The 72,089-nt window shown below is 37.7% G+C and overlaps 1 protein-coding gene, 1 long non-coding RNA gene and 2 pseudogenes across 5 annotated transcripts in view; 2 read left to right on the plus strand and 2 right to left on the minus strand.

Annotated features, from left to right (window-relative positions):
* The first annotated feature begins 13,624 nt into the window (after window positions 1-13,624).
* Window positions 13,625-25,857, plus strand: SPRY3 (sprouty RTK signaling antagonist 3). 2 transcript variants are annotated; one of them, XM_073889658.1, is made up of 3 exons: window positions 13,625-13,687; window positions 14,037-14,210; window positions 19,805-25,857. In XM_073889658.1, exon 3 carries the CDS (start codon window positions 19,908-19,910, stop codon window positions 20,772-20,774), a length of 867 nt encoding a protein of 288 aa, XP_073745759.1. In that variant the 5' UTR covers window positions 13,625-13,687; window positions 14,037-14,210; window positions 19,805-19,907; the 3' UTR covers window positions 20,775-25,857. The 2 variants fall into 2 exon arrangements, with proteins under 2 accessions (XP_073745759.1, XP_073745758.1); XM_073889657.1 differs by lacking the exon at window positions 13,625-13,687 and having other exon boundaries at window positions 13,848-14,210.
* Window positions 24,474-39,196, plus strand: LOC112816362 (dnaJ homolog subfamily B member 6-like; annotated as a pseudogene).
* Window positions 39,197-58,687: 19,491 nt separating this feature from the next.
* LOC112816439 (U4 spliceosomal RNA) lies at window positions 58,688-58,769 on the minus strand (annotated as a pseudogene).
* A 2,142-nt stretch (window positions 58,770-60,911) lies between these two features.
* Window positions 60,912-72,089, minus strand: part of LOC112816426 (uncharacterized) — a 45,639-nt gene continuing 34,461 nt past the window's right edge. For 2 of the 3 annotated variants that reach the window (XR_012377141.1, XR_012377142.1), the window contains 3 exons: window positions 63,655-63,728; window positions 62,978-63,048; window positions 60,912-62,041 (listed from right to left, as the gene is read on the minus strand). This is a non-coding gene — a long non-coding RNA (uncharacterized lncRNA). The remainder of the gene's footprint in view (window positions 62,042-62,977; window positions 63,049-63,654; window positions 63,729-72,089) is intronic. The other variant, XR_003206169.2, reaches the window with a different exon arrangement.

Consider the following 72,089-nt stretch of genomic DNA (forward strand, 5'->3'; position numbering starts at 1 on the left):
TAGCAAAAAAAGTTTTGATTTTGGAGAAGTGCAATTTATCTATATTTTCTTTTGTCATTTGTACTTTTGTTGTTGTATCTAAGGAAGTTTTGCATAACCTGAGGTCATAAAGATTTACTCCTATGCTTATTTCTAAGAATGTTGTTTGTAGTTTTAGCTCATACATTGTGTTGATAATCCATTTTGAGTTGATTTGTGTATATGGTTTGAAGTAGCGGTCCAACTTCATTCTTTTGCATGTAACTATTTGGTTGTCCCAGTGCAATTTGTTGAAAAGACTATTCTTTTCCCCCATTAAATTGTCCTGACACTCTTATAGAAAATCAATTAACCATAATTGTAAGAGGTTATTTCTGGACTCCCAATTCTACTGCATTGATATATATGTCTATTCTTATGCTTGTACCACACTGTCTTGATTCCTACAGTTTTGTAGCAAGTTTTGAAGTTAGAAAGATTCAGTACTCCTATTTAGTCCTTTTCAAGATTGTTTTTGCTATTCTGTGCCCCCTTGAATTTCCATATAAATTTTTGGATTCATCAACTTCTGCAAAAAATCCAGCTAGGATTTTGATAAGGATTGTGTTGAATCTGTTGGGGAGTACTGCCATCTTAATAAGACTAACAAGCCTGATAAGAGACTTATTAAGTCTTCTGATCCATGAACACGGAATGCCCCTCTATTTATTTAGGTCTCATTCAACTTTTTTCAACAATATTTTGTATTTTCCAGTGTATAAGTCTTGCACTTCTTTTGTTAAATTTAATCCTAAGTATTTTATCCTTTATGATGCTATTGTAAATGAAATTGTTTTCTTAATTTCATTTTCAGATTCTTCATAGCTAGTGTATAGAAATACAATTTATTTTTGTATATTCATCTTGTATCTTGTCATCTAGCTGAATGTGTGTATACCTTTGTGTGTATATGTGTTTTAGATAAAGAAATTGCTCAGGAAGTCTGTTACAAATAATAATCACAGGCTGTTGGGTAATAGTAGTGGAGAAAAGCAAGTCATTTGTATTGTTGAATTGTAATCCATGGTATGGATATAACCACTCCACCACTCATTCCCTGTAATTGGTGCAGAATTTGCAATAAAACTGTAAAAATTGTTTGGGTCCTGATGAACTCACATAGTCTAACTGGAGAGTAAAGAGATTATCAATGCCTAAGATTCAGAATTAGTAAAAAAGTGAAAGCAAAGCCCTTTCTAATTCATTCCTGCTTAACTCCAGTTTCTCTGAATTCCTTCACATTTTGCTTTAGTAAAAGCAAAAGTTAAAAAGAGTACAATCTTATCATTTAGCTGAAAGCTACTTTAGATGCAGTTACTCTTCCCATTCTTCCTTCCCTCTTTATTTGCTTCCCTTGCTCCCTCTTTATTTACAAGGCATGCAATAGACATCAGTCCTACTCTAGAGAAACTGTATGGCATGGAAGGTAAGTGCATAAGCTCTGGAATCAGACTGCCTGGGTTTAAATCTCATTTATGCTATATTTTTGCTGTTTGACCTAAGGTAACTTACCTTTAGTTCTCTTGACCTCAGTTGCCCCATCCTAAAATGGAGATGATTTTGGTGCCTTAACTTGGAGAATTTTTTTATGATTTTATTTATTTATTTGAGAGAGAGAGAGTGAGTGGGAAGGAGAAGGAGAGAGAATCTGAAGCGGACTCTACACTGAGCACGGAGCCTGACATGGGGCTCGATCCCAAGACCTCAAGATCACGAGCTGAACTGAAACCAAGAGTCAGACACTTAACCAACTGAGCCACCCAGGTGCCCCTGATTCAACAATTCTGTACATTATTTAGTGCTCATCATGATAACTGTACTGTTTTTTAAAAATTTTATTATGTTATGTTAGTCACCATACAGTACATCATTCGTTTTTGATGTGATGTTCTATGATTCACTGTTTGCCTATAACACCCAGTGCTCCATGCAGTACATGCCCTCCTTAATACCCATCACTGGGCTAACCCATCCCCCCAAGCCTCCTCCCCTCTGAAACCCTCAGTTTGTTTCCCGGAGTCCATAGTCTCTCATGGTTTGTCTCCCCGAGGAATATATGTATAAAGTATTTAGAACAATAGTAACAATACACTGTTAATGCTCAATAGATGCCAGCATTTCATTAATATTACATGTCAGTTTGCACATAAGGAGACAGACATAGTTATCTCCAGGCTGGGAATATTTAAAAATGAGTAAACAAAATATCCCATTTTAGCCTTAGGGCATCTGTATTCTCTTGACCTATTGAGGGAGGAGGTTCCTAAAAGATTCTTTCTTAAAAAAACTGGAGACATGAAGAGGAAAGTGCCAGAGGAGATAGTGAAGGACACCAAGAAAGCAGAGAAGAGGGATAGGAAAGAGAAGAAAGAAACAGAAGAAACCAAGGAGGCTAGATAGAGGAAAGAAGGTAGTTGGGGAGAGGGAATAGAACAAGAATAAGGTTCATGAGGTTGGGGGGAGTGGAGAGAGAAAGAGAGAGAGAGAGAGAGAAGGGAGGCCGACCTTGTAATACAGAGCTGAGAGTTTTATTGAAGTTTAACAGAAAAGAAACCTTGTTTGAAAGGAAGAGACTGGCTATATTTAGTACTGGGTAGGATGTCAGTTCTGAAAATAAACTGCTCTCAGAACCAAATGTAATCCTCTGTGCTATTGTCACCTGCAGCAGGCTGGCCTCCCTTCTAGGGGAATGAGGAACATGGACACATCAGCTACCTTAGAGCTCCTGACATTGACAAGGACTTGCTTTGCTCCATTATCAAGTTTAAAAAATTCTGATTAATATGGGGAAAAAAGTAGCATAGGTGGAGAAAGTGAAATGTATGTTAGTATATATGTAGGGCAAGGAAGTGTCCTGCTGAATAAACCAGAATCTAAACACCATGTGGCTAGATGCTTAATACATTTGCTACTTCCATGGTACAATTCCAACACATGAATGTGAACACTGGGGCTCAGGAGGAAGTGTGATAGGCCATAGAGAAGGATATACCTGAGGTACACTATAAGTGGCATAGAGATAAGTCCTGTGGAGGTATCATGCATATACAACTTAGGGAGCTCACATAGGGCATGCAGACAGGCCAAGGTCAGGCTACATTAGGAAAAGACAGAGACCTAAAGTACTTTTACACATACACACACACACACATGCACACTGTGTTGGGAAAGTATAGGTGATGCTTTTCACTGAAATGGAAAAAAAAAACAGGATAAAACAGGTATTTCAATGGGAGAGGATATAGTTTTTTTAAAAAGCAAACTCTACCCCCAGCATGGGGCTCAAACTCACAACCCCAAGATTAAGAGTCACATGCTCTACAGATTGAACCAGGCAGGTACCCCTGTGGAAGAAAATACAACCAGAGTTCCAGAAATCTAAGTTTCAATTCTATCTTCTCATCACTTCCACTGTTACCCCTCTCTAGTCTGGACTGTTTCAGCAGCCTCTTAGCATGCACCCTAAGCCCCTCTCCTGAATATATACTCCACAAGGCAGCCAGAGAGATCGTTTTAAAATTACAAGTCAGATTATTTCAACTCCTCTGGATCCAGCCCTCTTCTACCTCTCCGGTTTCCTTTGCTACCAGTATCCCCTCGCTTCTTGAAGTCTAGGCATGCCGACCTTCTTGCCCTGCCTAGAACATTCCAAGCACATTCTGCCTTGGGATTTGTATTTACTCTACCCTCCATGCGGGAGATGCTGTGCCCATATAGCTAAATGGCTTTTTCTCTCACTTTGTTTGAGACTCAGCTCAAATGTCACCTAATGAGAGAGAGACTTTCCATGACGCCATACATTAACTAGCAACCCCCTTACTTTATATCATGTTTGCTGGATAAAGAAAGATGATGGGTGGAGATGTCTGATAAGCTGTTAGATATGTGGGTCTAGAGTTCACCTAGGAGGTCTGGACCAGATTTGGGAGTTTCCATCACTGCAGGCAAGGATAATAGTGTTTGTAATGGTCTAGAGGTAAGGGAAAACATGGTGTATTCAAGGACCATGTGGGAGTTTTTGAAAATGCAGATTTGTTGGTCTCATCCAAAATCTTTTGAATAAGATCTCTGGAGGTGAGACTTGGGAATATGTAGCTTGGTAAAGTTCCACATATTATACTGATGTGCAGCCATGGTTAAGAACCACTGCTTGAAAGATACATGCACCTGCACCAAATTTACTAGTAATCTCCACAATGCCAAACCAGTAGATATTTTATCTCATTTGACAACTCTCTTGGAATTGATGGTTGATCACTCAACTTCAAACACTATACTTCCTTGGCTTCCAGGCATCATACTCTCATGATTCTCCTGCCACATGTCTGACCATCCCTTCTCAGTCTATTTTATGGACTTCTTTCCTGCCAATCCCTTATATATCTGTGATCTCCATGGTTTTGACTTCCATTCTGTTACTCTAACATTCCAAACTCTTCTACTAGGCTCATCCATTCACATGACTTAAATCTGTGTACTACCGGTACCCATATTTCCATTCCTGATCCATATCTTCTCTTTTTCAAATTTTTATTTAAATTCTAGTTAGTTAATATACAGTATAATATATTAGTTTCAAGTGTAGGATTTATTGATTCATCACTTGCATACAACACCCAGTGCTAGTAACAACAAGTGCCCTCTTTAATCTCCATCACCCATTTAACCCATCCACCCACCCACCTCCCCTCCAGCAATCCTCAGTTTGTTCTCCATAGTTAAGAGTCTGTCTTATGGTTTGCCTCTCTCTTTTCTGCCCTCTATGTTCATCTGTTACATTTCTTAAATTCCACATATAAATGAAATCATATGATATTTGTCTTTCTCTGGCTGACTTATTTTGTTTAGCATAATACACTCAGCTCCATCCATGTTGTTGCAGATGGCATATTTCATCTTCTTTATGGCTGAATAATATTCTATTCCATTGCCTTTCATCCATTTTAGTTTATTTTTGTGTATGCTGTAAGAAAGTTGTCCAGTTTCACTCTTTTGCATGTGGCTGTGCAGTTTTCCCAACACCACTTGTTGAAGAAACTGTTTTTTTTCCATTGGATATTCTTTCCTACTTTTGTGAAGATTAGTTGATTATATATATATATATATATATATATATATATATATATATATATACCACAACTTCTTTATCCATTCATCAGTCAATGGACATTTGGGCTCTTTCCATAATTTGGCTATTGTTGATAATGCTTCTGTAAACATCAGGGTGCATGTACCCCTTTGAATCTGTATTTTTGTATCCTTTGGGTAAATATCTAGTAGTGCAATTGCTGGGTTGTAGGGTAGTTCTATTTTTAACTTTTTGAGGAACCTCCATAGTGGTTTCCAGAGTGGCTGCCCCAGTTTGCATTCCCACCAACAATGTAAGAGGGTTTCCCTTTCTCCACAACCTTGCCAACATCTGTTGTTTCCTGTGTTGTTGATTTTATCCATTCTGACAGGTGTGAGGTGATATCTCATTGTGGTTTTGATTTGTATTTCTCTGATGAGTGATGTTGAATATCTTTCCATGTGTCTGTATTAGCCATCTGGATGTCTTCTTTGAAAAAATGTCTATTCATGTCTTCTGCCCATTTTTTTAACTGGATTATTTGTTTTTTGAGTGATGAGTTGCATAAGTTCTTTATATTTTGGATAACAACCCTTTATAAGGTATGTCGTTTACAAATATCTTCTCCCATTCTGTAGGTTGCCTTTTATTTTTGTTGATTATTTCCTTCACTGTGTAGAAGCTTTTTATCTCGATAAAATCCCAATAGTTTATTTTTGCTTTCATTTCACTTGCCTCAGAAGACATATCTAGTAAGAAGTTGCTACAGCCACTGTCAAAGATGTTGCTGCCTTTGTTCTTTTATAGGATTTTTATGGTTTCCTGTCTCACCTTTAGGCCTTTCATCCACTTTTAGTTTATTTTTGTGTATGGCGTAAGAAAGTGGTTCAGTTTCACTCTTTTGCATGTGGCTCTCCAGTTTTCCCAACACCATTTGTTAAAGCGACTGTCTTTTTTCCATTGGATATTCTTTCCTTCTTTGTTGAAGATTAGTTGACAATATAGTTACGGGTTCATTTCCTGGTTTTCTATTCTGTTCCATTGACCTTTGTGTCTATTTTTGTGCCAGTACTGTACTGTCTTGATCACTACAGCTTTGTAATATAAATTGGAGCCCAGAACTGTGATGCCCCCAGCATTCTTTCTCTTTTTCAAAATTGCTTTGGCTATTCAGAGATCAATGAAACCAGGAGCTGGTTCTTGGAAAAAATTAATAAAATTGATAAACCCTTAGCCAGGCTTATCAAAAAGAAAAAGGAAAGGACCCAAGTAAATAAAATCACAAATGAGAGATGAGAAACAGTAACCAACACCACAAAAATATAAACAATTATAAGAGAGTATTATGAAAAATTATATGCCAACAAATTGGACAACTTGGAAGAAATGGATAAATTCCTAGAAACATATTAACTAGCAAAACTGAAGCAGGAAGAAATAGAAAACTTGAACAGACCAATAACCAGCAAAGAAATTGAATCCATAATAAAAAATTTCCCAACAAAAAAGTCCAGGACCAGATGGTTTCCCAGGAGAATTCTACCAGACCTTTAAAGAGTTAATGCTTATTCTTAAACTGTTCCAAAAAAAATAGAAATGGAAGAAAAACTTCCAAACTCATTCTAGGAGGCCAGCATTACCTTATTTTGAAACCAAACAAAGACTCCAATAAGAAAAGAGAACTACAGGCCAATATCCCTGATGAACATGGCTGCAAAAATTCTCAACAAAATACTAGCAAATCGGATCCAACAGAACGTTGAAAGAATCATTCATCACGTTTAAGTAGGGTTTATTCCTGGGTTGCAAAGGTGGTTCAATATTCACAAATTAACATGATATACCACATTAGTAAAATAAAGGATAAGAACCATATGATCCTCTCAACAGATGCAGAAAAAGCATTTGACAAAGTACAACATCCATTTTTGATAAAAACCCTCAACAGAGATAGAGGAAACATACTTGTGAACATCATAAAGGCCATATACAAAAAACTCACAGCTAGTATCCTCAATGGAAAAAACTAAGAGATTTTCCTCTATTGTCAGGAACAAGACAGGGATGTCCACTCTGCACTCTGGCCACTGTTATTTAACATAATACTGGAAATCCTAGTCTCAAAGATCAGACAACCAAAAGAAATGAAAGGTATTTGAATTGGCATGGAAAAATTCAAACTTTCACTATTTGCAGACAACATGATACTCTATGTAGAAAAACCTGAAAGACTCCTCCAAAAAACTAGAACTGATACACAAATTCAGTTAACCTGCAGGATACACAATGTACAGAAATCTGTTGCATTTCTATACACAAATCATGAAGCAGCAGAAAGAGAAATCAAGGAATTGATCCTATTTACAATTGCACCCAAAACCATAAGATAGCTAGGAATAAACCTAACCAAAGAGGTAAAAGATCTGTACCCTGAAAACTATAGAACACTTATGAAAGAAACTGAAGATAACACAAAGAAGTGGAAAAACATTCCATGCTCATGGATTGGAAGAACAAATATTGTTAAAATGTTTATATTACCCAAAGCAATCTACACATTTAATGCAATCCCTACCAAAATACCATCAGCATTTTTCACAGAGCTGGAACAAACAATCCTAAAATTCATATCAAACTGATCCATGTCTTCTCATAAAGTCAAAACCCATGTATAATTTTGCCTGGATTACCATTTATATACTACATGGGCACCTCAAACCCAACATTCTCAAACCCAATATTTTAATATTCCTTCCATATTTCAGTATATGGCATGATTAATACCTCATATCTAATAAGTCACTAAGTCTTGTTTATTCTATATTCTGCATGTCATCCACTTTTCTTCATCCACACTGCCCCTACCTTGATTCAGGCCACAATTATCTCTCATTTGATTTAGTGACAGGTTGTATTGCAGTTTATATGTTTACATGTCCATTTATTCTATCTGACTGTGAGTAATGAGAGGCTAAGACCATTCATTTACTCATTCAACCAGTATGTATTCATCTTTGTATGTTTCTTTTTTTGAAATATTTTATTTATTTATTTGAGGGAGAGAGAATGAGAGATAGAGAGCACGAGAGGGAAGAGGGTCAGAGGGAGAAGCAGACTCCCTGCTGAGCAGGGAGCCCGATGCGGGACTCGATCCCGGGACTCCAGGATCATGACCTGAGCTGAAGGCAGTTGCTTAACCAAATGAGCCACCCAGGTGCCCCTCATCTTTGTATCTTTCATATCAAGTATATTCCCTGACAATAAGTAGGTGCTCCATATATGTTTGTTTTATTGAATTACATTGAAACTTACTATGTTACAGATGAGAAAAAATGGTGAAGATGAAAATAGATGAAAAATGACCTGCCAAAGCTACACAGATTAAGATACTAAAATTTACATTTCCTTACTCTTAGTCCAGTTTTCTTTCCACAGAATCACTTTGTCCCTACCTCCTACCCTTCTATGCTCTCCTACATTATTCTTTTCTCTCTGACTTTTCTATACCATTCTCTCATTATTGGTCATATTGCTCCCATATTTGTTTGCCAGCTTCTATGGGAATAATCATTATCACCATCCCTATAGGCTTTTTGGTTAAGAATCTGTATTTCCTTGGCATTGTTTACTTCTTCTGGCATCATCACTGCTGAATCAGGATGACCATAGGTCAGCTTTTCACCTGACATTTCTAAAGATTTCCTCTTGACTTCAGTAGAATATGGATAAAACTGGCCTTATATAGGAACTTGCAGGCTCTCAAATGGATTTAGTGGCAGTCCGGGAAAAACAGAATGAGGAAAAACTGTCAGAATTTGTGTAGAATACGTGTTTTATGTAGACAAATTAAGAGAGTACGGGTTATAATTATAGGTGACAGAAATCGATATTTTATTGGGTTTAGGGATGAAGATTCTGATAATGATTATTTTAGACACTGTATTGGAGTATCATACAAAATTGTTTTTTTATGTATAATCTATTTCCACTTGCTACAATTTAGTAAAAACTAAGTAAGAAACCTAAATAAGTTCAGTACATTCTAGGAATATGAAGAAAATATGTGGGTGGTGCCTTCTAGAGAAAATTTTTGCTCCTAACTTGTTCAAGCTATGAGTAGAGGGGACCCTTTTAGAATGGCTTATAAAACATATTGTTTTCACATCTTTGTATCTTCATTAGTTCTGTTATATCTGCTTGTAATTGTTTTCATTCATTCTCTTATTTATCAAATATTTTCTGAGCATCTACTTTGTGCCAGGCATTATGCTGAGTTTGGGAGATTCAGTGATGGTTCTTTTTGCAGTTCATTCTGTCATCCCCTCTCTTACCTCTTGGCTTTTGCACACATGCTATTCCCTCTGGCTCTAATGTCCTTCTCATCCTTCAAATTTATATTTAAATATCACCCTTTCTAGGAAGCATTCAATAACCCCCTCAATATTGGATTAGATGTATTTCCTCTCTACTCTCTTCCATAGCACTTATTCTTTATTACATTCGTCTGTTTGCTACCTTTCCTACCAAATTATGAGCCCCTTGAGACCAGGGATTCATTGATTATTTATAATTAATTAATAGCATATATAATCTAGTATCTATATTAATAACATAGAATTAATTTATTTTTATATATTAATTTATTACTATATTATTATACTCTGAGCCTATATTAAGGCAACAATGAAAATAACTGAGATTATTCAACCTTCTCACCTCTTAGGATGATACCCATAAAAATAATAATTAGGTTAATGATCATTCACAATGCCTTCTACGGGCCACTCACTAAGTGTTGATTATTCAACAACTAAATTTCCTACTCTTGTGGAGTTGACGACACTCAAGTGGGTAGGGAAAGATGTTTGTTCTGTGTCAGATACTGTTCTAAGCATTTGACATGTTTTAACACATTTAATTATCACAACAACCCTATGAGGTATATTTGTAAGTTGTACTGATTTTACAAATGAGAAACCAAGGCCCAAAAAGATTAAGGAACTTGGCCAAGGATATATAGCTGGCAAGTGGCTTATCTGGAATTCGACTCAGGTTGACTCATTTCAGAGTTTACACTCTTAATCACTACACCACAGAACCCTCTCATCTGCAAATGTCTTCAAGGACTTTTGCTCTAACTTTTCTAAATTACTTGATATCCCTGAATATTCCATGTCATTATATACTCTTTTGCCCACCAAAACACCAGTTTAGGTATCTGTCCTCTTCTTTATCACCCTTAATTATAATTGTCTTCTCCCATTCTAGACAGTGATCTCTTTGAGAGTAGATATAACATTTATCATATTTGTCTTCACTGTTGTATCCCCAGGGCTTGGCACACTGGTCACTCAATTAATGCCTATTAAATGAATAAATAACTGACTCTTGTGCTTTAAGCTGTTGTGTTTCTGAAAGATTATTTGCAGTTTTATGATTTTTGAAAAGATATTGGCATAGTACAATTATATACAGAAATTGATGTTGAGACATTACAAAATTCACTATGTGATATCTGACAACTTGTTTTACAAACTTGTTAGAATCAGTGTATTTCAGGAAACATGCTTTCTTAGCTTTTTAGTTAATGGTGTGCTTTTCAGGAAACACATTTAAACATATTCACTGAATTGTCTAAGATCATACCGCTAGTTAGGGACAGTGTTGGCCTAGAGCAAACACAGGTCTCCTGTCTCCCAATCCAATGGTTTTATTCTCTTTATAGACACCTTGCTGACATTAACTCAAATCCAATTGAATTTGGAAATACTGTCTTAGCACAGATCAACCCACCTATTTCTAAAGGGCAGTAATTTCAAAAAAATAAATAAGTAACCTTGAAGAACACCAGAAAAATCACTCTGCCCTCCAAATATCTTCCTTACTACGTTGTTTTAGAAATCTCTAAGTTATAGTTTTATAATTAATTAAACACACCCTTCCATACTTAGAGCAACTGGTTGTCCAAATCATTTCTGATATGACAATTAAGTCAAAAAGATTTTGAAAGAAAGTAAAGCAGCTAACAAAGACTACTGACATAGATGAGAGTGTTACAGGGGTTACAAATGTAGAAATAAGTTAGGGTATTAGTAAAAACTATCATAGAGCTTTAGAACAGAAAGGAGCCTTAGAGCCAGGGAAGTCTTCACAGAGGAATTAGGACCCCAAAGTAGAAAATGAATAAATATATACAAGTCATGTGAAGGATACATATGGAAAGCTGGATTGGTATCTTAGAAGAGTCAAACACTCAACTTATGTTAAAAGATACGTTGAGAAGTGGAATGTATAGAGTCAGAATAACTTGATTGACAGGCAAAGCAATTTAAACTTAATGCTCTAGGAATTAGAAAGAAGTTTTTGAACAAAGGAATAAAGTATGAAAATAAGCCACATTTAAGGAAGATATATTTGGCATATATCTGCTCAAATTTAAAAATGGAGATTTTAAAGCTCCAAAATAAAAGGATTTCAAATTGAAACCATCTCCTCCCTCTCCTATAGGCTTCATTAGGGTGAGAACAATTTCTTAATTTCCTTAATATTCATATTTACTGTTCATTGAGCACTTACTATATGCCAGATACATGATAAAACTTTCAAATGCAAGACCTTATTCAATCTATAGGAAATAGCACAATTCTGTGATGTGGGGACTATTGTTACCTTCATTTTATAGATGAATGGAGGAAACTGGTTCAGAGAGGTGAATTGAGATGTCCAAAGTCAGATAGCTCATAAATTTAGGAGCAAAAATTTGAACCCTGATCTGTTTGATACAAATCTAGTTAGTTCAGTACTTGGCACATAGTTGATGTGCAATAAATACCTGTTGAAAAAATGGGTGAATGAATATATCAGTAAATCTATCCTCTTCTGCAGATAAAACTACAGCATAGCTTTAATGTTTTTCATGATCTTGATAAGCTCAAGTCAATATTAAGAGTAAAGAAGATGTTTGAACCATAAAAGAGAAGAATTTACATAGGCAAATCTCTTGACTCTAGAAATTCTGATTAGGAAGAGAACTGGATTTGTTTAGAAATTATATATACACACACACACACACATATGTATGTATGTATATGTGTGTGTATACACCATACATACCCACCCATCAACAAAAGAGTTTGGAGCACCTTTGACACATACATACACATATGAGCATGCAGACCCACACAACCATATATACTTTTAATCTCATGCTTTCTTTTGTTTTCTTAATCCTCCTGAGAGGGTGTAAATAATAGAATGTCAGAGCTAGAAGGGACCTTAGCAATTACCTAATCAAATCTTCTCATGTAAATGTAGAAATTGAGGCACTAGAGGGAAAGTAAATTACAAAGGTCACACAAGGAGTTAGAGTAAGATTAAGAATCTCAGTTTCGTGACTCACACAGGTTTGTTTTACTCTGAACTGTCACCATTTACCATCTCATTTTTATAGATGGGGTAAGCAAGGCATCCTAAGAATGTTGATGATCAAGCTCTTGCTACTTGTCCATTGAAGCAGGACTTGAAATCAGATCTCTTTTATTTTAAATATGAGGCTTGTTTTCATGCAAGTGCTTCTGTTTGGATGCCCAAAAGGAAGACTCATTCCTACTTAATTAGTGGACTGAGGATAATTTACAGAAAACTTTGTCCTTCACTTTAAGAGAAAATGTCCAAAGCTGCTTTCTTTTCAGAAGACTGGCAGTCCTAAGGAGGCTGCATGAAGGCAGGGATTCTGTCTTCCTTATTGAATCCACAATATCTAGTACAACAGAAGGCACAAAAAAATTTTTGTTGATTGAATCCACAATACCTAGTACAACAGAAGGCACAAAAAATTTTTTGTTGATTATATGGCATACTAAAGGCAAAAAGGGAAAGTAAGTTGGGTAATGGTTTCCCAATGGATGATGGATGGATAATCATTATTGGTGCTGAAAAAGTGGGAATGAATGTGGCTAAGAGGTGGGAGAAACCCTGAAACAAAGGAGAAGCTCTATCTGATAGAAGCTGCAATCACTCAGCAAGGGCTGAGTGGTTTGGTAGGACTGTGATCGGCAGAGATATTTAAATAAGGCCTCCTTAAAATTGTTACTTTCCAACCCACCCCCATTGCCCTTTAAATTTTGTTTCAGTCATTACCCAGGGACCGGATACAGAGATTCCTATGGGGAGTTCTAATGGGTCGATTCAATTTCAACTGGATGACGCCACTTAGCTAAGCATTAAGAGCTACAGCTCCGGGAAAGCAAACGACACAGAGAGAGGGAGAGAAAGAAATTATAACAAGGAGCAATAAATCCCTTTCTTCCCATCCTCCCCTATAATCCATTCACAAGACCTTCAGAAATCATCTACATTCACAAAACAGCCAGCTAGCTGAGCTGAACACACTGCAATTTCACTCCCCTCCCCCCGTCTCTGCAGATTATATACCAACACACCCTGAGCTATATAAATAATCACACACTAGCGGTATCTATTGCTCTGTTGAGATACCCCTGTGTCTACAACTGCAGTTTCTGCTGCTTCGGTTCATCCGTCAGATTGGAGGAGACAGAGGCGGAGGCGGAGGCGGAGGCAAAAGAGAAAGAGGGGGAGGAGGTAAAGAAGGAAGAAGGGGAGGAGGGAAGGGGGAGGGAAGAGGAGGGGAAGGAAAAGGCTGAAGGAGGAGGGGGAAAAGAAAGAGGAGGAGGAGGAGAAGGGGAGGAGAAAGAGGCGGAGGAGGAGGGGGAGGAGAAATAGAAGAAGGAGGAGGAGAAAGAGGAGGAGGAGATGAACAACTTACCCTGCTGAGCTTTCTTTGGGGAATACGTGCATCAAGATTTAGATCTGCATGTAAAATCTATACAAAGTATCTGCCACTACAGGTCTGACTCTCCTCCCCACCCCACCCCCCGCACCACCGTTTTTTTTTTTTTTTTCTTTCCGTTTTCTCTGCTGTGTCAGAAAGACCGACACAGAACTATCTCTGTTTCTGGCTCCACTGCCAGTGAAGGAGTTTTCATTCAGACTTTCCGAAGAGAGGTGGAGAAACCTAAAGACTCAGGAGAAGAAGAGGTCTTTTGAACCAAATGGGGCATTAGTTCTTCTGCTTTCCTCAGCATGGATAAACCTTTTCCTCAAGGTAAGCCATAGAGATTAGCTCTTAAAGACCCTAGAATTCTTTCTATGCAATGCATAGATTGCCATTCATTCCGGCCATCGTGTGTGTGTGTGTGTGTGTGTGTGTGTGGGCGCGCGCGCGCATGTGTGTGCGCGCGCGCGTGCGCATGTGTGTGCACGCGTACAAGAGCAAACGCATGGGTAAAATAAAATGAAAACCACTTAAATTTGATTTAAATGAATCAGCTTTTGCAGAAAACTATCCGTATTGGAAATTTATAAATCAAAATGGAACTTCAAAATAACCCTTTTGTAGCCAAATGTCAATTTAATTTTTAGCTTGTTGACCTTTAAACGCATTTTGGTTCTTGCCTAAGCCCCTTATAGCGCAGCCTAACCACCCAAGCTGAGGACGTAGGGAGAGCCCGTGCTGAGGCCAGTCTGGCTGCCCAGCGGGCATCCTGTCAGCGTGGGGCTAGTCTGCTATTGGCTCACAAGTCTGGGCTGTGCATCGTTCAGATTTCATCACATCACCTTGCCCTGGGTAGAAATGGCGCAAGCTGACACGGCATAACCCCCTACTTACATTGAGTCAGAGCAGTGATTTAGAAATCTCTGGATCCATGCCTGGGTGTGTGTGCACATGTCTCTGTGTGGCATACGGAAATTTTGTCAAAAGTGAGAACCCGTGAGCATGTCCAGTTAGCCAATAGGCATTTGATAGAACCTAGTACAGTAGTTTACACTCCCGTCCATTCCTTCAGCTAATTATAATTAGCATTCACCTCTGCATGTTGCAAACCAAGTTGGATGAACAGAAAACAGACCTTGAACTCTTAAACAGAGAATCTATTTTGAAATGCAAACTATTGTTGCTTTTCTGGGTACATTAAAACCTCATTGTAACATAATGTGCTATTACATGAATTTGGATATACCAGGTGTTAAATCATGTTCCCAACAAGTCAGCTGCATACATACATACCGATAAGGCACAGACTAGCATTTTATCCACAAGGAAGTATTAGGCTTCTTCCCTGTACCTCTAAATAAACATGCACTAAGACTTTATTCTATGCATTTTTGTTTCTTTGTGTTCTGTTTTTAGGTCTTTCTAGCTGTGAAACAATCTAGATAGTGATCTGAGTGCCTTGGATTTGGAAGGTTTTTATTCAGAGTTGAGGAGTTGGGTAGTGAGGAATTAAAAAACCTAAAGGAAGGAGACAAATTCTTCATGAAAGACTTTTTGAGACAGAGACATGCAACCAACAAACTCAGCATAAAAAAACTTAGAGCCTCAGAACAAGAAGGGGCTTTAAAAGCCCTCCTTTAGTGCCCCTCATTCTTTAGATAAACTGAAGCTTGGGATAGAAGTCATTTGCCCACAGTCACACAATAAAGTAGTTGAGACCAGAACTTAAATTTCTTGTATCTTGTAAAAGGATATGGTGTTTAAAGAAAGATTCCTGCTTCTTAAGTGAACAACTAGCATTTTCTTCAGGATTAGAAGTGTGTGAATTCATTTGCTATTACAACTTTTCCCTGTATTGCTCATCACTAAAACACCTATATCTTTAAAAATGCAAGGTCTTAAAGCTGCTAGACTCTCTAGTTTGAAATAAACTGCTATGAGCCTTAATGAAACTATTAAAGTAATGAATACGGCTAGGGTAGCAAAGTGACAAGTTAAGAGTTAAATGTGGTGAGAACCTGGCAGCTCCAGCAAGATGTATGTGGTAGGAGGGAGGCCCAGTCAGTGGCTGAGAGGTTAGTAATGTAAACTATATACAACTTGGTATTTGTAAGGGGGGAGTGCTTTGATAGAGATGCAAATGCTTTTGCACAGAGAGGGATTTTTGGAGAGCAGACTTTGGAACAGTAGAACTAAGAAAACATATAAAGCCATAGCAGAAATTCCCCCTATGTTTGCTTTCAGTTATTCTGAGAAGGAGTGTATATAACAGCAGAGCACAGAAAAAAGTAACACACCCCAGAGCTGTTACACAGTAAGGTACAAAACAGCATTGAACCCATGGGAATGGGAGAAAACAGGAGCCAAGCTCTCCTTCTCTCCCACTCCCTTCTTTGAAATTGAGGTTGAGTCATATTGTATCAGAAAGGATTTACCAGAGAAATCAGAACTGTCTAAGGGTGTTAGCCTAGTAGGGCTTTAGATAAGGAAGTTTTCAACTTTAGTCTCAACATGGCAGATTTTAGGTTCCAGGGAGTAAATACATTTTCCTTTCATTAACGAACAACATTTCTTGCATAGATTTAGCTCTCTAGTCCCTAAGTTGGCATAAGAAAAGAAATTTCTGTTTAGGTTGAACAGAAAATTTCAGGGCTACAGAAAAACTGTTGAGAAAGCTAGGAGCACCTGGCCAGAGGAACTGAGATGGGAGTGGGTTTACAATGCATCATTCATTACTGCAGAGGCACTACGTGACAGAAATCACTAGATCCCACCAATGTGCAGCCAAGAGTTGTAATCACCTTGGCTCCTATTTAATAATATGTGATATGCATATTCTCTCTCTCATTTAATCGAATATGGAACTGACCAACAGCACAGTTTCTTAACTGTTTTTGCTCACAATGAATGGCCCTTTAATGAGTGGATTTCTGAATCATAAACATGCAGTAGCAGTTTTTCATCTCATCTACGTGCTGGAGCAGCCTCTTGCCTATTTGCTTCTCAGTTACCTTTCCCTCCAGTATCTGTTTCAGTTCATCCTGTTTGCCAGATTGGATCAGCAAACAGTTTATTGTCATTCAATACTGTTTTATCCTTCTCTAGACTCTGATTTTGCCCAGGTCCTCCTTCCCACTGTATTGCAGATTTTCCACAGTCCATTCTAATAAAAGATTTTGCAGGTCAGGAGTTCATCCTGTTAAACCCCTTGTAAACAAGACAGTAGTACCTCATCATCCCAGACCGATGCCCGAAGCTTCCTTTAATTATCCAACCAAGCAGCTCAACTCTTCAGTCTCACAGCAATCTAATCAATATCCAGATATACCTTCTCAACTTAAGCACCATATACCCTTCTGCTGCCAAGACAAGATCCCCTTTGAACATGGTTCTGAGTCATTTCTATTATGACCTAGATTCCTCCAAGCTTAGCTTTTCAACCTTCTGGGCATGTCCCTGAGATACCTAGTGATATCTTTGGAATCCCACAGGATTATCTTTTGTAACTTTGAGACCTTGTATGCCTTCCTTTGAGTTATTGATTCTTGGAATTTCCAATATGTTTTGAATCTAATTTCCTTTGGGAAATCAATTAGTCTAAAATGCATCCAGTGTGTTTGTTACTGTTCTTATAGTATAAAGGACACAAAGGGTGCCATGCATTCTTTATCTGATCAATGGGGAATAAATCCATTTCTTATAAATTTGTCAAAAGACTCTTCCTGATGCAAAATTTCTACATGCACATACCCTGCAAGTCAGCTCAACAATGTGTCTTTATTTTTTTTAAGATTTTATTTATTTATTTATTTGTCAGAGAGAGAGATTGAGCACAAGCAGGGGGAGCGGCAGGCAGAGGAAGAAGCAGGCTCCTGGCTGAGCAAGGAGCCCCATGTGGGGCTCTCTGGGATCTTGACCTGAGCCAAAGGCAGACCTTTAACCGGCTGAGCCACCCAGATGCCCCGTGTCTTTGTTTATTTAGGTGTTCGAATGAAAACTACTTTTTCCTTTCCAGTGCTGAGATTGTGAATCTTAGCAAAGTACAGTAAAGGTAGATGTGGGAGGTTTCAGGGGCCTGAGTCCAAGTAAATAAAAGAGACATAAATTTTGCTTTTGAATGCTGAAATGAAAAAGGGCATGTTCCTTAGTTCACCCTCAAGGATTGAAGATATAGAAGGTGTAGATGAAGAGAATTTTTTGTCAAATTGCGTAGTTATAGAATTATAGAACAATTGGCAAGGTCCTTCAAAATCACCTAGTTTACTCCTCTTATTATATAGATAGTGAAATTGAGGCCCACACAAAGCAAGTAATTTGACGAAAGTTTCATAGATATTCGAGCCTTAGAATGTCCATAGTGTTTATTTGCGTTCTCTTGTGCTGCATTAAGTAACACCAAAACAACCAGCTAAAAAGTGAAATTATAGTCAGACTGGTTCTTTTCTGTGATGTGCCAGAAAAGTTATTTTTAACCAAATTAAATCTTCTTTTCAAAAAGCGAACAGATGTAAATTCAACTAAACAGGTTTGCATGGGGATATAGCCTCAAAAGGCAATGAGTCTGGTCATATTATTAGCCACTGAGTCCTTTATGAACGGCATCCTTATTTTTCCTGTTATTGAGCTTTGGGCACATTTCAGTGTCATGTTTGCTTGCTTATGGAAACCTAATCAAGCACTATCCTCTCTCACTTGTTCATTTCTATTACTCATTCAAGCTTTGCATTCCATACAGTAGTGTGAGTAATCCATCTATTTTGAGGAGGCCTGAAATATGATGGATTTCAAATATATATTTATTCGTGCTAGTGTTTCCTAGGTCCTAATGCCTCCAGAATGACTCTTGGATTTGTGCTTATGTTTTCTTGTGTACACTTCTTTGGCCATTCAGTCTTCCAGGTGGTGCAATACAGTGATCTACTGTTTGTACAATATTTTCCTCATAGTCACCATTATCAGTATTAGGCTCCATCAAATCCTTCGGGGAATGACCACCCAGCTCTTCCTGATTGTGGTATGACGGAGACATAAGCATGTGCTTTCTAGATATTCAACTTGGTTTAAATAGGTACAGTTACAGGTGGTATTTCAAGAAATTCAGGGATCATCTTATATGGTTCCCCCATCCCCATTGTTACTCACACATATATAAAAGTTTGATTCTGGAGCCACACTACCACTTAGAAAGAATTATCTCCTCAATAAGTTAAAGTAGACTAAAGGTGAGGAGAACTGCAAGATGATTAGTCCTGACTTCCATCCGCTTTGGGGAAGTTTTTTTCCTTTTATTCTACAGAGAGCCTGATTTTTGCTCTCTGTGTCTCTGCCATATCACTACCATTATTGCATCTTGCCTGCCTGTATTCATTGAATCAAGCAATTCCTTGCTCATCTGTTTATTATGCTTATCAGAAATTTTACTGAAAGGAGAATATTTATATACCATCAATCAAAAATATATATATATGTACATGTGCATATATGTCTCACACACATACACATGCAACTTCTCATGGAAGACCTTTGAGTCTTTTTCTTTTACATTAGCATTACTTCCAGATGTAGCCTTTGCATTTGAAATTAGCTTCCATTTTTATTAGAATTTTGATGCTCAAGGCTTAGATTCCTCTGTTGGCAACCATCTGAATGAGCCAGCTTCTCCTGTGACCCTAGTCATATGATGAAATACAAGAGGAATCAATGATGTGAACTTTGCTCCCAGAGTGCTTTATAGTCTGGATGCGTTGACCAGATTTGCCTGTAAAGAAGTGGGTAAGGTCAATTACAGAATGAAGGTGTAACATGAGGACTACCCTAAAGTAACTGAAGGTAGTGGTAGAGATAGGGCCTGAGCCTTGTTAGTTCCCTGCAAAGTAGTCATACCTCTGTCGTCTCACGTATTGTTTCTGTTTCTTCTCTCCTAGGATTTTCTGATGTGCCCTAAGGTCCATGTAACTACAAGGGCTATTTATCACCACAAGTGCCACCCTGACCCAAAACCACTCAGAACTTAAGAATCAAGGCAAAATGGATGCCGCAGTGACAGATGATTTCCAACAAATTCTCCCTATCGAACAACTGCGCTCTACTCATGCTAGCAATGATTATGTGGAACGGCCTCCAGTCCCCTGTAAACAAGCCCTCTCCAGCCCTTCCCTTATAGTGCAAACCCACAAATCTGATTGGTCGCTGGCTACCATGCCTACTGCTCTTCCCCGCAGTCTCAGCCAGTGCCATCAGTTGCAGCCCTTGCCTCAGCATCTGAGCCAATCTAGCATTGCCAGCTCAATGTCCCATAGCACCACTGCCTCTGATCAAAGGCTCTTGGCCAGCATTACGCCCTCACCTTCAGGCCAGTCCATCATCCGAACCCAGCCTGGAGCAGGGGCCCACCCAAAGGCTGATGGTGCTCTGAAGGGAGAAGCTGAGCAATCTGCAGTTCACCCCAGTGAGCACCTCTTCATTTGCGAGGAGTGTGGGCGCTGCAAATGCGTCCTCTGCACGGCAGCTCGTCCTCTCCCCTCCTGCTGGCTGTGCAACCAGCGTTGCCTTTGCTCTGCTGAGAGCCTCCTCGATTACGGCACTTGTCTCTGCTGTGTTAAGGGCCTCTTCTACCACTGCTCCACTGATGATGAAGACAACTGCGCTGATGAGCCCTGCTCCTGTGGGCCTAGCTCTTGCTTTGTCCGCTGGGCAGCCATGAGTCTCATCTCCCTCTTCCTGCCTTGTCTGTGCTGCTACCTGCCCACCCGTGGATGCCTCCATCTGTGCCAGCAGGGCTACGATAGCCTCAGGCGACCAGGCTGCCGCTGTAAGAGGCACACCAACACTGTGTGCAGAAAAATCTCTTCTGGTAGTGCACCATTCCCCAAGGCCCAGGAAAAGTCTGTATGACCTTCCCACCAAATGGATCCAGAGCTTTCTCCTTCTAACTCCCGTTAGTAGAGTGTAGGCCTCGTCTTTGAAAAGGGGGAGAAGGAGGAAAGCAGCCAAAGTTCAGGCCTCACCAGTTTTGCTCCTGCAGTGTCAGGGGAATGGCCAAGTACATCCTGGTGCAGGATGCCTTGTTCTTTCTCACAGTATCTATCCCACTCCTCTTCCACCTTTTTACACCTTTGCCAGTTTAGCCCTGTGGCTGTCATGGCAACTTCAGGTGATATACAGGCATGAGATTTGGACACTGAGGACTGACAGAGCCAGCAACGTGGAGGTTTAGGGGTTTCCCAGCAGAGTGCCTCTTGATGCAGGCTCTGAGCGTCACTCTACTTTCCACAGTGCCTTTGGAAACTTTCTTCTAAGATGGTTTTCACAGGTCCACGTGGAGCAGTGTTCAATGTTCCAGGGAATCTGACCCCTTCTCCCTCTACTGCCCTTCTCGCCGTTAGCCTTTTTCTCCCTCTCTCCTCTGCTTCTTTGGTCCTTCCCCCTTCATTCCCACCCTATTTGTAATTTTCCTCTCTTTTCTTTCTCTCTCCCTTCCTTCCACTCCTTCCCTCTCTCTCTTTCTGGCTAACCCATTCTCTACTTGTATCTCTCTCTTGTTTGATCTGTCTCTGTCTCTCTTTGCCTGTCCTTCTTTCTCTACTATGTCCAAAAGTGCTGTTTTTCCATAGGTGTTTCCTTTGACGCCAAACTTTGCTATGCTACACTATTTACTAAATTTTATTAAGGGAAATGGATTACTGTAATGAACTGATCACTAGCAATAGTCTATATCCTGACGTGTGTGTGTGTGCACTCATAACCACACTCACCTGTTCATGAGCATATGAGGCAAAAATTATCTTACATTTCCAGGTTTAACTAGTTGGAGTTTTACTCCCTTTCCCAATAATCAACCTATAGTGCTGACAGATTCCACTAGCATGCGGAGTAGGGTAGTAAATCAGGATGCTCATAACTTTGTATGTCTGACCCAAGTGCCAAAGGCAGACGTGCTTTATAGCTAAACGAACAAAACAAGGGATACTACAGAGGTCTGTTCTCTCTTAGAAGCTAACTGCCCTGAGACTGCATGGCTCAGGCCTTAATTATGGACATAAAAAGTCATAAAACTTTAGAGCTGGAAGGAATCTTAATTGTTAATCTAGTTCAATGCCCTTATTTTGCAGATGGGAAAACTGAGGCCTGGAGATAGGAAGGGATTTTCCCAAGGCCACACACTGAGTTCATAGCAGGGTTGGGACTGGAATATAAGCCTTCTGACTCCTAGTTCAGTATTCTCTAGCCTACATCACATTAGGTCATGGGACTTTTCTCTTAGGACTCTATTAACAGTGACAGAAAGCCATTGCCATTCTATTTTTCTGGAACCATGCCAAGTTAGTGTGGTGGTCTTTATGCAGTGCATGGTGGGTAGCTGAATTAACTACCAGGTGTTGAGGCTGCCACCAGTGGACATCACCTTTGGCTCTGTCACCTGTAGAAGCTCAAGTGTGGAAAACAAAACAAAACAAAAACAAGGAACCCTTAACCAAGCTGTATCTTCGCCTTCTCTTTGCTACACATGTTGTGCTCACTCCTGGCTTTGTCTGCAATGGCAATTGCCCGAGAACCTAAATTTCAGCAACAGTGGAAAACTGAGATGAAAGACATATGAAGCAGAGGACTGACTTCTCTTTTAAAAATATACCAAGAGCCTGTGTTATGAATCCACTTCAATGGGAAAAGGCTGCAGTGGGGATGGCAGGCTCTTAAAGACAGCTGTTAAAAGACACAAGAATTAGATCCAGTTTCCCTCTGTAAGTGAATCCAAAATTCACTAAGGAATTCAGAAATTGAGGGCACTTGCTTGAAATCAAGGTGCTCCAACTTAGTTTAAGACTTCCAGACTCTAACTTTATATATCATCTCTTTTAAAGCGTGCATGGATGTGTATTGCAGAGTGGAGAGGTGGGGAGAAATGTATAGTCATACACAGGGGGAAGAAGAAGGGAACATCCACATCCCTTTGTTGGATATATACCATAGAAATATGTGCCACTTACTTTTTGTTGGTTCTGATTCTTCCTGAAGTGTACTGACATTTGGGCTGCCCACAGCCCCATGCTTTCACTTTCACCTCCTCTTCTAGAATTGCTTTGCTCTATTTTTGTATATACAAATATGTTATGATGATTATTAATAATGTTAATGATATTGCTGCAAATGGTGCCATATATAAGGTTTGGCTTCTTGGAACATTATAAACCCAAACCAATACCTGTAACCTCTTAAGTTGCTTTCAGATCCTTCCATTTTAAGTAACTTCTTAAAATCTTACAAGTCTGCCTGATTGAACTTTGACTTATCTACTCCTAAAAGCCGTGCCCAGTTCTCTGGGTCCGGCTGGATGGTGATGAGTAGCAACACACACTTCTCCCCGCTTTTGCCTGAAATTTGCTTAGAGCTGAGATATATAAGGATTCTATGACACTAGTGCATTGTTCCTGGAGCTAAAGTTATTCTATGGATGTTTGTTTATTAGTTTCAGGGCCCAAAACAACACAAGTCCCTCTTCCTTGATATCCCAAATCCTGCAGTCCTTACTCAGGCAAATTGTGCACTGCCAGAGGGGCCCTGGGCTCTGCCATACACCCAGAAGAGCTCTTCTCAGTGTATTTCTAAATGGCCTTACACTTGGTAGAAGAAACTGAAGGGTTACTCAAATGCAATTGCAGTCTGCAATCTGCTGCTGAGTCAGGGCTTTCACTTGTGTCCAAGTTGGCCTGATACGGGCTGCATCTGGTTTACGTATAGATGGGTCCTGTTGGGGTATGTGTACAGATGTGTGAGTGTGCATATGTACCCTTCTGTGAAATTTTATATATATATATATATATATACACACACACACATATATACATATATGTGTGTATGTGTGTGTGTGTGTAAATATATATATTCACACATCTCTATATATTTTAATGTATTGCACATGTATATTTAAAATATATATGAAAGAACTCTAAATCCTGCAGAAAGCCTCTGTTTTCATTATTTTTCTACCTTGTGTCATGTACTGTATAAACAGGAATATTTAGAGGGTGTTTCCTGCTTAGCATTTTTTTGCAGTTAAGTCATCTGTTGCCCCCTACTTCTACTACTTTCCATATATTGGTTCCCTGATACATTTCACATGGCTTAGTCAAGAGTTTTCCTTTGATTCCAGCCCATCTTTCCTCATCACGATGGCTATAATAAATATAGTGAACATTTATATAGTGCTTACTATGTGCTAAGCACTATTTTAAACACATTGCCTATATTAGCTCATTTCATTCTCATATTAACTTTAAGATGTAGGTACAGTTGCCATTGCCATTTTACATATGAGAAAACTGAAGCACAGAGAGGTTACTTGACTTGCCAAAAGTAACAAGCTTGTAAGTGAAGGAGCTAATATTTGAACCTAGGCTGTCTGAGTCCAAAGTCCAGGCTCCCGAGTTAGGTATAGAAGTCTGGAATATAATGTAAACCCTTCTGGTATAACAAGCCTCAAACAGTGAATAGTCCTTTGCCTAAGTCCAGTTTATCTGTAGCTTAAGAGTAGAAACAAACATGCTCCTATGTTAGGAGTGAAGCATTAGTTATAGACATCATATATTAGCTGTCATGGCTCCCAAGATGGTGGCATTACAAACTTCTCCACTACTCCCTTTGAAAACATGTTTGCAGCCAGTTGCCACTTCTCTGACAGTTTACAGTGCAGAACTAGTAGAGAAATATCTTCACTGTGTAGGAGAAGGTAAGAGTTAAGAGTGTAACCTTTTCTTTATAGGCCCAGGAAAACTGATTTGTTTCTGCAGAAAATAGAACTAAAACTATTTTTAAGAATTTGAGATCAGTTGGAACTGTTAACATTTAAGTTCATTGATTATACTGAGTGTATTCTTCTGATTCAAATGTAAGCAATCCACTGATGGGTATTGTTCAGTATAAGTTCTTACCTTTTCCCATCACCTCCTTCATACTGGCAATTCTTTATATCCTGATATTATTTCAGAGCCAGAAAGAATCTCTTAAAGAGCATCTATTCCAACATCAACATTGTATAGTTGGAGAAAAAGATGCACAGAGAGGGAATATGACCTGTCCAAAGTCACATAGTTCTGAATTTGGGTGGAATTATGATTTATTTCCAGATATCTGAGTTTCTTAGAAAATAGAACTTGAAGCAAAAGCTTATGTGCAATCTCAAGGAAGTAAGAGTAAGGAGAAAGAGTAGTGAAGTAGGGAAGGAAGGAGAGCAAACATAAAGGAATGTATCATTGTGTTGGCCACAATCTGTTTCATGACAAACTAATTTCTCAATTTCTTATGACAGGCCATATTGCATCTCCATATAGCTCATCTGGGGGAAGAATGGAGAAGAATTTACCTCCTGCCTACTATCTCATTAGTCAAATACTTTCCCTGTGGAGTATTAACTCCCCTATACTTCTGGGCAGTACATGTGTGGATGCCCAAGCATGTACCTTGGCATCTCACACCTCAGAAGCAAGGGGTAACATAGTGGCTCCACTACACACAACAAGGCAAGTATGTGGATATAGGGAGACATATGAACTTGAGAACCTATGTATTCTTTGATTTGCTTTGAAGGGCTTCCTTCTGCATGGAAATGAAGTCCCTGGTTCAACTAGAGGAGTAACAAAGTCTCAAAATATCCTTCTTCTTATCATAAAAGGAAACTTTATCTTACTGAACTCTTCAAAAAGCATGTCTAATCCAATGCATGTACATGAATGCCCTTATAATCATTTAGGCTTCATCAGCATAATAGCAGGAAAACTGGTCAAGTTAATAAATTCAGGAAAAAATGGCTAAGCAAGTTATTTTGCAACATAAAAATAAAACATTCTGTTGGTCAACTGAATCTTTTTCTATTTCAGCCACTGATTATGATGATATCACATAGACACATTCTAAGTGCTATACTATCATTTGTTCTCATAAACAATAGTTCCCTGTACCCTATAGACCATTCTTACATGAAGTCAAGGCATCCAGTCAATAAAAATATCCCATTGGTATGGTTTCATATCTATGGGCAATGTCATAAAAGCATTGAATGCATCCCACTGATTTAATTCTTGCCTTTTTCATGTAAAAAAAGATAACCATAGGAAAATTCTGAAAAATTTTCCAGGTAAATAATGAAATCATGCTATCACTACAAACAATACAGCAAAACTCTCCTTCAATGACATCTACTTTACTGAGTCCAGTGGTTATTTCTCAGTTCTCATGTACCTGAGTTACTAGCACCAAATGACATAGTTGTTCATTCTGTCCTCCTAAAAATGCTTTTATCACTTGGCTTCCAGGATACCACATTCTTCTTGTTTTCCTCCTACTTCACTGTCTGCTCTTCCTCTGTATTCTCTGCTGGACCCCCTCACTTTCTTCACCTCTTCATATTCAAGTATCCCAGCAATTGTTCTTTGAAATATGCTCTTTGGGTACCATTTCCATGATGAGTTTCAAAATTATACCTCCAGCCTGGACTACTTTCTTAAACTTCCCACTCATATATCCAACTGCCTATTTCACATCTCTACTCTGATATCTAGTAGGAATTTCAAACATAACATGTTCAAACAAAGCTCTTAATCTTTCTTTCCTCAAACCTGACCTTTGCAGCATTTCCTATCTTCTTTAATGCCAATTCCAAATTTCTAGTTGCTCAGATAAAAAACTGTACTTACCCACTAGGCATTTTATTAGTTACAAATGTAGCTAAAATTCTGAACCTCCAAATCCTCAATTAGCATTTTACTCTGATGATTTAGCATATGGTCATTAGTATCCTTTTGAACCTTTGGCCTAAGGTTTGATAAGACTAAAATCCTTGGTCCTTTTATCCTAATTTACGCCCACATCCTTATCTTGACCCTCAAATTGATCAACACACTACAAGTGTTGCTGCTTTCAAAGGCCAGAATGACAAGACACACAGCCCTCAAGGGAAGACATCTTGAGAACGACACCACTCATTGTTTTGGGATCTTGAGATCACAATCAAAGCTATATACGTTACTCCCAAATGTATTTACTGGCCAGTCTCCTAGAAAAGTAGGAATCTTGACCCACAAGTTGTCATTCTCCAACCATTTAGGCAATGCTTTTGACTATACCATATAATTGTCATGTTTCTGATGGTAAAAGCCACAGATGACAAAGACCTGAAAGTCCCCAAATCCTTTAGGAACTAACAAACACTGCTGATGCAGGTTACTAAGGAAAGAAAACAGAGATAGTCACTCAGGCAAACACACTAGTTTTATTAATATAGGGCTTTAACCTCAAGTCACCTGTATGTTTTCCTACTGTGACAAGATGAGGTGAACTATACAAGCATTCTGAAGGTTCATTTTGAACATATGTTCCAAGGCTTAAACTAAAGGGACACTGAATGACTCACTTGGCCTTTTTCTCTTAGGTCCATGCTTTAATCTTAGCCTTCAAAGTCTTACCACTCTGATGACAAAAACAAAACAAGAAACAAACAAACAAAAAACTGAAAAGGAAATCCAAGGAAAAGAATATTAATTTTTATAATATCAGAGAATAGTTGGTAACAATTTTACTCTGTGAAAGGGACTTTTCCAATGGGAGTGAAGGCCTTCCAAGTAGAAGTCTCCAGCTATATTAATACATGAGTTATATTAAAGGAAAGAAAGAAAAAGTAGTGAGGAGTAATACTAAATGTGGGTTGAGAAATGTTTTTAAAACGTTAAGAAAATGAACCATATGAAAGAAAAAAGCTCTGTGATCAGTTTGTTTCTCTCACCTAAAACTCCATTTCACCAGCTTCTTGAACTCCTTTTTGTCTTTGACCTTTATCATCACTCTTCTTTCTTTTTCAAACTCCTATAGCATATCTGCTGGAATGATTCATGTGTGTGTGTGTTTGTGTGTGTGTGAGAGAGAGAGAGAGAGAGAAAGAGAGAGAGAGAGATGTGGATGGAACCTTGAACTCTCCCCTAGAGGTTCAAAGTTAAGAGTATGCCCACTAATACTCAGCCTTTCAAACTCCCTTCTAGGACATGTCCCAGAGTACCTGGATCTTACACTAAATGTCGAGGTTTCTTTCCTTCAGAAATACCAGACTGGATTTGTGGCTTTCCCTGGATTGGTTTCTTCTCAGTCAACGTGATGTTGTGGAAATCACAGTACCCTGAGACCAATTAAATCAAAATCTTTGGAGGTAGGGTTGAAGAATGGATTTTTTTTAAGCTCCTGGGTGATTATAATATGCAAACAGGGTTGAGAAAGCCTAATCACTTCATTCTACAAATGCAGATACTGAAGCTCAGAGAGGGGAAGTCACTTAATCATAACCACACAGTGAGTTACAAACAAAGTTAGGAGTTATAAAAACCCAGGTCTCCTGACTCTTAGGCCAGAGGTCTTATCTTCATACTACACTGCTTCTCTTTCTCTCCTGTACTTTCTGGACCTTTGTTTTTCTCATTTGTAAAATGAAGATAATAAATCCTAGAGATTTTGTGAGAGTCATTAAAACAGACACATTTCAAATGCACAAGGTTCTGCACAAATATGGAAGAATGTTATAGTTGAGGGAATTAATATACAACACATATGTGAAGCTGAGTCTATAAAATAACACAATTAAAGTAGTTTCCTATTTTATTTTATTTTTTAAAAGATATTTATATAATGTAATTGAATAACAGAACATTATTTCTGAGAGTATGTAAGATAGATATTCATGATAATGTGTGAAATAAAGCTGTAAAACTAAAGTACAAAAAGAGTCTGGTATAATCTAATGGAATTTTTACCATCCACCATGATAGAGAATTATGCACATTAGATTTAGAAGTAACCAAAGGCGTATTTTATTAAATATATATTACTGGGAGTAGTCTTTCCTCCTAATGTATACTTAAGTCTCTGAAATAGATGGCAGGCCACATTTTACTGTTGGGCAAAGTCACTGCTCATATGTGACATACCCTCTTGCTTTCCTATTTTAATCAGTCAATTATTTGGGTATTGTGTATTGTGTCTACCTAATAATGTATATCAAGAAGGACCCCTTGTGTGGGTTGTGTGTACCTTTAACCTTAACTTGGTGTCAGTGACAAGAAATTCAGAGTTGATGAGAGAGGTCAATCTTTTCTTTTTCTTTCCCTCACTGCAATTGGAATTTAAAAAAATATAAAAGTAATGAGATATCTGGGCTTCTTATAGTCAGTCAACTACAACATGGCCTTAGGCCTGAACTAGCCCAGGGTTTCTATGGGACTTGTAGATTCCATTCCTGAGGACTGTTAGGGGTTTGGAGGGAAGGGATTTAAAAAAAAAAAAGTGTCTCTTCTGAAAGGCAGAAAGCATGGAAAGGCAAAGGGAGGGCTTCCAATTAGGAGGAGCTACTGTTAAAAAAGCAAGACGGGAGGGAAGAGGTTTTCTGATTTGGCTGATCTGAGGAAGTAGATTATTTGGCAGTCTAGTATCCCCAGAATGATCTGTAACCACAAGGAACACGTTTTCTGAATTCCAGGGCCCCAGAACAGAATTCTAGATCCATTCTTGTTTTATCCATCCCAGATATTAGGAATTTCCAGAGGGGGCCACTTCTATTCCCCTAGGAGTCATACATCTGGCTACTTGTTTATTTGGTAAAAATGGAATTCTGTACCATTTATAAAATGGACCTCTTGTGTCTTCCTTATTTTGAAAGTATAATGCACATTCCTAATTCATCATTCATTTTTGTCAATGATTTTTAAGTATTTATTTGAAAGTTATTTTTAAATACAAAAATATGTTTATTTAACAAAGCTCTCCTTCATCCTTTTATTTCAGCCATCCTAATAAATTAAAAGCAAGCCATGATTAAAGTAGGTATTTCTATATGTCACATTACAAACTAGTTTTAAAAATCTACTTAGTAGGGATGCCTGGGTGGCTCAGTCGGTTAAAAGTCTGCCTTCTGCTCAGGTCATGATCTCAGGGTCCTGAGATCGAGTCCCACATCAGGCTTCCCTGCTTGGCAGGGAGCCTGCATCTCCTTCTCCCTCTCCCTCTGTTTCTCTCTCTCTTTCTCAAATAAAATAAAAAAAATCTTTAAAAAAATCTACTGAGTATATATATATCATCATTTCATCTTGAAATGCCTCCTTTTTAAGGGGGAGGCAGAGAGACAAGGAATTTGAAAGAATCAAGAGGTCTAAAAATATAGTGATAGGTGCTTATAATCCAGACCTGCCTCAGGCAGGGGTTACCTTTCAGGTAATTAAGAGATGATGACCTATGCTTAGGAAAACTTGGGTTGTTAGAAGCCATGTTTCAGGGGTCTATGATTTCCTAGAAAATATGACCCAAGAAGCTCCTTGCTAATAGCTACACTGCTGATGAAGTGCTTGTATTTTGCCTGACAACAATTAACACAATAACTTAGGATGAGCTGCATAAAATAGCATGTGGAGAGAGTGAGAAATCAGACTGTCTCTAATTCTAAAGGAATGGTCAAATTTGGTTGTGCATTAATAGTAGGAACATTGAAATCTATTTCAAGAGAACTTCAAATAAACAGAATGGAGATTGGACCTGAGGAGAATAAAGGGTAATTACTCCATAAAAGACTAGAGCATAAGCTAAAGTACAGAAGCAACATTAAATTTAGAATCAGAAGATAAAAGTAATAACACACAAGACAGTATGAGATGAGAGAAACCAACCTTGATGAATTTCACCCAAGGAATTATAGGTTGCTCCACTCTGTGTTAGGCACCTTTGGTAGGTTACTTAGGCTTTCTGTGCGTGGTTTTGAACCCAGAAACCATGACTCTAAATATTTTGTGCTCTTAACTACTATAATCCCACTTCTTTTCAGTATGAAAATGGCTATATGAGTAGAGTCATAGGATGTCCCCATTTGCCTGGGACAGTCTCAGTTGATACCTGTTTCCCAGAATATTTAATAGTGCCTTCTTATATTCTGAGAACTTATCCTGAAATAACTTGGATATAATATGTAAGAGTATGCTTAATCAGCTAACTTTGATAAAATCATTGTATAAAAAGAGTTCTGGATACTTTCAGTGTTGGCCCATCGCTCCTATTATCCTCAAATACCATCCAAACTTGGCCTCCTCCTGCCCCTATTTTTAAAGCCCTTCTTACCCAGTTTGCATTTCCTGGTCCATCATAGCACTTTTGACCTTTTTTCTCCCTAGCACACTTGCTTTAAAAAAAATCGAAACCTAAGTTCATTAAAACCACTTGTTCCACATTTTCATCTAAATAGAGGAATGTGGTTGGAGAAAAATACACAACCACAAACTTCAAGTGAGCCCACAGTACCACCAGACATTTCTATTTTATTTCTCTCTTCAGTTTATTTTCCAAATTTCAGAAAGGTTATCTCATACTTCTCTCATCACAGGTTGAATAACCCCACCTCTTTCATACCTCCACTCTGTCTATGACGTTGCCACATATCATTGAGAAAATAGAGGCATTCTCTCCTGAACCTTCTCCAGCCAGGCTTTTTGAACCAGTCCTCCACTGAAATGGCTTTTATTGATGTCACCAATGATTCTACCTTTCTAAATCCAATGGCAAATTCTCAGTCTTCATCTTACTCAACTTGTCAGCAGCACTTGTCCCAGCTGATCATGCCCTCTATCCTAACTTACATTCCCCCAAAAGCCTAGCAGAGTCTGAGATAAGGACTTGCATGCAGTTAGTTTATTTGAGGAGCTGACTCAGGAAACAGGAAAGGGGACCGAGAAGAATGAATCAGGAAAGGAGGTACCATCAATTCAAGGGTATGTTATTAATCTGTTTACCACTGTAGGCAACTGTGAATTATTCCCACTGAGGACTCCCTTTGGAACTGTATAGATGAGCTTTAGAATTCTCCATCAGACATAAAAGAGAGGAGTGTTTATCCATCATATTTTATCTCCCATTGACAAAGGGTAATTTGAGAGAGTATTAACTCACTGGCACTTGTAGGTTTGTTCATGAACTAGAATCACTGAGCAGGCCTCTGCAGGTGTTCTACCTGGTGATAGCAGAGAAGCCCCAAGGCAGGAAGAAATAGTATAAGAAACAGCTGAATGAGGTAGTATCAAGTTACCCCTGCATACAGCTGCTACAGCAATGTCCTGAGAAAGGTGGTCCAGGAGCATGTGACGTGGGGCATAAAAGATGTTCAACACACCCTCCTTCTTGAAATATATTCTTTACCTGTCATCCCGCAATGACACTCTCCTAGTCTTCTTCCTGACTCAATGATCTCTCCTTTTCCAAGTCCTTTTATGGTTCTTCTTCATCTCTCTGAACTCTAAATATTAGAGTGCCAAAACTTTCAGTTCTTAATCTTCTTCTCTTCTCTATCTACACTCACTTTCTTGGTGATCTCATCTAGTCTCCTGCATTTAAGCACCATTTTTATATACTCACAACTCTCAAATTTATATCTCTAGCCCCGACCTCTCCCCTTAATTCCAGACTGTTTTCTTAAAATCTCCACTTAAAAGTTTAATAATAATATAAAACAACATATTTAGGTGATAAATGATTTCTATACTCTTGAAAATTGCTTCTCTCTCAGTTTCCCCCATCTCAGTAAATTATGACTCCATTCTTCCAATGACTCAAGCCAACCATTTTGAGATATCCTTGACTCCTACCTTTTTCTCATATCAATTGTCCAACAAATCCTGTTAGCTCTATCCTCAAAATAAATCCAGAATTTGACCACTTCTCTCTATTATCACTGCTACTACCTGGTCTCAGCCACCCTTATCTCCTCCCTTGATAACTGCAGCAGCTCCTTGATTCTACTCTTGGCCCCTCCCCCAAAGTCTAATCCCAACAGAGAAATCAGAGTGATTGTTCTAAAACTGAAGGCTGAAGGCTGGATCTTGTCATTCTCTTGCATAAAATCCTCCAATGATCATCCCATTCACTTAGAATCAGATTCATAATTTCTATCATGGTTATAAAGCCCTACATACATGCTTTTCTCCTGATATCTATATGGCCCAGTCCCTCACTTAAATCAGGAGTCCACTCAAATCTCACTTCCTCAAGGAGGACTTCCCTGACCATCTTAAATCAGCATTGCTCACCATTCTATCCTCATTTTGCTTCATTTTACCCCCATAGGATTTCTTACTACTTCATTATATTTTATTGTTGAATGAAAAAATAAATGGATATCATGGTAGTTAAGTTGGAGCAGCCTTTCTTTTTTTATTTTTATAGGGTTCTTTTTTTATTTTTTTAAAGTTTTTATTTGAATTCCAGTTAGTTAACATACAGTGTAATATTAGTTTCTGGCGTACAACTTAGTGATTGAACACTTCCATACAACACTGGGTACTCATCACAAGTGCCCTCCTTAGTCCCCATCACCTATGTAACTCACCCCCCACCTCCCTTTGGTAACCATCAGTGTGTTCTCTAAAGTTAAGAGTCTGTTTCTTGGTTGGCCTCTCTGTTCCTTTTTTTTTCTTCCATTTGTTCATGGGTTTTGTTTCTCAAATTCCACATATGTGTGAAATCATATGTTATTTGTCTTTCTCTGACTGACTTATTTCACTTAGAATAATACTCTCTAGCTGCATCCATGTCATATTCTCTCCAGAGAATAAAACCTCAGACTTCTGTTGGTTTGAGCATAAACATGGCAACCATATTCTGGCTTAAGTAAAGAGGGAATTTGACACTATAAATACTCTTACCTGGATATTCAATTGGTCCTTCTTTTTCAATCTCTATATTTGCACCCATTTTCAGAAATACTACGAATTCTTATTTTAAGTTTTATTTTTCATTCCAGTTGGTTGACATATAGTGTAATATTAAATTCTGGTGTGCAATATAGTGATTCAACAATTCCATATAACACCCACTGCTCATCACAAGTGCCCATCTTAATCTCTATCACCTATTTCACCCATCCCCCCACCTATCTCCCCTCTGGTAATCATCAGTATATTCTCTATATTTAACTTTTTCTTGGTTGGCCCCTCTCTTTTTCCCCCTATGATCGTTTGTTTTGTTTCTTAAATTTCACATATGAGTGAAATCATATGGGTAATATTTATCAAAGGCAACAAATATTGACAAATGTGCCTGTGTGCCACACATTGCTTTATGTGTTATTCCACTGTGTTCTCTCCCAAAACTCTTCCCTTGCCCCTCTATTTTATTTCTCCACTTCTGGAACTAACACCCTAAAATTACACTGCTTCCCCCTTCAGCACTTTCTAGTGGTTGCTGTTTATTTTCCCACACATGACTTCACTTCGTTCACAATGCAGCCTAGACTCCAGGGAGATTAAGATTTGAGTATTCTCTTCATAAAAAGTGTTGGTTGAAATTGTGTGGGTGTATGATCTCTCTCTGGCAGAAAGTATACACGAGAGAAATGCAGAACACTAATAGAATCTTTCCTTTAAAGTGATGACTATCGTAATTAGAGAAAAGAAAGAGACTTCTACTGGTAAGAGTTCCAATTACTAACAAAGGCAGGTTTACTGGGCCTCTTTAAAGTATTTCTATAAATGTATGTTTCAAAACAACTACAGTATAAAAATAATAGATACCAATTTTCAAGAATCCTCTATGTTCCAAGTATAAAATCTAATTTTCATAACAACTTTACGATATAGATTTTTTATCACTATTGACAACAGATATGGAAACTGAGGCTTTGGAAAGTTAAGTGATTTGTATAAGGCAATACAGTTAACAAGATTTTTTTCTAGATTTATTGAGGTACAATTGATAAATAAAAATTGTATAATTCAATGTAGACAATGTAATGTTTTGATAGATGCATATATTGTGAAATTAGTACCACAGTCAAGCTAATTAACATAGCCATCACCTCACATAGTTTTTGTTTTTTACTTAAATTCAATTTAATTAACATATAGTGTATTATTAGTTTCAGAGGTGATTTAGTGGTTCATCAGTTGCATATAACACTCAGTGCTCGTTACATTAAGTGCCCATCACCCAGTTACCCCATCCCCCCACCTCTCCCCTTCAGTAACCCTCTGTTTGTTATAGTTAAGAGTCTCTTATGGTCTGTCTCTTTCTCTGTTTTCATCTTATTTTTCCTCCCCTTCCCCTATGTCCATCTCTTTTGTTTCTTAAATTCCACATGAGTGAAATCATATCTTTGTCTTTCTCTGACTGACTTATTTTGCTTAGCACAATACCCTCTAGTTCCATCCACATCATTGCAAATGGCAAAATGTCATTCTTTTTGACGGCTGAGTAATATTCCATTGTATAAATATACCACATCTTCTTTATCCATTCATTTGTCAGTGGACATCTGGGCTATTTCCATATTTTGGCTATTGTGGACATTGCTGCTATACATTGGGGAGCATGTGCCCCTTCAAATCAGTATGTTTGTATCCTTTGGATAAATACCTAATAGTGCAATTGTTGGGTTGTAGGGTAGTTCTATTTTTAACTTTTTGAGGAAATTCCATACTGTCTTCCAGAGTGGTTGCACAGTTTTCATTCCTACAAACAGTGTAAGAGGTTTCCACTTTTTCCACATCCTTGCCAATAGCTGTTGTTTCCTGAGCTTTTATTTTTAGCCATTCTGACTGGTAACCTCACATTGTGTGTGTGTGTGTGTGTGTGTGTGTGTGTGTGTGTGTGTGTGGTGGGAGCACTTGAGATCTAGTCTCAGCAATTTCAAGTATACAATATAGTATTAACTTACATTGTTATACATTAGAGCTCTAGAACTCATTCATACCACATAAATGAAACTTTGTACCCTTCAAACTCCCCATTTCTTCCACCTACCAGTACCTGGCAATTACCATTCTACTACCTACTTATATGAATTTGACTTTTTTATATTCCACCTATGAGATCAGGCAATATTTGTCTTTCTGTGTCTGGCTTATTGTACTTAGCATAAGGACCTCCAGATTCATCAATGTTGTCACAAATGGCAAAATTTCCTTCTTTTTAAAGGGTGACTAATATTCATATATATATATAAATTTTCTTTATCCATTAATCCACCAGTGGACACTTAGGTTGTTTCCATATCTTGGCTACTATATGAATAACACTGCAATAAACATGGGAGTGCAAATATCTCTTTGAGATACTGATTTCATTTCCTTCAGATATGTACCCAGAAGCGAGATTCCTGGATCATATGGTAGTTTCATTTTTAAATTTTTTGAGGAACCTCCATACTGTTTCCATAATGGCTGTACCAATTTACATTTCCACCAACAACATACAAAGGTTCCCAGTTCTGCACAGCTGATCAACGTTTATTATCTTTCATGATTTTGATAATGGACATTCTAACAGGTGTGAGGTGATACTTCATTGTAGTTTGATTTGTATTTTCCTGATGATTCATGATGTTAAACGCTTTTTCATATACCTTTTGGACATTTTTATGTTTTCTTTGGAGAAATGTCTATTTAGGTCCTCTGCCCATTTCTTAATCAGGTTGTTTGGGGGCTTTATTGTTTTGTTTTGTTTTGTTGCTATTGAGTAGTGAGTTCCTTATGTATTTTGGATTTTAACCCTTATCAAACGAATAGTTTGCAAATATTTTCTCCATTCCATAGGCTGTCTTTCACTCTGTTGATGGTTTCCTTTGCTGTACAGATTTTTGGTTTGATACAATCCCACTTATCTCTCTTTGCTTATGTTACTTGTGTTTTGATGTCATATACAAAAAAATCACATTAAGTTTCTGGCTTATTTGCTTGTCTGTTGCTTGCCACAACCAGTATCAAGATCTCGAGCTAGTGGTTATGTTGGCCTTTCCCGTTAGTTTGTCATTGAGGTTGTTCTTGTTTTCAACAATACCAGTCGTGGCTTTTTCTATGCCCAACTCTAACTCAGGACCACTTCTTCCAGCAGTGAAGTTGCTGGTCCTTATGACTTACCTCATCTCTGGAGAAGTACCGTGGCATGGAGTTGGAGGTGGGTATAGGAGCAGTTCCAGACTAAAATGACACAAACTTTCATCATTCTTATTGAGGTTTAGTAGTTTTTCTTGAATAGACTCTTCTCAATTTGTTTTACACGTTTGGCTAGTTTACAGATTTCTGTAATCTTAGTTTTTGAAAGTTTTGTCTAGTTTTATTGGTTTTTTTTTTTTTTTTTTTTTTAACTCCATGGCATTTATAAATTTTTTCTTTAATTTTTTTTGGAAATTTTTTTTTATTTTTTTTTTTTTTTTTTTTTTTTTTTTTTTGGTGAAGTGGACTTGCCAATGTCCTCATTCAGAATTTCTGGAAGTCCTGCCCTAGATCATTGATTTCTTTATCTTTCTTCTTTTTTAATATAATCATTGGAAGCTATAAATTTTCATATAAGTACTGCTGTATCTGTAGACCTACATCTTTTGATGTGTTGCATTTTGATTATCACTAAGTTATAAATATTTTCAATTTCTTCTTTGACTCATGGGTTATTTAGAAGGGTGTTTATTCATATCCAAATAGTTAAGGATTTTCTAGGCATCTTTTTTTCTTCAAATTTTTATTTAAATATTAGTCAACACACAGGGCAATATTGGTTTCAGGAGTAGATTTCAGTGATTCATCACTTACATACACAGTGGTGTCTTTTAACTATTTTTTTGTAATTTAATGTTGTTTGGGTCAGTGAACAATCTCTGTTTTCAATTTCTTTTAATTTATTAAGGCTTATTTTGTGACACATCATATGGTCCTTTGTGATGAATGCTTCATGTGTAGTTGAAAATAATGCGTATTTTGCTGTTTTGGGATGAAATGTTTTATAAATGTTAATTGAACCATTATTAATGTTTAGTGTTGTTCAGGTGTGACTCTTTTTGGGGTTTCTACTGAATGTCTAACATTTATCAGAGGTATTTTTACTCTGGTTGGTCAGAACTCACATAGCTCTCAGTTCTGTGTGAACTCTAGGTAGTTGTTATTTGATTTGTGTTGTGGGGGTTTTGTCATATACATGTGTGGATTGATGTTTAACCAAAGACTTATGAAGATCCCTATACAAATTTCTGGAGAGGTTTTCCTGACTAATTCTCCCCTCCTCGGTTCTCCACCCCCAAAGTTTTAAAATCCCAAGCATCCTCAAACTCAGTTCTCTGTCCTGTCAACTCAGACTGATGTGTTCTGCTTGGTATTCTCCCAGCACCATGGTCCAGAAGGTGTCTCCAAGCACAAAATCCTAATAGGGCCCACTTTATTTGTTTTCCTTGTTTTAGAGGTCACAATCCTTTGCTCTTGTTTTCCAAAGTCTGAAAACTGTCATTGCATATATATTTGTCCACCTTTTTCATTGTTTATAGTGGGAAGATAATTTCGAATGTTAAGGTTTGCGTTTGGATCTCAGACATTTTCTTTTTTCTATACTCATACCTTAGGTGATATTATCCAATCTTATTGCTTTATATAATATTTATATCTTGACACATCTCCAAAATTTATTTTTCCAGCCTGGACTTCTCTCAAATCCAGATGTATATAGTTAACTGGCATATTCACTTGAATGTTTAATGGACATCTGAAGTTTCACATATTTAAAACTAAAGTCTTGAGGAGAGAAAGGAAAGTGAGTGAGGAGCTGCCACCAGTCCTGCCGGCTGCCTGTCCCTGGACTCACTCCAAAAGATAAAAACCCTGAGAATAAAGAAGAAGCATAAATTCAAACAAGTAGCTGAGTCATATGAGGTGTTATGAGATGCTAAAAACGGGACATCTAAGACAAATACAGCAAAGAAGGATTAAGTGATGGAGGTGGAGGTGGAGGTGGAGCTCATTTTGACAATCCATTTGAGTTTGGCTTCACATTCTGTTGCTTAGATGACATCTTCAGGGAATTTTTTGGTGGAAGGGGTCTGTTTCATTAGACTTCTTCAAAGACTTATTTGAGGACTTTTTTTGGGAGTCTAAGAGGTCCCCTGTGGAAGCAGGAGCCGAGGAACAGGGTCGTTTTTCTCTGCCTCCAGTGGATTTCTGTCTTCTGGAGAGGGTTTTCGTCTTTTGAAACAGAATTTACTTCCCTCAGGTTACCAGATCATGGCATCATTTCATTCTTTTCCATGGCATTTGGTGGTAGCGGGATGGGTAACCTCAAATCTATATCAACTTCACTAAAATGGTTAATGGCAGAAAAATCACTACAAAGAGAATTATTGAGTGGTGAAGAAAGAATAGAAGTTGAAGAAAACAGCTAAGTCCTTAATGATAAATGGTAAGGAGCATCTGCTACACTTGGATAACAAGCAACTCGATGCACATATGTCTGAGGGTTACAGAAGGGAGGGAGTGGGGGATGGGGTAAGCGGGTGATGGGTATTAAGGAGAGCACCTGTGGTGATGAGCACTGGGTGTTATACACAACTAATGGATCGTTGAACACTACATCAAAAACTAATGATGTATTATATGTTGGCTAGTTGAACATAATAAAAAAAATCAATGCACACATGTAACAGAAATGTTACCTGTAACCAGCACCATCGAGGATTAACAGGAATATTTTTTTTGAAGATTTCAAACGAACTCAACTTTCAGCATAACTGTAACTAATCTAAAGTATTTATACACATTGGAGCCCTATTTGTCATAGACTTTTGAGTTTATTGTTGGGACCACATAGTAGGACCATTAATTTGGGGGGATTTTGTTTTTTTTGTTTGTTTGTTTTGTTGGTTTTTTTATTGTTGTTTTTTTGCTTTTGTCTTTAAAATTATTGTAAATCTCTGTATGCACTTTGCTTTTTTATTAAACATACTTGAAGGTGGCCATGATTCTTACACTAACACCAGCATGGACCTGCTTTTCCATTGTGTTTCAGATGTGACCCAAGTAGTCAGCCTGCTGTGAAGTTAACATTGCCAGGATGAATCTTCCACAAAAATAATTTCAATTTTTATCAGTATTTAATAACAAGAGATATTAATGCATTAATGGTAATAGATTTTTCATTTAATATAAATTGAGGATGCTTTTCTAGTTGTGAATGAATGCTGACAATTTGGTTTTTTTTTAAGATTTTATTTATTTGACAGAGAGAGACACAGTGAGAGAGGGAACACAAGCAGCGGGAGTGGGAGAGGGAGAAGCAGGCTTCCCACTGAGCAGGGAGCCCGATGGATGTGGGGCTCAATCCCAGGACCCTGGGACAATGACCCGAGCCGAAGGCAGACGCTTGACGACTGAGCCACCCAGGTGCCCCAGACAATTTAGTAAGTTTTAAAAATTGTTAAATATGTAACATCAAGCTTAGGTTTAAAAAAGTAAAGCTGGTAAACTGGATCTTTGTCACTTGCTTAAAAAAATGCAAAGGTGTTTGGTGCAAAAAAACAAACCAAAACAAAACCAAAAAACCAAAAAACCCTAAAGTCTTCATTCCTTTATCCTTTCTTTCCAAACCTTCTTCTATATCAGTGTTCATTTACATAAGTGACAACTCCATTATTCTAGTTGTTATGTCCATCCTTGAGTCTTTTCTTTCTCTAACACCCCAAATGTAATCTATCAAGAAGTCCTTTTGGCTATGCCACTCAAAATATATATAGAATACAACCCCCTTTTATGACCTGCACTGCTACTACCCCATCAAAGCTTGCATTATCTCTCACCTATATTACCTTAATAGCCTCCTAACAGGTTTTCTTGCTTCTGTTACTGTACTCCCCACATTCTATCTCCTCAGAAAAACCAGAGTGGTTCTGTTAAACGATAAGTGAGATAACGTCATATCTCATCTCAAAATCTGTATAGCTTCCCAGATCATTTTCTTTCCTTGATCATTCCACCTTAGCAGGGCCAGGACTAGAGTGAGGCAAAAGAGGAACCGAATACACAAAATTTAAGGAAGCATTCATTCTCAGGGCCTAAACCTTGTCCTGGCCCTGTACTCTAGCCATATCAACTTCCTTGCTGTCCTTCAAAAATCCCAAGAATGTTTTGGCCTTGGGTCCTTTGCATTTGATGTGTCCACTGCCTTGAATATGTTCTTCCACCCAGTACTTGCATGTTTTGCTTGAGCTCTTCATTCAGGTTGCTATGAAAATCGCCTTGTCAATGAGGCTCTACCTCACACTCTCACTCTGTTATTCTGTCCCTTTATGCCTCTCTAGTTTTCTTCTTAGTACTTACCACCACTTAATATATTATATCTTTATTCATTTATTGCCTATATCTACTACAAGAATGTAAGCTCAATGAAAACAGAAATTTTGTTTTATTTTGTGCTGTGTCCCCAGGAATTGGAATAGTGCCTGGTCCATTGTAAGCATTCCATAAATTATTTTTTGAATGAATGAATATATACAGCCTCTTATTTTTTACCTTTTTTCATTTCATTCCTTGCAAACAACACATGCTTAGATGATTTTTTACTCAATTTTACAGAGTTTGTCTTTTAAAGAGATAATTGAGATTATCCATATTTTGTATAATGTTTGATACACTTTATTTAATTACATATTATTTAATATACGTTATTTAATAAACGTTATTTATTTTACATTGTTTTGCCCAAGTTTGATCATTTGATCAAGCTATTAATTCAGTCTTTCCTTCATTAATTTGTGAGCTCTAATATGCTTTACCGTTTCATTAATTGTTACCTCAACTTTCAAACACATTTGCCTCCGCTATTATTTGAAAACATGATTTCTTCTCTATTAAGATTTCAGCCACTCCAATATTTTTATTTAGAATATTTTCTTATTTATTTGGAATACTTTCACTTTTCTCCCTCTACTAAATTCATACTTTTTCTAATAAGATCTTTAGAATGTGTTTACTTCTCTGTTTGCACTCCTTTTTTAATCCACCACTCTTATTTTTCATAGATGAGGTAGTACTTTTAGTTCTAGACATAGAAATATGGAACTTCTATTTCAAAAGTCCTTATTTAACATTTATATTACCCATTTCTAGATAGTCTATTATTATCCACTTACATTAACTACTATATTTCATATGCAGACCTTTTTTTCTCTTCAGGGATTGTTCCCCTATTGTTTGATTAATTTGGTTGCTTTCCATGTTTTTTTCTCCTTCTGGAGCTGAAATTATTCACATATTTGGCCTCCTGCATCTATATATCAATGTAGATCCATGCCATAGAGCTTTTTGATATTGATCCCTAGGCACTTGTTTAGCTCACAGTATAAGAAGCCCAGCACCAATTCTTTTTGTTATATTTATCACAGTATCAAAAACTTCATTTGTCTCCAGGCTATAGGTGCCATTTGATCCAGGTGAGGCAGATAATTCAGAGTTAGTAGAGGAAAAGTGAGCTTTGTTCAGATATCCATCTTTCTAGAGGGTAGGTTTTAAATGGCAGTTCACTTGGGAGAGCATTGTTTTCTTCTAAAAGCATGGGAGATAACATATTTTTCTTCTCTTTCCCTATTTCTTCCTCACTTTTGTTTGTAATGGTAAGGGTACTTTCACCTAGGTGTACTCAGAAACTTTGGCCTTCTCTCCTGCTACTTCTTTTGTATACTCTTCCTCACAAAACTCTGAAAAAATAGTGTGGTTTGAGGCATACTCTTCTTTAGAAGAGGCTAAGCTATTTCTTAACCAGAGTTATTCTTTGTTTTTTTTTAATCTGTTCATTCATTTAAAAATATTAAGTACCTATTCTGTGCCAAACAGTGTTCTAAGTGAGTTAGACATATACAGTCTCTACCCTCATGAAACCTATATTCTATTGTGAAGAAATAATCACAAGTTAATTTCATATAGCTATAAAGTATAGAAGGAAACTGTGGGATGATGATGGGGAGTACTGGGATAAGAATGTGAATCAATAATATCTTGGAGAGGAAGGTTTGAGTAAAGAAGACTGGTAAAAAATAAAGGGAAAACTTTTGATAGTAGAAATCCTTGTCTACCACTACACAAAGGTAGGAAAAACAAACACGGCTTGCTCTTTTTCAGAACTTCATGTCAAATTATAAAAACAATTTGTAGCTTAGAAATATATAATCAGGAATAAGTTATACCCCTGACCAGGTAGAATAAAGTTTCATATCAACAATTTAACAAATTTCAGAAGAACCCCGGTGCTCCAACTAAAGCTGTGCACAAATCTTAACTGAGCTTCCCATTTATATTCACCTGTCCCCAAAGTTAGAAATGAAAATTCATGGGCCTCTCCTCAGACCTAGGAATTTGTATTTTAACAAGCCCTCCAAGTGACCCTTATCTAAGGTAAAGTTTGATAAATGCAAATTTAGAGCATAATATATAGGTAGAAAGAACTTTAAGTTGCCAACATTTTATTAGTGCAAAAAAGGAGGTCTAGAATAGGTAGGATCACCCATGTTAACATATAAGCAGGGTGAAAAGAAATACCATAGCCAATACTCAAACACACTAGGGGAAAAGTAGTCAAAAGAACTAAATCTGGAAGAAAATATATAACAAATACTGAAAGTCACCCCTCATCTTCCTCAAGTAATAAAATTCCTGTGTTATGTCTGGGCATATGGTTGCACAGTTAGAAAGTGATATTGCTCAGCCTTTGTTACAGCTAGATGTGGCCATATAATTAAGTTCTGGCCAATCGGATGTGGGAAAAAGTAATAATGCTTCACTTTCAGATCCTCCTCTTGAAAGGAATGAGTACGCTCACCTTCCCCTTCCCCTTCTTACTGGCTGTAGATATGAAAATAGTAACTGGAGAAGCCTGCTTAGACACAGACATTGAAACTACACATTTTGTCCTACCAGCTACATACCACCACCTTACCTCTGAACTATAATGTGAAATAGGATAAAATTGTATCTTGTTTGAGCTACTGTATTTTGGGGTCTCTTTGTTACAGCAGTTTTGAATATACCCTAATAAATACACTGCGTGAATCCGATAAAACAAGGACTGAAAGACAAATGATAAAACAACAAAATAAGATGAAAAGGTAGAGTGTAGAACTCAGGAATCAAATCAAAGATCAAAACAATACTATTGGGGCACCTGGGTGGCTCAGTTGGTCAAGTGGCTGCCTTCAGTTCAGGTCATGATCCCAGGGTCCTGGGACTGAGCCCCACGTCGGGCTCCCTGCTCAGCGGGGAGACTGCTTCTCCCTCTCCCTCTGCCTGCCTCTCTGCCTACTTGTGCTCTCTTTTTCTGTCAAATAAATAAATAAAATCTTTTAAAAAATACTATTGTAGAATTAGTAATTAGGAAATTGAAAAGAATAAAAAAGATAGGTTAAAATATTGTTATTAATATAAAGAAATGCCTGAGATATATTTACTCAAGAAATACTTGTGTAGCAGCTACTTTTTTTCCACACAGTGTTCTAGGTACAAATAATTGGGGGAAAGAGTTTACATAGGTTGTATTTCAAACAAAGGAAACATTATGAGTGAAAACCTTGAGGCGGAAAAGAGATTGGTGTTTTTATTCATAATAGAAATGAAATTGGTGCAGCTAAAGCTATATGAACAAGGGGCCAGAATTGTATGGGATTAAGTTGGAAAGTTTGAGAAGGACAAGAGTATGCAGGGCCTCTATGGACCATAGTAAGAACTTCAATTTTATTCTAGGCTAATTGGGAAGCCACTGGGATATTTAAGGTGGTGGACAAGCATGATCTAATTTTGTATTTTGAAGGTAGCTGTTATATGAAGGATAGATTACAAGGGGATAAGAATGGGAGCAGGGAAACCCACTTCTCACTTTCCCTCCAATAACAACTCTAAGGCAAGTAATAATGATGGCCCAAACTAGGAAATGCCAATAAGTAAATACCTAAGTGATGTTTCACAAAGATTGTGTGTGTAGATATGAGCTCAGATTAAAAAGTCTGATCTGAAGATATAAAATTGGAAGTCCTCAGCACATAGTTGCTAATTGAAGGCATAGGACCAAATAAAATCAGGTGGAGTTGAAATGTAGAATAAGAAGGAAAGAGAATTCAAGCCCAAGCTCTGAGAGACTCTCAACATTTATAATGGGTAGGAGGGGGAGAAATTTCCAAGTAATATTGAAAGAGGGAATTCAGAGAGGTAGGAAGAAAGCAAGAGTGTGGTGCCATGGAAGGTAGAAGAGTGTGTTTCACTAAGTAAAACGCTGCATGGAAAGGTCAAATGAGATAAGGACTGAACAGTGTTTATTGAATTTAGCTATAAAAAAGTCTTTAATGGGAGCTCTCTTAGATTGCAGATGGTTAAAGAGTAAGAGACAGGTATATAAGTGTTTTTAATGATGACTGCCAGACTGTAGCTCCTAGGAGAAACCATAGCTTACTTTTTTCTCTCCTGTCCTCTTTTTTCAAACATAATGTCTGGGTGTAGAGAAAACAGTCCAAGTCAGCATAGCTGTAGGTACTGAGCAATGTTTTTCTTCCTTGATTCCATTTCTATGGCATTGGGAAATGTGGCCTTTCATGTTATTGGAAGGTAACATCAGAGGTTCTGGTTTGGGCTTGGAAGGAAGCCAGTTAAGTCTTTAGGATAAAAGAGAGAGGGAGGGAGGGAGAGCAGAGAGAGAAAGAGAAACAGAGAGAGAATTTTTCTATGTGACTCACACCAGCCTACTAGAGTTTTTATTTAATATTTGGTTCCAAGTTCTCAGCTAACAATAAAGCATTTTTGTTTGGTTTCTTTGTCTTCTTTGAGCCTATATCTACCTCAGGGACCTCACTGAAAGGAAGGATAGTTTGAATAGGTCAGGATTCATATATTCCTGGGATTTCCTATCAAAATATAATCTCAATAGATTCTTTTAACATCTCCCCATTTCATCTTCTTACATGACCAAGCTACCAACTTGAATTGCAGATCCTTTGACAGCCTATCTTGTTCCCAAAACTGTGCTTGTACATTTATATTGAAATCTTTCTGATATTCATATACCTCTCATCTATAGTAATAGAGTCATAACTTTAAACTTCAATCCTATGGTTGTCACCCTCCTGCTGACAAACTCCCCCAAGAAATTGACCATATACCTGGGCCAATTTCTATAGTTTGTTAACACTTTCCCAATATCAGGCTCTGTTCAACTACCTGACTGAAATTTCATGTGTCATGTGCATTGAATCTGCTATTTAGTACTTGCCTTATGTTAATGAACATGTCTAGGCTTCTGTTACCAATCCTTCCCAATGTGATCTGTATAGTCATTGACCAATGTGTTAAGTTTTAGCCTCATTTCTCATACCTATAGAAAAAAAGTAATAACCATTTGTGGTTCCAATTGGCTTCTTGAAGAATAAAATGATCTAATTTTGAAAGGAGCTCATTGGTTCTTCTAAATATATTTGTCCATAGTGTTTCCTCAGGTCAATACTAACGTCTCTACCATTTGCTTTTTGTAATAAGATTTCATTGAGTTTACTTTTGTGGCTACATAGATTTGGGGATGAGACCTTTTTCCCTTCACAAAATGACCTAATAGCTTAAAATTTTTATAAAGTTATTATTTACATATAATAAAGTTCATCCATTTTAAGTTTACAGTCAGATGAATTTTGATAATTGTATACAATTGTGTAACTACCACACACATAGCCAGGTTTGGGAACCACTGCTACCTCTATCTACATTCAGACTATTTTTAGTAATTTTCTCAGGTAGTTTTTTATAAACACTCCAGTTTGAGCACCACTGACATATTTTATTATTGTTGCTTGGCCCAGGGTTACTTTGAATCCGATCCCTTTTCTCTCTTTTTCTTTCATAGACTGTTGATATGTTGTGGGGGAGTTGGTTTCCCAGCATGCACAGATAGCTGACTTTTATTTTTCTGCTGATATTACCACATGCAGAGCCATGCATTCAACTGGTGGAGTCAGAGAATGGAAATTGTCATTCTGTTTGGCTTAGCATATTAATGAGGCTTAGTGTTTCCACAATGCATGTCCTGAAGTTCAATGCCAAAGAGAAATGCTTTTTGTCTAAACCACTGTTTGTAATTCAGGGGCTATAGGTACCACTGTGGCCTGATACTCCAGATATCAGGGATGCACCTATAGTAGGTAAAGAGGAATAAAGGTGATGAGGAAAACTACTACTTTTCACTTTAATAGAAAGCAATGACTTTAGAATTAGACCTTCAAAATTTATGTCCTGAGTTTCTGCACCAATATGACACAGAATAAAACAACAATATGGGCCAGAAATTTTCTATGAGATGCACAGGTACTGTTTAGTATCATTATACTCTTCTCCCAGTATTCTCTATGGAGGTATAGAGTGGGTGAGTAGTAAGTTAGAATCATTTTCCATAATAAAAAGCATTCTGGGAATGAAGAATACTTATGCATTAGAGCCATGGGGTCTAATCCTGACTTTGCTACTAACTCTGTTCTAACGCACTTTCCCCATTTTACAATAAGGACAATAAATTAAATAATCTCTGAGGACCCTTCTAGCTCTGAAATTCAATGAAGCTGTAATTCTCACCACTTTTCTCCTCCCAAACTGTGGGGAGAGATAGATGTGTTGGATTGCTTTTACTCTTTCAGCTTAACAATTAGCTCTTCAGTTGATTAATGCTCTGCTGGCAACAACAGCATCTTAGTGAAGATGATTTAGTATTTCAGCAATTGCTAGATGCTTATAAATGTGCCAGCTTGGTGTATTGAAATTAGTGAGGTTTCTAAAGGTATTTCAAACTGGCTTTAATTAATTAAATGCTGGATAGATGCAGTCCAAGGTTAACTACTTAATAAATTGGCAACCAAATAAAAAATTGAACCAAACATTTTGAGCAGTTTACTGGAAGAGATCTGGGCTTTCCACCAAGAGATTCTGTAGCAATGCTGGCAGCAGGGTGGGCCATTTTTAAGCTCCTGACTCATTGTCACTATACCCTTTCACCCAGGATTGAACCCTTCCCTACAAAACAAAAACAAAAACAAAAACAAAAAACAAAAAAAACTGCACAGTGTCACTTGATTGGTAGCAACAATGTCTGTGTTAGTGTCCACAGACTAAAAGAAAGTCCCCACATGAAATGTTAATAGTTGAGACAAGAGCCATCTTTAATTCACTGTGTATTTGAACATAAGAATATTGTAAATGGTGATAATTCTTATGTATGTAGAAAAGTTCCTTGCTATCTCTGAACTGGTATTTAAGTTGAAGACTAGAAAAAGGGATCATAAAGTAAGATAATATGATCCTGTTTAGAAGACTGTAGAGAGTGTTAAGGTGTTAAAGATCTGAAAATGAGAATTAAGGGTTGCCCATGTACCTACTAAGAGATTAATTCAGGGAAATTTCTGTTTTCTGAGAAACTAAAGGAATAGATATTATCACTCAGGTTGTCAGGAAGCTGTATTTAAAGAAACCTGAGCATTTTTTTAAGTTATAAAACCAAGAAACACATTGAGCAGCTACTTCGTGCTCAACTCTGTGCTAAATGCTATGGAGAACATGAGAAAGAAATGAGATTCCTGCCTGAGAGTACTTACAAAGACAGCATAATATAATGGAATGAGTTAAGGACGGAGAGTCAGAAGTCTTGGATTCCACCAGCTTACTCTGTGACTTTGGTAAGGGACTTCTCTCCAAGTTTCAGATTCCCAGATCATTGAAATAGAATTCAATGTGATAATATGTGACAGTACCTCAGAAATTATGAAGAGCTAATCACATGTGGTCATTGACAATACAGTTGCTAATGACTGGAGGTAATAATGGTATAGTAAAAACAAACAAACAACAACAACAACAAAACCCAGACACGCTGATAGACAAATTTGGGTTAGAATCCTGTCCTTGTCATTTACTGTGTGGCCTTCGGAAAGTTACTTAAACTCTATAAGCCTCAGTTCCCCATTTGTAAAATTAGGATAATGATAACAATAAAAACTTACCACATAATATTGTTGCCTATCACATAGCAGGTATTTAGTAATGGTAGCCTTTATTACTCATCAAAATAAATACAGTTAAGGGCGCCGGGGTGGCTCAGTCAGTTAAGTGACTGCCTTCAGCTCAGGTCATGATCTCAGGGTCCTGGGATCGAGCCCTGCATCAGGCTCCCTGCTCAGCGGGGAGCCTGCTTCTCCCTCTCCCTCTGTGGCTTCCCCCTACTTGTGCTTTCTCTCTCTGTCAAATAAATAAAAAAATTAAAAAATCTAAAAAAACAAAAACAAAAAACAAAAAAACCCAAAAACAAAAAAACAAAATAAATACAGTTAAGTAGGAAACTGTATTGTATAAGCTGTAAAGGCAATGGGAATTTAAAATTCCATGTCAAAATATACTGTGAACAAAGCTACCATGGTAGCTGAAATAGCTGAAAGTATCCCTTTTTAGAAATTTTACATAATGATTTTGTATTCTTTGGGTAAATATCCAGTAGCGTGATTGCTGGATGATAAGGTAGTTCTATTTTTAACTTTTTGAGGAAACTCCTTATTGTTTTCCACAGGAGCTGCACCAGTTTGCATTCCCACCAACAGTGCAAGAGGTTCCCCTTTCTCCCCATCTTCACCAACATCTGCTGTTTCTTGTGTTGTTGACTTTAGCCATTCTGACAGGTGTGAAGGGATACCTCATTGTAGCTTTTATTTGCATTTCCCTGAAGGTAAGTGATGATGAGCATCTTTTCATGTGTCTATTGACCATCTTTTGACCGTCCTCTTTGGAGAAATGTCTGTTCATGTCTTCTGCCCATTTTTTAATTGGGTTATTTGTTTTTTGGGCATTGAGTTTTGTAAGGTCTTTATATATTTTGGATACTAACCTTTTATCAGATAAGTCATTTGCAAATATTTTCTCCCATTCTGTAGATTACCTTTTAGTTTTGTTGATTGTTTCCTTCACTGTGCAGAAGCTGTTTATTTTGATGAAATCCCAATAGTTTATTTTTACTTACGTTTCTCTTACCTTAGGAGACATATCTAGGGATACATGTACCCCCTATGTTTATAGCAGCATTATTTACAATAGCCAAAATATGGAAGCAGCCCAAGTGTCCATCAATAAATGAGTGGATAAGGAAGGTGTGGTATATATATACAATGGAAGATTTTTTAGCCATGAAAAAGAAAGAAATCTTGCCATTTGCAAGGACATGGATAGATCTATAGAGTATTATAATATTCTAAGGGAAAGAGAGAAAGACAAATACCATATGATTCCACTCATGTGTGGAATTTAAGAAACAAAACAAAGGCTCAAAGGGGAAGAAAAAGAAACAGAGAGGCCAACCAAGAAATGGGCTTTCAACTATAGAGAACAAACTGATGGTTACCAGAGGGGAGGTAGGTGGAGGGTTGAGTTACATAAGTGATGGGGATTAAGGAGTGCACTTGTTGTGATGAGCACAGGGTGATATATGGAAATTTTGAATCACTAAATTGTACACCTGAAACTAATATAACACTGTATGTTAACTAAAAACTTATAAAAACCTAAAAAATAAGAAATTTTATATAATGAAAATAGGCCTTTAAAAGAAAACCATGTTTGTATGTTATAAGAAATTATGTGGGATTAACTCAGGCAGAAGCAATGGAGATAGATATGAGAGTTGTTGAGGAGTTAAAATCTATGAGTTAATAACTCATTGGTGAGTGAAAACATGACAAATGAAGGAAGGTGACTCTCAAGTTTCTGGCTTGAGTGATTGGATAGATGATGGTGCCTGTTCACTCAACAAAAATTTACTGATGCCTACTATATTCCAGGTCCTAGATATAGGGCAGTAAGCTAAACAGACATAATTCTTGTCCACATGCTTGTTACAGTCTAGTGGAGGAAACAGGATATAAACAAAATATACCAAAAAAGTAGTTCTAAACCATGTTAGGTGTTAAGTAAGAAAATTACAGAGTGCTATCTCAAAGTATGCCAGGGAGACATAATAGTGAATGCAAAAGGATAAGGTTTTGAGTGAAAGACAAAATTATGACCTCATTTTTTGAACATGTTAAGTTTTGGAGTATCAGTGGGAGACATAGTTGAAGATATCCAGATGTCATGTGAAGATTCAGATTTAGAACTCAGAGTAGATCTGGGTAGCAGATATTAAAAGAAAATTTATTCAGATGGTGACTGAAGTTATAAAATTACATGAAGTCACCTAAAAACAACATAGAGAGCAGGGTGCCCCAGAGGGGTGTTTGTGTGTGTGTGTGCATGTGCCGTCTTGTTTTCAATTGGATTTGAATGTCTTCCGTTGGGGCACACACTCTATACTTCAAACACAGTCCATATCATTCCTTATTTTCTTATACCTGAACAACTTCAATTTCATAAATACATTTTACCTATTTGGCCTCTGGAAACATTTGAGTTTTCATTTCTGGTAGAATAAAAAGGAGTGGACTTCCTAACATTTAACATTTAAAACAAATACTAACCTACCAAAATATGTTAAATATTATTTGTAAATTATCATACAAAAAAGCACTTTTTTCTATTTTGATGTAAAGTTCTATGAATTTTAGCATTTGTATTGATATATGTAACCACCCTCACAATCTGGGCACAGAACAGTTTCAACAGCCAAAAATAGCTACCTCATTCTACCACTTTATAGTCATATCTCCCTCCACCCATAAACCCTGACAATCTGTTCTCCATCCTTTATAGTCTTGTCTTTTTCAGAATGCAATATAAATGAAATAATGCAATATGTAACCTTTTGAGAGTGGCTTCTTTCATGCAGCATCATGTCTTTCTTCGAGAGTCATCCAAGTTGTTCTGTATAACAGTAGTTTGTTCTTTTTATTCTGAGTAGTATTCTATTGTATGAGTGTACTACAGTTTGTTCAGTGTTTGCCCATGGAATGATGTTTAGATTCTTTCCAGTTTTGGGCAATTATAAATACAGCTGATATATGCATTGCTGCTTAGACATAAGTTTTCATTTCTCTGGAGCAGAGACTCAGGATTGAGATTGCTAGGTCATATGGTAAGTCTATGTTTGACTTCACAGGAAACTTCCAAACCATTTTCCAAAGTGACTGTCACATTTTTGTTCCTTCTAGTAATGTATGAGAGTCCCATTTGCCCATATCCTTGTCAGTGCTTGGTAGTATCAATATTTATTCAAATTTCTTTTTTGTTATAAAAGTAAAGGATGCATGAGTTGATTTTTTTAAGGAAATATACCAGAAAGGCAAAAAAAAAATGTAAAATAAAATCCTCCATTGCCTCTCCCCCTAACCAGGATAAACCTATTGGTTTCAAGTATATCTTTTCAGAAGTATTTAACTTATTTGTAAGTATATATGGACATATACAACTATCCTTGTGCTGTTTTTTAAAATTCAAATGGACAAAGATATCAGACAAGAAATACTTACCTATACCTCAATGATAGGTAATATATTGCTTTGTCAGGAAAATGCCTTAAAAAAACTATTGTAATGCTTTGGTAAAGTGAATTGTTACAGCCATTCCCATTTCCATGAATTCATCCTTACTGTAAATGGGGATTTAAGAATATAGTAAGAATAAACTAAATGTTTATAGCAGTTTGCCAGTTTGACACCTAATTGCCAAAATTGGAAACAAGCTACGTGACCTCCAGCTGTACATCCATCAATGGAATACTACTTAGCCGTTCAAAGGAACACACTTCTGATAACACACAGAAACATGGAGGAATCTCAAATGCATTATGCTAAATAAAAATAATTTGTTTAGCTGACCCAAGATTAACAGAGTGTCTGATTCTGTTTATATGACATTCTGAAAATGGCAAACTATAGGGATGGAAAAAAATTCAGTGAAGGGTTTTGTACTCCAGGGATTGAGTACGGGGAGTAAGGATAATGACAAAAGGGACATAAGTGAATTTGGGAGAATGATGGAACCGTATTATACTTTGATTTGGTGCATATTTCAAAATGTAAAAATAATGACTTGCATTCTATGTAAATTATAACTCAATAAAAAACAAATACCACCACCAAATAAATAAATAAAATTCAAATGGTATTATAAGTGAATATGGCTCCGTACATAAATGTACATTGTACATTAACATCTACAATCCACTTTAAGACAATTTTTTATAAGGTGTAAGGTTAAGTTTGAGGGTGTTTTTGTTTTATTTTGTTTGCATACTGATGTTCAATTGTTGCAACACAATTTGCTGAAAAAACTATCTTTACTAAATTGAATTGCTTTTGCACCTTGGCCAAAAATCACTTGGCCACATTTGTGTGGGCATATTTCTTTTTTTAAATTTAACTTTGTTTTTTTATTTAACTTTTTATTTTTATTCTGGTTAGTTAACATACAGTGTTATATTAATTTCAGGAGTATAATATAGTAATTTAACCCTTCCATATATCACCCTGGGCTCATCACAACAAATGCACTCCTCAATTCCCATTACCTTTTTCCCCTGTCCCCCACCCATCTCCCCCCGGTAACCATCAGTGTGTTCTGTACAAATAAGAGTCTGGAAACAATGAATCATGGATCACTACATCAAAAACTAATGATGTATTGTATGGTGACTAACATAACATAACAAAATAAAATAAAATAAAAGAGTCTGTTTCTTGGTTTGCCTTTCCCTCCTTTTTTCCCCCTTTGACCCTTTGTTTTGTTTCTTAAATTCCACATATGAGTGAAATCATTGGTATTTTTCTTTCTCTGCCGTATTTCACTTAGCGTAAATATTATCTAGCTCCAGCAATGTTGTTGCAAATGGCAAGATTTCATTCTTTTGTTTGGCAGAATAATATATATGCGTGCACACACACACACATATGTATGTATACCATGTCTTCATGTCTTCTTTGTCCATTCATCTATTGATGGATCCTTGGGCTGCTTCCATAACTTGGCTATTGTAAATAATGTGGTTATAAACATAGGGGTGCATGTACACCTTTGAATTTGTATTCTTGTATTTTTGGGTAAATACCCAGTAGTGTGATTGCTAGATTATAAGTAGTTCTATTTTTAACTTTTTGAGGAATCTCCATACTGTTTTCCACAGAGCCTGCACCAGTTTGCATTCCCACCAATGATACACAAGGGTTCTTCTTTCTCCACATCCTCACAATCACCTGTTTTTTTTTCTTGTGTTGTTGATTTTAGGTATTCTGACAGGTGTGAGGTGATATCTCATTGTACTTTTGATTTGCATTTCCCTGATGAAAATGATGATGAGCATCTTTTCATGTGCCTGTTGGCCATCTCTATGTCTTCTTTGGAAATATATCTATTCATGTCTTCTGCCCATTTTTAAAATTGGATTATTCATTTTGGAAGTGTTGAGATTTATAAGTTCTTTATATATTTTGGATACTAACCCTATATCATATATGTCACTTGCAAATATCTTCTCCCATTCCTTAGGTTGCCTTTTAGTTATGTTGATTATTTCATTCACTGTACAGAAGCTTTTTATTTTGATGTTGTCGCAATAGTTTATTTTAAATTTTTTTCCTTGCCTCAGGAGACATACCTAGAAAGATGTTGCTATGGCTCATGTCAAAGAGGTTACTGCCTGTGTTCTCCTCTAGGACTTTTATGGTTTCAAGCCTCATGTTTGGTATTTAATCCATTTTGAATTTATTTTTGTGTATAACAAAGTGGTCCAGTTTCATTCCTTTGCATGTTGCTGTCCAGTTTTCCCAACACCATTTGTTGAAGAGACTTTCTTTTTCCCATTGAATATTCTTTCCTGTTTTGTTGAAAATTAATTGACCATATAATTGTGGGTTCATTTTTGGGTTTTCTAGTCTGTTCCATTTATCTCTGTGTCTATCTTGTGCCAGTACCATACTGTTTTGATGATTGTAGCTTTGTAATATAACCTGAAGTCAGGAATTGTTTTGCCTCCAGCTTTTCTTTTCCTTTTCAAGATTGCTTTGGCTATTTGGGGTCTTTTGTGGTTCCATACAAATTTTGGGATGGTTTGTTCTAGCTCTGTGAAAAATGCTAGCAGTATTTCGATAGGGGTTGCTTTAAATCTGTAGATTGCTTTGAGTAGTATAGACATTTTAACAATATTTGTTCTTCCAATCCATGAGCATGGAATGCCTTTTCAATTCTTTGTGATGTCTTCAATTTCTTTCCCCAGTCCCTCATAGTTTTCAGAATACAGGTCTTTCACCTCTTCGACTAGGTTTATTCCTAGGTATCTTATTGTTTTTGGTGCAATTGTAAATGGGATTGATTCCTTAGTTTCTCTTTCTTCTGCTTCATTATTGATGTATAGAAATGCAAAAGATTTCTGTACATTGGTTTTGCATTCTGCAAATTTACTGAATTTGTGTATCAGTTCTAGCAGTTTTTGGTGGAGTCTTCTGGGATTTCCATATAGAGTATCAAGTCATCTGCAAATAGGGACAGTTTCACTTCTTCCTTGCTGATTTGGGTGCCTTTTATTTCTTTTTGTTGTCTGACTGCTGTGGCTAGGACTTCCACTACTATGTTGAATAAAAGCAGTGAATGTGGACATCCCTGTCTTGTTCCTGACCATAGAGAAAAAGCTCTCAGTTTCTCCCCATTGAGGATGATATTAGCTGTGGGTCTTTCATATGTGACCTTTACTATGCTGAGGTATGTTACTCTAAACCTACTTTGTTGAGGGTTTTTATTGAGAATGGATGTTGTATTTTGTCAAAGGCTTTTTCTGCATCTATTGAAAGGATCATATGGTTCTTTTGTTTTATTGATGTGATGTGTCGTGTTGATTGATTTGCAAATATTGAACCACACTTGCAGCCCAGGAATAAATCCCACTTGATCGTGATGAATGATTTTTTAAAATATATCATTGGATTTAGTTTACTAGTATTTTATTGAGAAGTTTGCACCTATGTTCATCAGGGATATTGGCTTGCAGGTCTCTTTTTAGTGGTGTCATTGTATGGTTTTGCTATCAGGGTAATGCTGGTATAGAATGAATTTGAAAGTTTTCTTCCCTTTTCTATTTTTTTGGAATAGAGAAGAATAGGTATTAGCTTTTCTTTAAATGTTTGGTAGAATTTACCTATAAAACCATCTGGCCCTAGACTGTTGTTTGTTGGGAGTTTTTGATTACTGATTAAATTTCTTTGATGGTTATTGGTCTGTTCAATTTTTCTATTTCTTCTTGATTCAGTTTGGGAGGTTATATACTTCTAGGAATTTACCCATTTGTTCTAGGTTGTCCAATTTGTTGGCATATAATTTTTCAAAATATTCTCTTATAATTGTTTGTATTTCTGTAGTGTTGGTTATTTCTCCTCTCTCATTTATTATTTTATTTATTTAGGTGCTTTCTTTTTTCTTTTTGATAAGTCTGGCTAGAGGTTTATCAATTTTATTAATTTTTTCAAAGAACCAGCTCCTGGTTTCATTGACCTGTCCTATTGTTTTTTGTTCGTTGTTGTTTTTGTTTTTTTAGTTTCTATCTCACTTATTTCTGCTCTGATCTTCATTATTTCCTTCCTTCTGCTGGCTTTAGGCTTAATTTATTGTCTTTTCTAGCTCCTTTAGGTGTAAGGTTAGGTTGTTTATTTGAGATTTTTCTTACTTCTAGAAGTAGGTCTGTGTTGCTATATACTTCTTTCAAATGATTGCTTTTGCTGCATCCTAAAGGTTTTGGACTGTCGTGTTTTCATTTTCACTTGCTTCCATGTGTTTTTCTTTAATTTCTTTGATTTCTTGGTTGACCCATTCATTCTTTAGTAGGATGTTGTTTAACCTCCACGTATTTGTGGTCTTTTTAGATTTTTTTCTTTTGTTGGCTTTTAGTTTGATAGCGTTGTGGTGAGAAAGGATGCATGGTATGATTTCATTCTTTTTGTATTTGTTGAGGCCTGTTTTGTGATCTAATACATGATCTATTTTGGAGAATGTTCTGTGTGCACCTGAAAAGAATGTGTATTCTGCTGTTTTAGGATGGAATGTTCTGAATATATCTGTTAAACCCATCTGTTCCAGTGTGTCATTCAAAGCCATTGTTTCCTTGTTGATCTTCTGTTTAGATGATCTGTCCATTGATGTAAGTGGGGTGTTAAAATCCCCTACTATTATTCTGTTATTATCAATGAGTTCCTTTATGTTTGTTATTAATTGTTTTATGTATTTGGGTGCTCCTGTGTTGGGTGCATAAATATTTACAATTGGTATATCTTCTTGTTGGATTGTCCCCTTTATTGTGGTATAATGCCCTTCTTTATCTCTTGTTACAGTCTTTGTTTTAAAGTCTAGCTTGTGCAATACAAGTATTGCTACTTATACTTACTGGTGTGGGCTGAGGTTTGTGCTAATCTTCTGGGGGAGGGGCCTGCCATACTGGAACTGAGGCAAGTGTGATCGAGAAGGGCAGTCTAGCCAGAGTGCAGGGGTGCGGGGCCTTGTGTAAGCAAGTTAGGTAGCCAGGGTCAGCACTGTGCTGCTTCCTGCAGGTTGCTCTGTGTTTATGCTGAGGGGTCGGGAGGAAAAAGGCTTCAAACAGCTCTTTTGTTCCTGGAGAGGTGTCTCTGTGAATAATGCCTCTCAGGGACACCCAAGAAGAGCTGATAATCTCCCCCACTGTATGCCCCAGGTGTTCTTCAGACTGCTGTTTCCATACTGTCTGCCCCCCCCCCCACCCTGGGTTGTTTGCCTGCCTTCTCTCCAAGAGCAGCACAGTGCCCTCTGGGCTGTTTCTCAGCCAAGCCTGCTGACCTTTAAAACTCCAGGCTTTAAGCTCTGCTGGTTGCAAGAACCCTTGAAATTCAGCCCCTCCTGATTTCCAAGCCAACGGCTTTGGGGAGTTCTTGTGTGTTCCTCCGTGTGCTCCTCTTTGTCTCATCCTTCTCCGTAAACATGGCTCCTTCCCCTCCATAGCAGCCATGGTACATTTCTTCCGTAACCACATCTCCCTAATTCCTACCTTCTTCGATGTGGCCTCTTCTCTCCCTTTGGTTATGGAGTTTGTTCTGTCAGTCTTCAGGTTGATTTCCGGGGTATTTAAGATGATTTGATAGTTATCTAGTTCCGTTCATAGGATGAAGTGAGTCTAGGGTCCTTCTAGGGGACCCTAACCCTAACCCTCTCTGCTTCTTCCAGCCTGCTGTTCATTCCATCAAGGGTGTTGCTCATTTCATTTATTGAGCCCTTTATTTCTGGTATGTTATTCCTTATATCTGTGTTAATGGTCTCACTGAAGCCCTCCACTCTTTTCTCGAGTCCAGTAAGTATTCTTATGACCATTGTTTTAAATTCTCCATCAGACATGTTATTTATATCTGTTTTGCTTAGATCTCTGGCCATGGCTTTGTCATGTTCTTTCATTTCGGATAAATTTCTTTGTGTTCTCATTTTGTCTAAGTCTCTGTGCCTGTTTCTTTGTGTTAGGAAGGTCAGCTAAGTCTCCTGTTCTTGAGAGTAATGGCCTTATGAAGAAGAGGTCCTGTAGTGCCTTGCAGTGCAGTGTCCCCTCCTCCCCACAGCCAGGCACTTCTGGAATGCCTCCACTGTGTGCTGCATGTGTTCTGCTCTTGAGTACTGGCCACTTTAGACCAGTCATCTGCATAGGATCTCTTTGCCTGTTGTGGACAGTGTTTGGCCCTGACCTAAATGCAGTGTGTGTGTGTGTGTGTGTGTGTGTGTGTGTGTGTGTGTGTGTTTAAAGATTTTATTTATTTATTTGACAGAGAGAGACAGCAGAGAGGGAACACAAGCAGGGGGAGTGGGAGAGGGAGTTGCAGGCTTCCTGCCAAGCAGGAAGCCCAATGCGGGACTCGATCCCAGGACCCTGGGATCATGACCCGAGCCTAAGGCAGATGCCGAACAACTGAGCCACCCAGGTGCCCCTAAACGCAGTGTGTTTTAACTAGGTGTGCACTGGTCTGCTTGTGAAATGAGACCTGCTGCCACCAGAACCAAGGCTCTGCGAAACTCCCAGGTGGGAGACAAAGTTTTCAATTAGCAATAATTGCACCTCGGATAAACCTCATTGGCTACGATACTGCCACTGCGCAAAGCTTCAGGTGGGAGACAAAGTATTGGCAGGAGTTTGGGCCAGTCTTCTTGGGGAGGGGTCTCACTGCATTGGGACTAAGGCAAATGTGACTGGGAGGGGCAGTTCCACAGGAGCATGTGTGGGGGGAGCAGATCTTGGTGTAAGCAAGTTAGGTAGTGAGTGTCTGCTCTGTGCTGGTTCCCACCAGTGTGCTTATGCTGAGGGGAGGGAGTGGGAAATGGAACTGGCCAGTTCCTTTGTTCCCAGAGGGGTCTGTCCATAAATGGCTACCTTTTATGGGATGTGCTCTGAAATGAGCAAATAACCTCCCCACTGCATGCCCCAGACACTCTTCAGATCACTATGTCCATGCTGTATGTTCCTGGGAGGTTTGCCTGCCTTCTCTCCGGTAGCAACCCCAACGCCCTCTGGGCTCTATCCCAGCCAAGCCTGCTGACCTTTAAAATTCCAGACTTTAAGCCCTGCTGGTTGCAAGAACTCATGAAATTCAGTCCCTCTCTCTTTCCAAGCCAATTGCTGTGGGGATTCATTTTCCCTGTGCGCTAGTCTGTTTCTTGCCCTTCTCTGTGACTGGGTCTCTCTCTCCACCATAGTGGCCACGATCTGTTTCTCTTCCAAACTGTGTCTTTCCCCATTTCCTACTTTCCTGATGTGACCTCTTCTCTACCTTTAGTTGTGGAGTTTGTTCTGCCAAACTTCTGGTTGATTTCTGGGGTATTTAGGATGACTGATAATTATCTAATTGTATTCATGGGACAAGGCAAGACTAGGGTCTTCCTACTCTGCTGCCATCTTCCCCTCTCTCTGGGCATATTTCTGGGCTCATTATTTTGCTCCATTGATCTATATGTCTATCCCTTTGCTAATGTCATATTGTTTTGATTACCATAGCTTTACAGTAATTCTTAAAATAAGGTAGTGTGATTGCTCCAACTTGATTATTCTTTTTCAAAATTGCTTTAGCTAGGGGTGCCTGGGTGGTTCAGTCAGTTAAGCATCTGATTCTTGGTTTTAGTTCAGGTCCTGATCTCATGGGTCATGACATTGAGCCCTGTGTCAGGCTCTGCACTCAGTAGGTCTACTTTGATATTCTCTCCCTCTGCCCCTTCTCCCACTTGTGCTCTCTCTCTCTCAAATAAATAAATTAAATCTTTTTAAAAAATTGTTTTAGCTATTCTATTTTGTTTGTTTCCCTTATAAATTTTAGCATCAGCTTATCTATATCTACAGAAAAAAATCTTGCTGAGATTTTGATAAGAATTGCGTTAAATTGGGGCACCTGGGTGGCTCAGTTGTTGGGCATCTGCCTTTGGCTTGGGTCATTACCCCAGGGTCCTGGTATCGAGTCCAGCGTCGGGCTCCCTGCTTGGCAGGAAGCCTGCTTCTCCCTCTCCCACTCCCCCTGCTTGTGTTCCCTCTCTCATTGTGTCTCTCTCTGTCAAATAAATAAATAAAATCTTTAAAAAAAGAATTGCATTAAATTTATAATTAATTTTGAATAGAATTTATATTTTTATATGTTGAACCTTCCAATCCATGAACATGGTATATTTATTTTTAGGTGTATTTAGGTCTTCTTTTAATTCTTTCATGAGCATTTTATAGTTTTCAGCATACAGATCTTATACATGCTTTGTTAGATTTATACTTAAGTATTTCACTTTTGGAGGGTTATTGTAAATGTATTATTTTTAGATTTTTTTCATTCCCAAATGTACACTAATAGTATATAGAAATATGATCTATTTTTGTTATTATTGACCTTATATCCTTTGATGTTGCTAAACTTACTTATTAGTTCTATATGGTTTTTGGAGATAATGTTCATATTTCACTGAATTCAACTTGCTAATACTTTGTGTTGAATTTTGCATCTGTGGTCCCAAGAGATAATTGGTTTATCATTTCTCGTAATTTTTTGCAATGTCTTTGTCTGGCTTTGATATGAGAGTAACACTGGCCTCATAGAATAAGCTGGTAAGTATGCCTTTCTCTTCAATTTTTGTTAAGAGTTTGTGTAGAACAAACATTTCTTTCCTAAATGGCAGAATTCACCAGTGACAATCTGAGCCTGGTGTATGTCTGTATGGGGGAGTTCATTATAAATTAAAAATATAAGGATATTCAAGCGATCTATTTTTTTTGTCACACAAAGGAAACTTTATTTGTAGCAAATAAGGAGATCACAGGGGAATAACTTCAAAGTGGTGACTCCCCAAATGGGGGTGAGTGAGTTTCTTTTATTTAAGGATAGGATGAATACTCAGAAAAGGAAGTTTTGTCATCACATGTAGAGGTGTGTATAAAGCAACTGATGCTTACTTAGGAAACATGCTTATACATGTACTGTATGTTATGTTAATGAGGTTTATGTTCCTCCTTGAGTGGAGATTTTAACATTATTATGAGGTAGAGGTGACTATTGGACACTCCATGCTCTCTCTGCACAGGTGTGAGTGGGTGGCTGAGCTCAAACTGGTTTAGGCTGGCTGGAGCTCTTCCTGTTGTTTACCTCTAAAAGATAAGGTTAACATTCCTGTGAAGAAGAAGAGAGGGTCATTGGGGACCTTTCTGATGACAGTTTTAACCTCATTGACCCCATGGAGCATGGTTTCAATCTCCCCTAGATTTATGATCATTCCTCAGTTTTGAAGGAATTGGGACAATGACCACTCTGGCTATTTTCTGCTAAAATGGAATGAAGTTTTGGAGTTTGAGGAATAAAACAACTTTGCACTTTGTTGGAAATCTACCCTGGTACTTGGCTAACCATGTACATTTTGCATGGCCAAAATATTTGGAAAGCACATTTCATTATTACATATAACCCAAATTTTACTAGTCCTTGTAACATTGATTTAATCCTTTGGGGATTCCAGAAAAAGGGTTCAGTATTTAGTATGATTAACTTGTTCCCAGTATAATGTAGTTCTCTAACTTAATTTATCATAACTGGGGGTTATCTATAAGAATCTAATATCTGGAATAAATTTCTATCAAAAGTTCTTGTGGTGTGGTTACAGATTAACATTCTCTCCTTTGACAAGATTTTTCTTAGAAAAACAACATAGATCAACATTCTTTTCTCTTAGCTGGAACTTAACTGTTCTGTTCTGGACCATAGGTGAGAAATTTGCTCCATATCTTATGAACCGGTCTTAGTCTTGAAAATAGGTTAGTTTAACAGTTGTCTCATTTCAGGAGGCAGTCTTGCAGGTGGGCTCTCAAAATTAGGTCTATACTGTGCAAGCAATCAGGTAATTAATGAGACATCTCTATGGAAACAAAAGAAAAACACAGATTAATGACTGGAGCAAATTATAAACCCAGTGTCTGAGTCCTGAGTGTTGCCAGTGAAATACTTCTAGATGTGGGGTTGGAAGCATCCTCACTGGGAGTGGGAGCAGGCAGTGGCAATCTGATGGATTGTTTCTTGTTTGAACTTATTTGAACTCAAATGTCTCTAGTGATCTGAGTGGCCAATACAACAATAGGCATGAAGATTGTGTAAACATGGGGTGTCTGGGTGGCTCGGTCGGTTAAGTGACCAAGTCTTGATTTCAGCTCCAGTTGTGAGCTCAGGCCCCACGTTGGAGCAGTCTGCTTGAGATTCTCTTTCTCCTTCTGCCCCTCCCCGTGCTTCTGCGTTCTCTCTCTCTCAAATAAATAAATAAAATCGTAATAAAAAGGTTGTGTAAACATGGGCCAGTGAGGCAATTTCTCTGAAATTTACCTTAAGTTGTCTAGCTTCAGTTTTCAGGGCTTCAGGAAAAAGGGCAGTTTTAGGTCTCAGTGATTCCAAATCAAGAGAGTGAAAGAAAATTGGAAACTTTAGTTTGGAGAGTTATAGCCAGATATTCAAGGAAACCAGAAGAATTCAGGATCCAGCCCAGTTTTATAGGAAACAACAAACAAAGATAATTAATCAGAACTAGAATCTAACATCTACAAAGATGTGTTATTGAAACAATTTTTCTCTAAAATCACTCATTTCTGTCAAAGATAGCCAAATTAAGGCTATTTTTGTTTGTAAAACAAATCCAATTTTAACAGATTTTACCTATTTACATACGTGTAGCAAGAATAGTGATTGGCCATATAGGTTTCTTTAAATCTACTTTGCTGGAACTTTTCATAAGGAATTTTAGATTGAACTTTTAATAGCCTCTCAAAGCTAAGAAGCCAAGCCAAATACTTGCCATCAGACTCACTTGCAATACCTATAAATTTGGGTTACTTCTTCTTTTCCTGAGGACCCCAAAACATCCTGAGGTTCCTGCACCTGCCAAAAAGGACATTTTTTACTCACATGATAAAGCTGCTGGGAATTCTGTAAGCAAGGTATCAAGCCAACATTTCCAAGGGGCTTTATTGGCTTCAAAAAGTCAACCTTAGTTCTTTAAAGCTGTCTGGTCATATCTGAATCTATGTAAGTCTCTCTCAAATATGACATTCCGGTCAAAGTCTTAGTAATATAACCAGTGTTTCCAATGGTGTTCTGCTCAAGGAAAGCAGATTCTTATTGAACATATGCAAATAACTACAATTGCCATGAAAGAAAGAATACTCAATGAGAGTTTCTGAATTTTGGAGGGCTCAGGTAGGGAGAAAAGATAAATAAATGTTCCAATTTGTTCACAAAGGAATATTTTACCAAATTTCTGTAAGTCATAGATAGCTTAAGATAAAATGTTTGTTTTTTAAATCTAGAAGAACAAACATTAGAGAACCAGCAATGTTTTATACAAAAGTGATAAAAACTATGATCATCTTTCTCAAATCATTTAGTCCCATGTTACTAATTCTTATTCTGTTTGAATGCAGTTTTTTCATTAGTTCCAGAAATTCTTACTCAGTTTAGTTATATAATTTTAAGGGGATCAAAAACCTGTATTTGTTGAAAGTCCTTCCCATGAATCTCCTTGAAGCTGAAACATTTTTGCAAGAGCATCAGAACAATAACTGTTAATGACAAAAGATTCAGAAACGGACATGGTTAAAGATCTGATGAGAATTCATTATAGTGTAGTTGACAATGAAATTCAGTTATTTTTGTGACATACATTTTAATAATTAGAATTTTAAGTGATGACATTATATCAGTACATATTACAACTTTAGGAATTTCATATACTTTCTGGAACTGTTATAGCATTTACCCATACAATATAGCCTATGAAGGCTTATCATCATTTGTTTGACAATGCTTGTCATGTAACTTAACATACCAAATAAACAAGTCTGATTGATCAGAAAGACTTCATTTAGAATTTGAATTTCTGGGAAATTTGTTAAAAAACCCAGAAGGTTTTAAAGCACATACCTAACTAGGATCACAGATCACTATAAAATTTAATATTTTATTATCTATTTAACCAAGGTGGTGACAAGAGATTCCAAAGGCAAATATAGGTTATACAGGTATTAGAGAAAGTTAGCTCCTTTAATATTGAGAAGATTCAGGTTTTTTTTTAAGTAATCAAGGACCTGTTTCCAATGACTCAGGTTGCTGCTGTCTCCTTTGTCTGGGATTGTAAAGGAAGAAAGAGAAGCACAAGGACCAAGTATCCAGGGTGGAGATTTAAACAGGGAACAACAGTGTCTGGCATGCCTGACAAACACACCAAACAACCAGGTGAGGCAGAGATTTTTCTTTCAATCTCCCAGATTCTGAACTAGTCTCTGCTGGACCATTCCTTGTTTTCCCAGGCTGGGGCATCCAAGCCTCCGAATGGTCAGGTTGTGTGATCCTTCATCACAGGCTCAACTTGAATAAGTATTGAATCCGCCAGAGTACTCTATTATTCTGGCTTGCCTAGACTTTGTGAGACAACTCTAGTTTTCCTCTAAAAGCTGTGCTATAAAGCCAGCATAACTTATCCCAACTGTGATCCTTTTGAGTAAAAAATACTCAAAGTGGCCTTTGGATTTCAGGTGAGGTCAGAACACTGGGCCAGTGTTCACAAGCACCAAGGTGAGTCCTCCAAGGAGTTGGCACCAGGCCCTGGTAGCTTAAACCAGGTAACTAGAGGGCAGAACCTCAGAAGGACAAGTATCCCATCTGAGTCACCAAATTTGTAATTGAACTAATATGAGTTTGCTCCTTGGTGAGTTACAGATAGAGACTACACCAGGTGGAGTTGTCACACAAAAGAAACTTTATTTGCAGCAAATAAGGAGATCATGGGGAATAACTTTCAAAGCCATGACTCCTCAAGTGGTTTATTACTTCTTGAGTGAACCTTTTTTTTTCAATTGGGAGAGGCAATCTATGATAGGACCTGAGTATCCCTTCAAGTTCTTGTTGGGTATGCCAAGAATACAAGGCCCTGAGCATTCTTTGCCTTGGTCATTTCTCAGTGTTGTGTTTTCAGTGAGCAGCCTAGAAGGATGAGGTAATGTCTGTCCCTTAGACAAAGAGCAGTGGTTCACTATAAAAATGGCAAATACCCTAATCTCAGTGTTTTTGTTCTGTAATGCAGCCCACAGAATGTGTATCTATCTAGGAGTCTCGTGTTTTCTGCCAGCATTCATGAACTAGTAATAGTAATAATAATAATAAATCTCAATTAGCTTGTAAGCAGAGTAAAAATCTAGACCCTCACAGTTCCTGATAGTTTTGGCAATGAGGATGGGTGTGTGCTGTGATATGGGATATGAGAAGATTCCCCAGGATGTAATAGAGAAAGAATGCTTTCTCCCCAGTGATGAGAGGGCCAGTGTGGGAATAAGGATTCTCCACTGCTCTATCTGTTAATGAGACCAGGAATTAGAAAAAGCCTTGTTAAAAAAAAAAAAAGATATTAGGAAGGGAAAAATGAAGGGGGGGAAATCAGAGGGGGAGATGAACCATGAGAGACTATGGACTCTGAGAAACAAACTGAGGGTTCTAGAGGGGAGGGGGGTGGGGGGATGGGTTAGCCTGGTGATGGGTATTAAAGAGGGCATGTATTGAATGGAGCACTGGGTGTTATATGCAAACAATGAATCATGGAACACTACATCAAAAACTAATGATGTAATGTACAGTGATTAACATAACATAATACAATTAAATTTAAAAAAAAAGAAAAAAAAAAAGAAAAAGCCACTCCAAGGTGTTTTGATTGTTGTTGAATCTCTGGGTGGGAGTTTGTAGGGATGTTATATTGACAATGGGGCAGCAAACCCTGGGACTCCAACCAAAATACAATGAATGTTGTGAATGCTGAGTCAAAAGGCCTCCCATAAGGATATAGTGTCAGCACTGAGAATATAGAGCTTTGAGTGGAGCAAAACATTAGAAGTTCACTTGCTGAGCCTGAGCAGGTATTCACTTGAAAACAAAAGTAAATGTAAAGAAATTTCTTTCTCACTCTACACCCCCTGATCACTCTCTTCCATCCCAATCTCAAGTGATTTAGGAAAAAAAACAAAAACAAATATACTGGGGAATTTGTGGGGAGAGGAGGGACTCAAACTTTTATAACTGTTAGATATAAGCACCCAAGTCACCATCTCATCTGGTCCTGTGGGGGTTTAAAAACATTGAGGATTACAGGGAAAACATGCAGCAGCATTTATGGGGGCAAAAAGGGCAGCTGGGCCTGGGCCCTTGCTGATCTCTAGGAGGTTCATGGGGAAGAGACAGCACCAACTCTGGGTTAAGGAGCCAAAGGGAAAGAAGCCTCCCTGCAGCTCAGCTTTACAAAAGATATCTACAAAAATATTGCAGCATGCATCATATCTAAAAATAAAAGAATGGATACTTTCTTCTAAGATCATGAACAAGGCAAGATTGCCAACTCTCACAATTTTTATTCAACACAGTACTGGAAATCCTAGTCAGTAGGTAAGGGAAGAAAAAGAAATAATAGGTACTGATTGCAAAGGTAGAAGTAAACACTTTATTCACAAATGACATGATCATGTATGCATAAGATTTTAAGGAATCTATATAAAAAGCTATTTGAACTAGTAAGGTCACAAGACATAATGTCAATATACAAAAATCAATTGTATTTCTATGTACTAAGCAATAAACAATTGGAAATTGAAATTTTAAAATGTCATTTACAGAAGTATATAAAAACATTAAACATGGATGGGTCAATTGAATAAAATATGTGCAATACCTATACACCAAAAAATACAAAACATTGTTGAGATAAACAGAGAGATATACCATGGTCATGTTTTGGAATGCTCAATGTTTTTTAGATGTTGTGTTAATATTCTATTGTGTGAGAAATTGCCACAAACTCAATGACTTAAAATGACACAAACTTATTATCTCATAATTTATGTGAATCAGGAGTTGAGGCACAAGTTAGGTGGATCTTCTCTGTTCAGGGTCTCACTAGGCTGGCTGAAATCCAGGTGTTGGCCAGGGCTGTGATCTCATCCGAGGTTCAGGGTCCTCTTCCAAGCTCATTGGTTATTGGAGAATTTAGTTCCTTGCAGTTGTAGGACTGAGGATCAGAGAAAGAGTTGCTGATAGGTCCTCTGAAGCACTAGAGCAAATGGGTAAACTGGAACTTTTCAGGGTAATCTAAAAATCCAATTACAGCAAGCAATTAAAGTAGGACTGATGGGGTTTTGGAATATAGGTCAGGTTCAGTGGAGTGAGGTCCAGAGCCGACGGCCAAGAAAGAATTCTTGAGACATCTTTGATGCAAAAAGGTGGTTTATTAAAGCACAGGGACAAGACCCATGGGCAGAAAGAGTTGCCCCAGGTTTGTGAGGGGTGGCTGATTATATATTTGGGAGTTGGGGAAGGTAAGGAAAATGGAGGTTTCAAAAGGATTTTCACATGTTAAAGACTCACAGGATACCAGAGGCCTTGCCATTGTCAAGTTAAGGTTGTTTTTCCCTCTAGCAAGGCTTAATCTTAACATTAAGATTGTTGGGAACTTCCAGGAGGAACATTATACTCTGCCCACTTCAAGTATCTGTTACTGGGCTGCAGGTTATAAGGACATTTAATCTACATTTCCTTCTGGAAGCTAGGTTATTGATAGAAATGCTTTGTTCTTATAAATTGCTAAGACTCTTGTAAACTGAGGGAGACTCGTGTCTTGCAGGATTGTGATCTCTATAAGTTAACTATTTGTTTTTCCTTTCCTTAGCTTTAGGGCAGCCAGGAGTGCCTGAGGAATGTCACATATATCCCACCTGATGGGTGGGTGGGTTGTGAGGTGTCAGCTTTGCTTTGTCCTCAGCTAGCCCTGTGCTCCCTCATCAGGACTTTGAAGTAGGAACTTATGTAGAGGTCTATGGAAAGCTGTTGCCTTTGTGTAAGCTGTCTTTTCTTTGGGGCTTAGTATCTGATGGTAGATCTGGGGCCGCTGTTGGCCAGCAGGGTCAGCAGTTGGAAAGAAGAGATAGATGCTGAGCAGAGGAGAGCAATGACAAACTGGAATCTCCAAGGCACCTCTGCATTTGTTTATCACCGTATCAACAACAGATCTGTATTTTTCAAAGATGGTTGCAACAATATTCCATCCTATATGCTCTTCTGCAATATGATTTTGCCACTCCCCCATCAGGAAGTACAGTCTAGTTCTCACCCCATTGAATCTGGGCCCTATCTGTGACTATTTTGATTAAAAGAATATGGTGTAAGTGAAACTATGGCAGTTCTAGGCACAGCACTTACCTGGCATAAAACTTCTGATTCCTGCCTCTTGGAACACTCAACTATTGATACAGTCCCTTGTGGAGCTTCCATACTATAGAAGCCCAAGCCATATTGTGAGGCCATATATAGTCCACAGCCCCAGCTAAGTTCCTGGGCAACAGCTAACCATGTGCATAAACCACTTGGATGTCCAGCTGAGTTGATTTTTAAGATAAATCCAGCACCAGATAACATCTGAATGAAGCTGTGAAACCCCAAGTGAGAACTACGCAGCTGATCCCAGTCAACTCACAGAACAATAAGAGAGAATAATGATTTTTTCAGCTACTAAGATTGGGGATGATTTGTTATGTAATAATAACCAGAACAGCATCTGATCATGAAGACTCTCCAAGAATTATAGTCATTGTTTCACTTCTACCTCCTAAATCTCACACAGATTCCTTTAACATGGAGCCATTCATATAAAGGGTTTCTAGGAAATGTAGTTTCAAGCTCAAATAAGTTGACAATAGAACACCTGGTATATTTGGCTTAGTTGTGTAACTTTGGCTATTAGAATATGAATTGACATGACATAAGCAGAGGGTTTAAATGTATTTGCTATGTGTTGGCTTTTTCTTCTGCTTTTGCTATCTGCCATGAGAAGAACCTGCCTTGGATAACCTCTGGTGTGGTCCTACAATGATAGGTGAAGACCTGAATCAAACTCTGGGTCTAGAGTTGAACTAGCCAAGCCCAGCAGGGCTCAGCAGAACCACAAAGAACTAGCAGACTTGTGAACAAGAAATAAATATTTGTTGTAAGCTGCTGAGATTTTGAAGCTGTTTGCTGCATGGCATTATTTCAGGCAATAACCATCTATTATAACTAGTAAATAAATGGAAAGAACCAAACCTTTTTTCTGCCTTTCTTGATGAAAGTACTTCAAGGTAACCCAACAGTTGATGTAGATAAGTTCTTTACAGAAGATTCCCAATTTATAAATGCAGGAAGAATGATAGGATATCACCATTTTGAAACATATAATGAAATGATAGTTCTAAGCAGAGATCATCAAGAACTGCAAAAATTATTAGGTGAAAAGTGGTTGGGTAGGTTTAAAATAGATTGATCAGGCTGTCAACACATAAACAATTTAATCAGTGTTTACATCGCAAAAAGAGAGACAACCAAATATTATGTCTCCTGATGTGATGCAATAGAAAATACAAGCAACACCACTTATAGCTTATTCTTGTTAAAAGTTGAATCTAAATCTGATAAACCTCTATACCTAGCTACAGGAAATACAGGAGTCAGAGGAACTGGTGAGTGGTGGTACTAGTTAATGAGTTGGGAACCCTGGAAGAAGTTAAATGACACCATGGGGAGGAGCATTTAGCAAAACACAGATATGGGAAATTTTCTAGGACAAACAACTGATTTTTTCCACAAATATACTGAGAGGAAGGAGAAGAGAAATATAATCTATAGATTAAAAATATTAGAGACATAGCAATCAAGTCTGACTTATGTACATTGGTTGGATCCTAATCAAACAAACCAACTGAAAAATAATGTGGGAGAAAACTAGAGAAATTTAGACAATATTTGGTGACATTAAGGAGTAGCTGTTATCCTTAGATGTGATAATATATTTAGATGCAACTAGGGGATAGTTGTTATCTTTACATGTGGTATTGTGATTATGTTTAAAAATGAGTCCTTATCTTTTTGAGATATATACTGAAATGTTTATGGATAAAATGATGTATCTTGGTCTTGTTTCAAAATGGAGGGCAGTGGGTGGGGATATAGATGAAACAAGATTGGCTAAGAACCTGGGGTTTTGGTTGGAGCAATTGGGTGCATGGTGGTACAGTTAGTGAGATAGGAAAGTCAGAGAGAGAAACAGGTTTTGACTGGGACAAGGGGTTTGGCAGATCAGGAGTTCTCTTTTTGATACATTAGATTTGAAATGCCTATTAGAAGTAGTAGGAGTAGAGGGCACCTGGGTGGCTCAGATGGTTAAGCGTCTGCCTTCAGCTCAGGTCATGATCCCAGCCTCCTGAGATTGAGTCTCGCATCGGGCTCCCTGCTCTTTGGGAGCCTGCTCCCTCTGCCTCTCTCTCTCTCTGTCTCTCATGAATAAATAAATAAAATCTTTAAAAAAAAGTAGTAGGAGTAGAGATATTAAGCAATAGTAGAGATATCAAGTAGTAGAGATATCAAGAAGTAGTAGAAGTAGAGATATCAAGCAGATATGAGTCATATGCTCCCTAAGAGGTCATGCTGGAGATGTAATTTTGGTGTCTCCAGATTCTGTAGTTTATACTCTCCCTATGTGAACTCATCCATCCACATGTCTTTAATACTTTCTAGATTAGGTAGGAGCTATTCTGTTCTTTAGTTTCTACCATTCCTACAGGGAGTGTCAGCATGTTCAGCTATTTTGGTTAAGTTAACAGTATGTATTAAAATTAAAATGCACATCCTCAATGACCAATTCCACTTCTCTGTATCTACCCTAGAGTTACATTTGTACATGAGCAAAAGCAGACATGACAAGAATTCTCCCATTTATTTGTAATAGCAAAAATCTGAAACATTCCAAATGTCCACTGACAGGGGAATGGCTAAATTGAAAATATTTTCACACTATGCAATATTATGCAACAGTTAAAAAGAAAGTAGGATGTTTCCGTGTATTGTAATGAAAAGATCTTCAAGGCATATTGTTGAATAAAAAATGCAAGTTGCAGAGGAATACTTCTACTTCTATGTTGATAACTTTAAAAAACTATGTGTGTGTATGTGCATCTGTGTATACATATAGTTACATATGTGTATTCAAATTTAAAAGTATTTCAAATACTATACAACAAACAGATAACATTGGCTATATCTGGGTAGGATACTAATGTGGGTGGCTGGTAAAGAGAACTTTTAGCTTTATCAGTAATGTTTTCATTTTATAATAAAAAGATATTTACATATTACTTGCAAATTTATCTTTTATCTAATATAAAAGAGTAAAGCAATTACATGTAACTATCTGCAATCAAGTAATAGCAAATGACATAGCGAAGTGGCTAGGAACAGGAGCTTTGGAGTGCAACCTCCTGGGTTTACATCCTGGCTCTGCAATTTAGTAGCTGTGTCTGAGCAAGATGGATAAATTCTCCATGCTTCTATTTCCTTATTTTTATTATTTTATTTTTTTAAAGATTTATTTATTTATTTGACAGAAAGAGAGAGAGTGCACACAAGCAGGGGGAGCTGTAGGCGCAGAGGGAGAGGGAGAAGTAGGCTCCCCGTCAAGCAGGGAGCACAACACAGGGCTTGATCCCAAGACCCCAAGATCAAAACCTGAGCCTAAGGCAGACGCTTAACCAACTGAGCCACCCAGGTGTCCCATTTCCTTATTTTGAAAATGGAGATAACAATAGTACTTGTTTCAGGGCGCCTGGGTGGCTTGGTGGGTTAGGCATCTGCCTTCAGCTCAGGTAGGGATCTCAGGGTCCTGGGATCAAGCCCCGCCTTGGGGGGGGGGTCCCTGCTCAGTGGGGAGTCTGCTTCTCCCTCTCCCTCAGCCCCTCCCCCCTCTCATGTGTGCACTCTCTCTCAAATAGATAAATAAAATCTTTCAAAAAAACCAATAGTACTTGTTTCAGGGTTGTGTTAGAATAATATATGCAAGAGGCTTATAAGACTGCCTAGCA

Source organism: Callorhinus ursinus, unplaced genomic scaffold, assembly GCF_003265705.2.
Source record: "Callorhinus ursinus isolate GAN/ISIS: 27379988/994484 unplaced genomic scaffold, GSC_fseal_2.0 scaffold112, whole genome shotgun sequence".
NCBI classification, from domain to species: Eukaryota; Metazoa; Chordata; class Mammalia; order Carnivora; family Otariidae; genus Callorhinus; species Callorhinus ursinus.

Coding starts and splice junctions, on each gene's coding strand:
- SPRY3 (XM_073889658.1), top strand. CDS start 19,908: ATGGATGCCGCAGTGACAGATGATTTCCAACAAATTCTCCCTATCGAA.